The 60853-nt window shown below is 44.1% G+C and overlaps 3 protein-coding genes and 1 non-coding gene across 4 annotated transcripts in view; 2 read left to right on the top strand and 2 right to left on the bottom strand.

Moving 5' to 3' along the window:
- Nucleotides 1-2400, top strand: part of LOC111979679 (interleukin-5 receptor subunit alpha) — a 5350-nt gene extending 2950 nt beyond the window's left edge. Inside the window, exons 3-4 of the mRNA XM_070448790.1 lie at nt 868-943; nt 1058-2400. Coding sequence (XP_070304891.1) covers nt 868-905 — 38 coding nt within the window. The 3' untranslated portion in view covers nt 906-943; nt 1058-2400. The remainder of the gene's footprint in view (nt 1-867; nt 944-1057) is intronic.
- A 9008-nt stretch (nt 2401-11408) lies between these two features.
- Nucleotides 11409-30585, bottom strand: si:ch211-91p5.3 (uncharacterized). Its single transcript, XM_024009873.2, has 21 exons — nt 30263-30585; nt 21226-21360; nt 20993-21121; nt 20770-20922; nt 20512-20697; nt 19968-20124; nt 19105-19212; nt 18575-18784; nt 18273-18407; nt 18026-18169; nt 17324-17872; nt 17024-17167; nt 16786-16923; nt 16419-16631; nt 16057-16206; nt 14968-15180; nt 14608-14754; nt 12669-12876; nt 12364-12458; nt 12089-12226; nt 11409-11913 (listed from the first exon to the last, which is right to left on the bottom strand). Exons 1-21 carry the CDS (start codon nt 30470-30472, stop codon nt 11822-11824), a joined length of 3654 nt encoding a protein of 1217 aa, XP_023865641.1. The 5' UTR covers nt 30473-30585; the 3' UTR covers nt 11409-11821.
- Nucleotides 30586-35628: 5043 nt separating this feature from the next.
- Nucleotides 35629-39097, bottom strand: zgc:153935 (uncharacterized protein CXorf38 homolog). The gene is made up of 6 exons (XM_024010344.2): nt 38748-39097; nt 37184-37318; nt 36922-37044; nt 36692-36841; nt 36439-36591; nt 35629-36293 (listed from the first exon to the last, which is right to left on the bottom strand). The coding sequence occupies exons 1-6, from the start codon at nt 38949-38951 to the stop codon at nt 36120-36122; spliced, it is 939 nt and encodes a 312-aa protein (XP_023866112.1). The 5' UTR covers nt 38952-39097; the 3' UTR covers nt 35629-36119.
- Nucleotides 39098-39452: 355 nt separating this feature from the next.
- On the top strand, nt 39453-39564 carry trnal-caa (transfer RNA leucine (anticodon CAA)). The gene is made up of 2 exons: nt 39453-39490; nt 39519-39564. It is a non-coding gene; the product is annotated as a tRNA-Leu (tRNA).
- Nucleotides 39565-60853: the final 21289 nt, after the last annotated feature.

Here is a 60853-nt window from a genome sequence, read left to right as displayed (position 1 = left end):
GAGACGCAGAGCGAGCAAAGAGACGCAGAGCGAGCAAAGAGACACAGAGACCCTGAGAGCAAAGAAACGCAGAGACCCTGAGAGCAAAGAAACGCAGAGACCCTGAGAGCAAAGGGACGCAGAGACCCTGAGAGCAAAGAGCCACTGAGAGCAAAGAGCCACTGAGAGCCATTGAGAGCAGAGAGACGCTGAGAGAGCACAGTCTCTTTGCTCAGAGGCCGCGAGCGCGCAAAGAGACGCAGAGAGACGCAGAGACACTGACATTAAGACAACGTATTAATAGAGTAAGTGCAGAGGTGTTAGATTCTAGCTTCTGTCTACAGACCGCACACATTTTCACAGTGACACTGCACTTCCTTCCAACGAGAGAGAGCAGAGCGAGCAACTGAGAAAGAGAGCAACTGAGAAACTGAGAAAGAGAGCAACTGAGAGAGTAAAGAGAAGCGGAGCAGCGACAGAGAGCGACAGAGCAGCAGAGAGAAACGGAGAGCGACTGAGAAAGAGAGAAGGAAACAGAGAGAATGGGAGGGACCAGAGAGAAACGAAACATTTACAAAAAATAGACACCCAGAGAAAGATAGAGAGAAGACGACAACGTATTAATAGAATAAGGGCAGAGGTGTTAGATTTTAGCATCTGTCTACAGACCGCACACATTTTCACAGTGAAACAGAACTTCCTTCCAACAAGAGGTGGAAAACACCCGTTTATTCTTAGAAAACAACAGAAAGGGGAAGACAAATGCCTGTGTGATTGAACAGTAACTGGCAAGAACAATATGAAAACAGTATACGGTTTAAATGTAATGATATAACACCATGGTATTAGTGGTGTGATTCCCTGAATGACTGTGGTGTGTGTGTTCAGCGAACGTCTGTTTCCCCCCATCCCTGGTCCCCCACTGAAGATTAAAGACCTCTTGGAGAGAGACGACCTACTTCAGGTGAATAAACACAGAGCAGAAACATTTATCTTTACTTTTGTAAACTATCATATTCCCTCTCTTGTGGAGCTAACAAAACTCCTCTCCTTCTGGTTTGCACCGTTTGTCCCTCAGGCCCTGCCGTCCAAATGTGTTGAGGAGATCACTGTGGTGGAGGAAGKTGAGGAAACACCTGTCAATATGACCAGATTTTAAAATAGCCTTGTAAATACCAGACTGAAGCTTGCGGGATGAGACGGCTTTGCTAGGCTGTTTAAAGCCCTGTCATCGTTAGCCCCTAGGCCGATCTGTAAGAAGGATCCCCTTAGCCTATCAGAGGTCAAGATGCAGTCATTATTATTTATTAATACCTATCCAGTTCTTTCAGATCTACAAGAAGTAGGACAAGGAGAGTGTGTGCGTGTAGGGCAAGTGTGACCTTCCTGGTCCCGTCCCTCAAGTCCGTGAGTCAACACAGGAAGGAGTAATGGATGGATAGTTATTTTATTTCCAAAGCTGCAATCATGGGACACATACACAGTATGGATGAATGATGAGTAGTAGACGGAATATAAACGGCACTCCTAAAGAAGATGCATTCTCCAGTTAGCTACCAACTTCAAAGAGGGAACTTTAACTAGCATAAAACCCACATGGCAAATAACATATAAGGAGGGGCTTATTTGACGCCAAACCAACAACATTAGTTGCTAATAACATAAATTGCTCATGTAAAATGTGGATTTTATGATGTAATGTCAACTTTGTACATTTCTATCCCGGGACCATTCCATTTTCAACTCACCCACAGCAATTCTCCATAAATTTGCTGTGGATTACCCAGAATCCCATACTTTTATCACTGAGTGTATTAGAGAATGTAAACACACTAATCCACCAGGAGGTGGCATAATACCAATTTTATGCAGGAATTTAACAATTTAATCGCACCATTACACAAGCAGTTTCCTTGGTCAGATATGTTGGATTCTAGCTTGAAATATACTTATTCATGTTCATACTATAAATTATTGATGACTTTACATGTACAATGAATGTATATGTTTGGGTAAATGGCGGATAAGAACTAGGTGTATGGAAAGTTAATCAGTGGGTCCTATGGAGGGAGGCAAAGGGCAACAGTCTGGTTTCAGTCAATGGTAAAGTAGGACAGCTGTGGATTAGGGAGGAGTGAGAAATTCAGCCCGAGGTCAGATGAAGTGAGAAGGAATAGTCCTGTCACACACGCAGACTTGCATGCCTACAAAGGTTCTAGTAGGAGGCGGGCCATAACTACACCAGTGAGAGGAACCAATTCAGTTCCTGACTAGCAACAGTGATGTTGGCTGTCTAGATATGCAAGGAGGTGACGTCTCCTAGTACGAGGTTATAAAGATATGTGCTTGTGTAAACATGTTTTTGTCTTTGCGGCTGTTTGACSTTTGACCCAGTGGGGGAATAAACTTGGTTTGAGCTTTTCCTAGTCATCCGTTTCAGTTTTTACTCTGTTTGTTTAGAACCTAACAGGTCATATCGTCAGGAAAAATGATTGACCTTGATGATGTATTCCCCCCKAAAAATGCTTCCTTCAGATTGAAATAGTAAAAAGTACTGTCAGACTGATTTGTAATATTGTCCTAGCCCAAATGAAAAAAGTAAACATTGGCGGTTGATTACATAACTTTGTTTGTGACATGGTGGGGTTCGCGGTCCAAAAACGTTTGGGAACCCCTGGTGTAAGTGGATACTACTCCAAAGTAGAAGCTAAGCATATCAAATCAAATCAAGTTTATTTTATATAGCCCTTCGTACATCAGCTGATATCTCAAAGTGCTGTACAGAAACCCAGCCTAAAACCCCAAACAGCAAGCAATGCAGGTGTAGAAGCACGGTGGCTAGGAAAAACTCCCTAGAAAGGCCAAAACCTAGGAAGAAACCTAGAGAGGAACCAGGCTATGAGGGGTGGCCAGTCCTCTTCTGGCTGTGCCGGGTGGAGATTATAACAGAACTAGCCAAGATGTTCAAATATATTCATAAGTGACAAGCATGGTCAAATAATAATCAGGAATAATTTCAGTTGGCTTTTTCATAGCCGATCATTAAGAGTTGAAAATAGCAGGTCTGGGACAGGGGCGGTTCCATAACCGCAGGCAGAACAGTTGAAACTGGAATAGCAGCAAGGCCAGGTGGACTGGGGACAGCAAGGAGTCATATGCTGGTAGTCCTGACGTATGGCCTAGGGCTCAGGTCCTCCGAGAGAGAGAAAGAAAGAGAGAATTAGAGAGAGCCAAGATTTTCAAAATGTTCATAAATGACAAGCATGGTCAAATAATAATCAGGAATAAATATCAGTTGGCTTTTCATAGCCGATCATTAAGAGTTGAAAACAGCAGGTCTGGGACAGGTAGGGGTTCAGAACCGCAGGCAGAACAGCTGAAACTGGAATAGCAGCAAGCCAGGCGGACTGGGGACAGCAAGGAGTCATCATGCCCGGTTTGCCGTGACGTATGGTCCTAGGGCTCAGGTCCTCCGAGAGAGAGAAAAAGAGAGAAGGAGAGAATTAGAGAGAGCCAAGATTTTCAAAATGTTCATAAATGACAAGCATGGTCAAATAATAATCAGGAATAAATATCAGTTGGCTTTTCATAGCCGATCATTAAGAGTTGAAAACAGCAGGTCTGGGACAGGTAGGGGTTCCAGAACCGCGGCAGAACAGCTGAAACTGGAATGCAGCAAGGCCAGGCGGACTGGGGACAGCAAGGAGTCATCATGCCCGGTTTGCCGTGACGTATGGTCCTAGGGCTCAGGTTCTCCGAGAGAGAGAAAGAAAGAGAGAACGAGAGAATTAGAGAGAGCATACTTAAATTCACACAGGATACTGGATAGATAGGAGAAGTACTCCAGGTATAACCAACTGACCCTAGCCCCCAACACATAAACTACTGCAGCATAAATACTGGAGGCTGAGACAGGAGTGGTCAGGAGACACTGTGGCCCCATCAGAAGAACCCCGGACAGGGCCAAACAGGAAGGATATAACCCCACCCACTTTGCCAAAGCACAGACCCCAACCACTAGAGGGATATCTTCAACCACCAACTTACAATCCTGAGACAAGGCCGAGTATAGCCCACAAAGATCTCCACCACAGCACAAACCAAGGGGGCGCCAACCCAGACAGGAAGATCACGTCGGTAACTCAACCCACTCAAGTGACGCACCCCTCCCAGGGACGGCATGAAAGAGCAAAAGTAAGCCAGTGACTCAGCCCTGTAATAGGGTTAGAGGCAGGAATCCCAGTGGAGAGAGGGGAACCGGCCAGGCAGAGACAGCAAGGGCGGTTTTGCTCCAGAGCCTTTCCGTTCACCTTCACACTCCTGGGCCAGACTACACTCAATCATATGACCTACTGAAGAGATAAGTCTTCAGTAAAGACTTAAAGGTTGAGACCGAGTCTGCGTCTCTCACATGGGTAGGCAGACCGTTCCATAAAAATGGAGATCTATAGGAGAAAGCCTGCCTCCCGCTGTTTGCTTAGAAATTCTAGGGACAATAGGAGGCCTGCGTCTTGTGACCGTAGCGTACGTATAGGTATGTACGGCAGGACCAACTCGGAAAGATAGGTAGGAGCAAGCCCATGTAACGCTTTATAGGTTAACAGTAAACCTTGAAATCAGCCCTTGCCTTAACAGAAGCCAGTGTAGGGAAGCTAGCACTGGAGTAATATGATCAAATTTCTTGGTTCTAGTCAGGATTCTAGCAGCCGTATTTAGCACTAACTGAAGTTTATTTAGTGCTTTATCCGGGTAGCCGGAAAGTAGAGCATTGCAGTAGTCTAACCTAGAAGTAACAAATGATGGATTAATTTTTCTGCATCATTTTGGACAGAAAATTCTGAATTTGCAATGTTACGTAGATGGAAAAAGCTGTCCTTGAAACAGTCTTGATATGTTCGTCAAAAGAGAGATCAGGGTCAAGAGTAACGCCGAGGTCCTTCACAGTTTTATTTGAGACGACTTTACAACCATCAAGATTAATTGTCAGATTTAACAGAAGATCTCTTTGTTTCTTGGGACCTAGAACAAGCATCTCTGTTTTGTCCGAGTTTAAAAGTAGGAATGACACGGACATGCATGTTCCTTATGTGCTTAGCTTCTACTGCGGAGTAGCATCATCACAAGAGGCTCTGCGGCCCCTAGCTGTCTGCTCCCCAATGACTGTAGTAACAAGCTCATGGCAAATTATGTGGACATACCGAAAAGTGAGGGAAGAGGTGGAATACTTTGATACCCTCTTAACAGTTGAAGTGTGCACTGTAAGGGTGTTGGGTTGTGACCTGCTTCACAATGACATTAACGTAAAAGGTCAGAGTTATGACGGTACCAACAGGGGTCATTTATGCTCCAGGTAGAAGTTGCCCATAGTCATAGATCTAGGATCAGTTTACCTCCCCAATCCTTCATTTGACCAATTACCAACAATGCAAAACTGACCTCCGATATGATTGTCTAGGGCAAATTCAAACTAGTCTGGGGTCAAATACTGAAATGACAGTGTCTCAACCTAGTGGACAAAATAACGACAGCAAATGACAGTGAGTGTGTTACTGTACTCAGATGAAGAAGATGCTAAGCTACAGGACTGTTTTGCTAGCACAGACTGGAATATGTTCCGGGATTCCTCCGATGGCATTGAGGAGTACACCACATCAGTCATCAATAAGTGCATTGATGATGTACATACTGTCCCCACAGTGACAGTACGTACATACCCCAACCAGAAGCCATGGATTACAGGCAACATCCGCACATTAGCTAAAGGCTAGAGCTGCCGCTTTCAAGGAGTGGGACTCTAACCTGGAAGCTTATAAGAAATCCCGCTATGCCCTCCGACGAACCATCAAACAGGCAAAGTATCAATACAGGACTAAGATGGAATCGTACTACACCAGCTCTGACCCTCGTCGGATGTGGCAGGGCTTGCAAACCATTACAGACTACAAAGGGAAGCACAGCTGAGAGCTTCCAGTGACACGAGCGTACCAGACGAGCTAAACTACTTATATGCTCGCTTCGAGGCAAATAACACTGAAACATGCATTAGAGCACCCGCTGTTCCGGACGACTGTGTGATCACGCTCTCCGCAGCCGATGTAAGACCTTTAAACAGGTCAACATTCACAAGACCGCACGGCCAGACAGATTACAAGGACGTGTACTGCGAGCATGCGATGACCAACTGGCAAGTGTCTTCACTGACATTTTCAAACTCTCCCTGTCCGAGTCTGTAATAKCAACATGTTTTAAGCAGACCACCATAGTGCCTGTGCCTAAGAACACTAAGGTAACCTGCCTAAATGACTACCGACCCGTAGCACTCACGTCTGTAGCCATGAAGTGCCTTGAAAGGTTGGTCATGGCTCACATCAACCCCATTGTCCCAGAAACCCTAGACCCACTCCAATTTGCATACCGCCCCAACAGATCCACAGATGATGCATTCTCTATTGCACTCCACACTGCCCTTTCCCACCTGGACAAAAGGAACACCTATGTGAGAATGCTATTAATTAACGATTGCTCAGAGTTCAACTCCATAGTGRCCTCAAAGCTCATCAATAAGCTAAGGACCCTGGGACTAAACACCTCCAACTGCAACTGGATCCTGGACTTCCTGACGGGCCGCCCCCAGGTGGTAAGGGTAGGTAACAACACCTCCGCCACGCTAATCCTCAACACAGGGGTCTATCAGGGGTGCWTGCTCAGTCCCCTCCTGTACTCCCTGTTGACTCATGACTGCACGACTCCAACACCATCATTAAGTTTGCCGATGACACAACAGGGGTAGGTCTGATCACTGACAACGACGAGACAGCCTATAGGGAGGAGGTCAGAGACCTGGCCGTGTGGTGCCAGGTCAACAACCTCTCCCTCAACATGATCAAGACAAAGGAGATGATTGTGGACTACAGGAAAAAGAGGACTGAGCACGCCCCCATTCTCATCGACGTGGCTACAGTGGAGCAGGTTGAGAGCTTCAAGTTCCTTTGTATCCACATCACCAACAAACTAACATGGTCCAAGCACACCAAGACAGTCGTGAAGAGGGCACGACAAAACCTATTCCCCCTCAGGAGACTGAAAAGATTTGGCATGGGTCCTCAGATCGTCAAAAGGTTATACAGTTGCACCATTGAGAGCATCCTGACTGGTTTCATCACTGCCTGGTATGGCAACTGCTCGGCCACCGACCGCAAGGCACTACAGAGGGTAGTGCGAATGGCCCAGTACATCACTGGGGCCAACCGTCCTGCCATCCAGGACCTCTATACCAGGCGGTGTCAGAGGAAGGCCCTAAAAATTGTCAAAGACTCCAGCCACCCTAGTCATAGACTGTTCTCTCTGCTACAGCATGACACGCTGTCCCGGAGCCCCAAGTCTAGGTCCAAGAGGCTTCTAAACAGCTTCTACCACCAAGCCATGAGACTCCTGAACACCTAATCAAATTGCTGCCCATACTATTTGCATGATGCTGCCTCCACCATGCTAGGTTTAACTGAGTGGCAAGGTGAAAAATCTATGAATGTGCCCTTGAGTAACGCACTTAACCCTAATGGCTCCAGGGTTACTGATCATAATGGAGAGTGGGGTCACAGCCAGCCATTATGAACGGTAACCCTGGAGCCATAAGGGTTAAGTGCCTTGCTCAAGGGCACATCCATAGATGTTTCACCTTGTCGGCTCYGGGAGTCAAACTAGCAACCTCTCAGTTACTGGCCCAATGCTCAAACCYCTAGGCTACCTGCTTAAACCCCATCATCGTTAACCCCTAGGCTTGTGGGACGATCTGTAATGAGGATCCCCTTAACCTATCACAGGGCAAGATGCAGTCATTACCTTTTGTTAACACCTATCCAATCCTTTCAGAGAGTGGGATATGGAAAAAAAACAACAAAAAAAACATTTCTAATTCTCACGTGTGAAATAGAACAAATATTAGTACCCACCAAATTATTACACACACACTTCAAAGCGTTCCTCCATCTGGAACAACAAACGTGCACTTTTGTAAACAACAAAAGCATTGTCTCAAAGGCTCAATTAAGTGTATATATATACACACACACACACACACACACACACACACACACACACACAAACAAACACATTGTTCCATCTCTGTTGAAAACATAAAATTGTTAACTACATTACAAGCAGTGTGTGTTTGTGTGTGTGTGTGTGTGTGTGTGTGTGTGTGTGTGTGTGTGGGACGACCTACCACTCTACAGCCTCTCGTCTCTCAGCTGTGTTTTGTCCAGGGGGTGTGTGGTCTGGGGTATGCTGTCAGCAGGGACTATCTGCAGATGTGGACTTAGTGATTTGGAGGCTGTTATGTTTGCTGCATTGTGTTGCATTATGGGCTGCTACTTTGTGTACTTGTTGGTTGTTAATGTGCAGTTATTCTCACAAATGTACAGCTCATAACACTGACTACAAGGCCTTACACGGACTGCTATAACATGGGAGGTAATAGTGCATGTGTGTAGTGAGGAGTGAGAGTTGAAGTTTATTTTCCATGTTTAATGAATACTTTTGAAATCATATTTATTCATGTTCTCAGAATAATACAGAGTGACTCACCTGAAGTCTCAATCCTTCAGATTCATTCTGAAACTGTGGGCGTACGGTGTCCTCCTGAACCAGAGGGAGGAAGGATTTACACTCGGTTTCAGTAGGGTCATATAAATCAAAAGGTAAAACAATCTGGTGACATTAAAACACACTCAAATGTTGAAAACACTATCCACTCATTCTGAAAGTGCTTTTAGTTCTAATTAGGTATTACTACTCATCTCAGTACAATACTTCTTATAGTCATTTTCAGCAAATGAATAGACCATGTGTCATGTATTTCTAGGAGTGGTGGGTGTAGAGTCAGGCACAGAGAGCAAACTTCCAAAGAAATGCATTTATTTCGCGTAGTCTAGCCAAACCAACAGGCAATGCCCAAATAACACGTGTCTCCAAAACAGGGAAGAACACTAAACAAAATAACAAACGAACCGTGGCGCTATACAGAAATGAGTGCTGACAGGCAACTACACATGGACAACTACACACAAATACAGGTGGGAAAAGGCAACCTAAGTATGGTTCTCAATCAGAGACAACGATAGACAGCTGCCTCTGATTGAGAAACACACCCGGCCAAACACACAGAAATACAAATCCTAGAAAAAAGAACATAGAATGCCCACCCAAATCACACCCTGACCAAACCAAAATAGAGACATAAAAAGCTCTCTACGGTCAGGGCGTGACACCATGCCAAGAGTGTGCAAAGCTGCCATCAAGGCAAAGGGTGGCTACTTTGAAGAATCTCAAATATAAAATATTTTGATTTGTTTAACACTTTTTTTGGTTACTACATGATTCCATATGTGTTATTTCATAGTTTTGATGTCTTCACTATTATTCTACAATGTAGAAAAAATTTAAGAAAATAATAAAGAAAGAAAATAAAGAAAGAAAAACCCTTGAATGAATAGGTGTGTCCAAGCTTTTTAGATACTGTAGAGATAACGTGATTTGACGTCATTTTATCTGTGGCGAATGACCTTGAGCCTTCTTGGATGGGCACATCTAATGTAATTCTATGGCAGCACCCAAGGGGCTAGAATTTTAGAGCTCTACCCTTAGACTTGGCGGTGACCTAGTGTCCCCATGAGTGACAGAACACTGAGCCAATCACGGCGCAACGCTACGTATTTTCTGCTGGCTTGCCTTGCCCAACCATCGCAGAAAGCACTGAGCTAGGCTGAAACGCCTGCATCTTGAGCTGCCTTACTCAAGAAAACAAAAAAGAGACCATGTTTGTATGCAGRTTTATTAACTGCCCTGAATGACGGGTCACCACTGAACATGGGAGACAATGACCAAAAATATGGCTTAGTTTTCTTTATTTACTTACCCCACATAGGTTATTTCAAATGATTGTTTGGAAGCTTTTTACGTATTAAACCACTTGAGTTTTCCCCCTGTCAACAGCATAATTATTCCCTGTATGTAAAGACAGACTTCGCGGCGGGCCAGACAGCGGGCCAGACAGCGGGCCAGACAGCGGAGCGAGGTGCTCAGTGCGCTATAGGCTTGGCACATAGCAGCGGACGACCAAAGAGCGACACACAAGTGGTTTTGGAAAGAGAAGTAGATCCACCGCAATCAGATGCTTTGCGATAGATGGGCCTACCGCAGCTCAAGCATCTGTTTAGGGGTGGTGGGGGTTGGGGATGTGTCAAATGTAGAGGTCTCAAGAGCCAAAAGTGGCTGTCTAGTAGTAGACACACCTAGGACCACTACACACATCGCAGCCAGGTGAGTAGCTATTTATAAAAAAGGGAGAGGAGTTTCCTTTTAGCAATATTTAAGATCCATGTTCTTATTTGACTTAATTCTCTATCAACCTTGGTATGAAAATATAACTACACTACTATGGTCTTGAACACTCCCTCCCTCCCATCTACCACCAGACACATAATATATATCCACTTCACACACACACACTCCTATCTCACCCTTCCCTCTCTCTGTGTGCCTTAACTGCCTGCATCTCATGGGAAACGGGCTGTCGGCCTGAACAGGATGTCAACAAACCCAGGTCAGAGTGCAGTAGCACCGCCGGCCTGGCATCAGATGGTATGTGTAATAATATGTTTATAGACAGTCACATTATAAGGTGCTGGTGCAGAAATAACAATAAATAGCAGCCTAGCAGAATAGTATTCCTGACACCTGACTCCACTGGCCTCTTGTCGAGGAGTGTCTAAATTGGGATGAGGCTAATCAAGCACCAACATACAGGTACCAGAGCCACAGGGAGAGAGATAGAAACAACTCTTGCTGCAAAGACTTGACTTATTTATTTCAGGATGTGGTACAGAGAGACTGTCTGTCTGGTCATGCAATGTGTTTGGAAGTGGTTTCTGGCTCTATACAATCATTCAACGCGCACACCAATGTATCCTGTGGTAGTGTGYTTAAGAGGAGCTCTGGTGCCCCCTGGGTAAAGTATTAGATGACCGTTTCAGCTGAAAAGGAAGTTAGCATCGACCATCATGACTATGAACATTAGTCAAAAATGATTTAGGCAATGTAAAGTTAAGAAGGAAAGGTAATGAAGATGAAGTGATGCCAATTTTTAAATATGTTTATTGACTAGTAGTCAGACTCTCTTCATACGATGTTGAGGCCAACAACATTAGAGTACTTATATTCGGGCTGAAARCTCAACATGCCGGTGTATAATGTTTCAACCAACCCACTCCAGGATTCCATACAATTCGCCCGACATTACTCACACTCAGCCAACCATACAAAATACTTTGACCTGCGACAGCGGAACGATTACACCAGTGTTCCCCATTACCTCCTGTTCACAGCAGTAAGACCAGTCATTTCAGAGACAGATGAGACAGACAAGTACATCATTCAAAGTAGTGGATGGTATTTTTATTATCAGAGAGGAGCGTTTTCATTTAGTGTTAAAATACTTAGGGAATTATTAAAGATTAAAAAGTACTACACCTGGGGTGCGCACAAGTGCATTCATTATGTTACTAGACTGTAAAAACTAAAACAGCTGCTAAATGTTGGATAATTTCATATCAGGGCCATAACCAGTGGTTAAAACAGTGCATGCAAAGAGTGAATTATATACTATTAAAGCCATACTATTACAGACAGACATCTATCACCAACACCACTAGCACTGACGAAACACAGAGGAAAAGAGGGAAAACTTGGAAGAGAGAGATCCAGACTGGGAAATAGAGGACATTTTGTCGTTTCATGCAGGAGCCAAGGGTAAGTAAACTATATTTTATGATTGGTCAGTGGGCCCTCAGTTGGTGCTTCCATCACAAAGGTATTTGACCCGCCTCTGCAGTTCATCGATTAATTTCTTCTTAGCTTTCTCCCGGCTGGCTTGCCACTCTTCAGAAGGACAGAGAGAACAGCCAATCAGAAAATAGCCTGAGAGCGAGAGTGTGTGTGTGTGTCCCCTACAAGGGGACCAGTATGAAAATATATGCATTTACTACTGTAAGTCACTCTGGATAAGAGCGTCTGCTAAATCACTGAAAGGTAAATGTGTGTGTCAGAAGCCTACCTTTGTAGGAGCAGATGAGAGGGGCAGAGAAGGTGACTTTTGTCCCAAACTTGTCATTAGTGTCCTCAAATCCGGGTTTCTCCAGACCACTCTTCGTAAACCACTCATCTAGAACGTTCCTCACCGAGGCTGTGGAGTCTGTGGAGGGATTCACAATATCAACACTAGTATATATGTGTGTGTGTGTGTGTGTGTGTGTGTGTGTGTGTGTGTGTGTGTGTGTGTGTGTGTGTGTGTGTGTGTGTGTGTGTGTGGTGTGTGTGTGTGGTACTGACCCATCTCATCCTCCCCAAGTAGGCCCAGTAAGCGCTGGCTTAGTTGGGCTCTGGTAGCTTTCTTACTGTCCTGTCCTTCAGTCTCCATGCTGTACCTGCCAATCCCATCACAATCATGCACCACCATCAGGCAGTTACTACTACTCACTACAAACAAGTCCATTATATAATTGTGTGGTAAAGAGAGAGTTCACTCAAAATACACATTTTCAACATATCAAAAAAACACTGAGGGACTATTCATTCAACTTTAAATTCATTGATATTTAGAAATTAACTTTATATAGATTGTTATCAGTCTTTACCCCGAGAACCTAAGCTGGGCGGAGATTCTGTACTGAGATTCTGAAATGGCGGAGTTCGCAGATGTAAGGGCTGTCCCCTTCAACAGAGTGCTGAGCCTTCCCTTCGCATCCTCAGTGCTGCTGGGTGGACCACAGTAGCCAATGAAAGTAGCAAGACAAGACAGCGCCCTCTGGGAGGCCGACTGACATGCTGCAGCCTCACTGGAACCTGTCAATCAAATCTGCCTTTAGCAATGTGATACAGTTCATTCAGTACATTCATTTACTAACATTATCCTGCACTACGCTCTCATACAGTGCAATCGGAAATTATTCAGACCCCTTGATTTTGTCCCACCTTGTTACGTTACAGCCTTATTCTAAAATGGATTGAATCGTTTTTTTCCCTCATCAATCTACACACAAAACCCCATAATGACAAAGCAAAAACAGGTTTTTAGAAATGTTTGAAAATGTATATATATAAAAAAAGAAGGAAATATCACATTTACATAAGTATTCAGAACCTTTACTCAGTACTTTAAAGCACCTTTTCCAGCGATTACAGCCTTGAGTCTTCTTGGGTATGACGCTACAAGCTTGGCCCACCTGTATTTGGGGACTTTCTCCCATTCTTGTCTGCAGATCCTCTCAAGCTCTGTCAGGTTGGATGGGGAGCGTCACTGCACAGCTATTTCCACGTTTCTCCAGAGATGTTCGATCGGGTTCAAATCTGGGCTCTGGCTGGGCCACTTAAGGACATACAGAGACTTGTACAGAAGCCACTCCTGTGTTGTCTTGGCTGTCTGCTTAGGGTCGTTGTCCTGTTGGAAGGTGAACCTTCGCCTCAGTCTGATGTCCTGAGCTCTCTGGAGAAGGTTTTCATCAAGGAATTTTCTGTACTTTGCTCCATTTATCTTTCCCTCGATCCTGACTGGTCTCCCAGTCCCTGCCGCTGAAAAACATCCCCACAGCATGATGCTGCCACCTCCATGCTTCACCAAAGGGATGATGCCAGGTTTCCTCCAGACATGATGCTTGGCATTCAGGACAAAGTTTTCAATCTTGGTTTCATCAGACCAGAGAATCTTGTTTCTCATGGTCTGAGAGTCCTTTAGGTGCCTTTTGGCAAACTCCAAGCAGGCTGCCATGTGCCTTTTACTGAGGAGTGGCTTCCATCTGGCCACTCTACCATAAAGYTCTGATTGGTGGTGCTGCAGAGATGGTTGTCCTTCTGGAAGGTTCTCCCATCTCCACAGAGGAACTCTGGAGCTCTGTCAGAGTGACCATCGGGTTCTTGGTCACTTCCCTGACCAAGGCCCTTCTCCCCCGATTGCTCAGTTTGGCCGGGCAGCCAGCTCAAGGAAGAGTCTTGATGGTTCCAAACTTCTGCCATTTAAGAATTATGGAGTCCACTGTGTTCTTGGGGACCTTCAATGCTGCAGTCATTTTTTGGTACCCTTCCCCAGATCTTTGCCACGACACAATACGGTCTCGGAGCTCTACGGACAATTCCTTCGACCTCATGACCTGGTTTTTGCTCTGACATGCAAAACTGTGGGACCTTATATAGACAGGTGTTCCAAATCATGTCCAATCAATTGAATTTAGCACAGGTGGACTACAATCAAGTTGTAGAAACATCTCAAGGATGATCAATGGAAACAGGATGCACCTGAGCTCAATTTCGAGTGTCATAGCAAAGGGTCTGAATACTTATGTAAATAAGGTATTCCTGTTTTTTATTTTTAATAAATTAGCAAACATTTCTAAAAGCCTGTTTTAGCTTCGTCATTATGGGGTATTGTGTGGAGATTGAGGATTTATTTTATTTATTATCCTTTTTAGAATAAGGCTGTAACGTAACAAAATGTTGGAAAAGGGGAAGGGGTCTGAATACTTTCCGAATGCACGGTATATGATAAATACATCAATTTCAACTAATCATGGCCTTATATACCCTTTCCACGGTAAGTGAAGACACAGGTGATGTCTTTGAGATTGCAGCAGAACCTTCCKTTCTCTGGTTCTGCTACTTCCTCCACAGGCAACGGGAACGACCGCTGCAGGAAAAAAGCCTTTACCATCGCTGTGGACTTACTCTCGTCTACAGAGAGAAGGAGAGAGAGCGAGAGACGGGAGGAGAGGAAGAGCGAGAGAAGGGGTGTGAAGACGGGAGAGGAGGAATATAAGGAGGATGGTGAGACAGGTGTTATGTAGTGTAACCATTTACTGAGGAGTGGTGTTTAAAACATTTTTTTTAATAACGATCTGTGGCTCAGCTCTGGCTGATTAATTGATTGAATGACTGATTGCTCACCGGTGCCATGCTGGCAGATATCTCCTGCTCTACCCAGACTGTGGTAGGACTGGCGGATAGCCTCTTTCTTAGAGCTAAACAGGTTCTGGTTCCGGAAGGCGTGGCGGTCTAGTCGGACCTCCACCGTCCACTCACACAACTGCTCCACAGACACATCCTCACACACCACACACGGGGGCTGCAGACTCCACAGTGCCAGACACTGCCGGATGTCTGAAACACACACACACACGAGCGCTAAGTAAAAGGTACTGAGTAAAAGGTTACTGCTAATGGACTGATATTGAGGCTTAGAATCATTCAGAAAGAGGGTAGGTCCAGGGGTAGGAACCACATTTTTTTTCCAATCGTTTCATTTTGAACCACCATTTTTTTTTGTTCCGTCCCACTGTTCCGACCAGATAAATACAGTTCTGAACTGGTTTGGACCCCAAAAAAGTGCTGGTTAATATCGTTCCTTTCGGTTCCTTTTTAAACCTCTTTTTTTWWATTTTATTTATTTTTATATTTAGCTCGACATGAAATGACTTCACCGATCATGCAGTAGGGATAGAGCAGCTTGCTATGGGGCGGGCAAGCTAGTTCAGTGAGTTGTTTACGTGTGTGATGGAAAGACAAGTGTAGGGCCGTGAGATGCAACTGACATTTTGCGAGTGGGGAGAGAGCGGGTGAGGGTGGAGGAGGAGGCTTGCCTTGAAGGGAATCTTGATATAACAGGCATTATCTGAATTAGGGCCCACGGTATTACACCTACGGAGAAGTGGCTTCTATTGAGGAACTTTGAATGTCCTTTAACTTCAGAGTTGGCTTAACGTTGGACCGGAGATAGCTAGCTGACATGCTTGTGTGTGCAGACCGTCACCAGAATAAAATAACTTGTATTTTTGGAGTTAATAAATACAATGTGAAATGTGATAACTATAGTTTTTTGGTCTGGAATATAAAAGAACGTTATTAAACGGTTGCTTTTAAAATAACGGTTCTGTTCCGGAACAGTATAGATCAGCTTCGTTCCCGGTTCCGATTCTGTTCCTTGACAAATGACATTTTCCGGTTCTTTGAGCAGAGTAACAAAGAGAGGACAGTCACCTTCCATCTCTCCCCCTGCAGATCTCTTAGGCGGAGGCGGGCCGGAATCTTCAGGCGTTGTCTCCATGGTAACTGCATCACTAACTGACAATTTGTCACCCTGTAGAGTAGTGCCAACAGCAGCAGTTTCCCCGGTCATCTGACTTGCAGCTGTGGGGAGAGAGAGCATGAGATAGACAGAAGTCAGGAGAGAGAGAGCGACAGACATAGACATAGAGAAAGATACAGAGAGAAGATAATGTATTAATAATGGAATAAGTGCTGTGTTAGTTTTTAGCCTCTGACCAGAGCAGAGCCAGCAGCAGCAGTGTCCCATCACCTGACCTGCAGCTGTGGGGAGATAGAAAGAGGTCCAGACTAACCGGCTCCTGTTCTGATCTTGTTAGCCTCAGTATTTTTGTACTCTGGCTTGGCTCCTCCTCCATGCTTGGCCAGCAACTCCTGGAGTTTACCCTTGTAGTTCGGACCCGCTCCGCCGATGTCTCCGCCCAAAACCCCACTCAGGACCCCATTCAGACACCTCAGTGCCTCCTTAGCTGCACAATGCTCTGCCTGCTGCTTTTTGGGGGCCGCCTCTTAGAGAGAGAGAGAGAGAGAGAGAGAGAGGTGAGGGGGTTACAGGTGATTGTGAGACATCGATCATGTCATGTCCTGGAAAAACTGCAATTACCCTTTATAACCAATGTTTACATCTCATCAAATGTGCCATTGTAATGAAAAAAAAGTCACCTGTGCTGTGGAAGGTGAGCTCGCCTACGATTCTTAGAGTGCATCTGTGCTTTCCCTCCATTGTTGTTACACAGTCCTCCACTGGGGGGCCACACTTTGCCAGTCTGAAGAACTCCAACACACTCTGCTTCTCACCACCTGCAAGGGCAGCACTGAGTTCAGGCTGAGTCACAACAACACCCACTAACCAATGAAGTAGGATGAAGTTGTCCCCTCATATCTAAAGTGTGTAGTGTACCTGCTGTAGGTGGCGGATCCAGGGACAGGCCCTGGAGCAGACTGCAGTAGGCTGCCTGTAGCGCCTCCTCTGGAGTGGAGGCCTCGTGTGGGGCGAGGTCCTTCTGCACACGTACCGCCACACACATAACGAACKCAGGGCCATCTAAAAAATGGAGGACAGATAAAAGGACCTCACCTTTTTCATACGTTCTCGTTTTCATTGAGTTGTCTTATTTTTGTTGTTGTTTCTTCTTCTAGGTACAAAGTTGTCTGTTAATATGAACAATAAAGCTGTGAGTTTTAATGCGATTCTGTGTACCTGAAGAGACGCTGCTCTCCTCTGGGAGGGTGGGCGTGGCTTGGTGGGGGTCTGACTCTGAGGCCCCTCCCCCCTGGGTCTCCATGGTAATTGTGGTATTTATGGGGACTGTGGTATGCATGGCAACCATGGTGACTGTGGTAGCCATGGGGTCCATAGTAACTAAGGTTTCCATGAGTGACACTGGGACCACCTGACTCTCGGGGGGCTGCACGCTAGGTATCATGGGAGCTGGTGGGAGGTGAGGGCAGCCCTCACCTTCGCTTGACCCCACTCCTTTCTCCTTCTTCCCTACCCCCCCCCCACTTGTCACCCCTCCACTCTCCTCCACTCCACCCCCTCTCTCAGTGACCTCCCCCGCTCCCATTCCTCTGTCTGTGACATCATACGCAGGCTTGTCAAGTTGTGGGGTCTGAGCCTCCAGCAGCTCTTTCAGGGTGCTCACGTAGTTCTCTCCCACCACTTCCTTACTGCCGAGGACTCCGGACAGCCGCTGGAGGGCCACTTTAGCTGCCTGCTGATATGCCTGTTTCTTTTTGCTGGAACCCTCTGGAGTGAACCAGAAACCATATTTTAAACATTATACAATACTTACAGTATATATCTATATACATTTGACATACACACACTATATTTACATTCAATACACCATGAAACATAACATTGTAAAGTATCCATATGGCCTACTGAATGTGGTGTTACCTGGGACATAGAAGGTGATTGGTCCAGTGAATCGAAGAGTGCATTGGTAGCTCTTCCCCTCTGCATCAGATTGAACGGCCTCCTCTGGGGGTGGGACATCCCGCGTAWGACAGTGCTCCAGGACCACATCCTTATAGGAGGAAGCTGAGGTACAAGAGAAGAGTTTCCATGACAACAAGCATTTTGATGGACACAAGTGAAGACAGTAAAGGTAGATGTACATTACTGTACTGTAGGGCTCTTTAACCTGATTCTGGTAGATCCAACAGGAGAGCTAGTTTCTTGTAGGCAGACTGAACAGCCTCTGTCTCCCCAGAATGCCCCTCTCCAGAGGTGATGTCAGTTTTAAGGACCACAGTGACACTACCAAAGAACACGGGGCCTAAAGACAGAGTTACAWGGTAGAGGTTAATCAATCAGACACCGATACCAATTTAGGACTATTGGTCATTTGAGAAACAAACCATGATGATATTATATTTTAACAGATACTATTGATACAATATTTTAACCCATACCATACATTTGATTGGCTGAGGAATACAGCACCTGTGGATGAGAGGCTTTGTGGTTGGTCCGTCTGGCTACTGGATGCCTCCCCCTCCTGTGTGTCATTGGCTAGCTCACTCAGGCTAGCACTGTCCTTGGCTAGCTGGCTCAGGGCCAGTTTAGCCACTTCCTGGTGCGCTGTCTTCGACTTTGGGCACACCTGAACACCTTCAAATGTCTGACCTCTCACCTTCACACGACCCCTGTAACCTGGTCAAACCCATTTTGAGAGAAGCCAGAGGGTCAGAGACACAGCTGCATGCATCTCGTTTTTCACATAATAATAAATCATTTATTTACAATCGACACATTTTAATAGAGCTGTTTTCTGATATTATAAAGCCATTACATATAATATCATAAAACAACCCAGCATAACCCAATTTAAGACATCTTCTTTACACCACAGAATTGGATAAGGGCCAGGAGTTTTTCCTGACCATGTAACCTAGCCAGAATCGTCTGGATCACCGTTATGGGCTACAAGGAAGAACTCCAGGCCCAAGGCTAGGGTTAAGGTTCTGACCTACCGAGGGCTTCCTTTATCTCTGAGAAGACAGGCTCAGGCCACCCTTGCCTCCTGGCCTCCTCATATAGATGGTTCTTATATTTGAGGATGTCAGTACTGAACTCAGGATCTGAAAAACACACAGCTGCCATAGGTCAATATTTATTCTCTGTTCATGGTAAAGTCTGTGTYAAATTATGTAAATGTGGTGAACACTTAAAGTTGTACACTAGATTAATTTGCCGTCTAAGGCACTGCATCTCAGTGCTAGAGGCGTCACTACAGACCCTGGTTCGATTCCAGGCTGTATCACAAGCGGATGTGATTGGGAGTCCCATAGGGCGGCACACAATTGCCCAGCGTCGTCGGGTTAGGGTTTGGCCGGGGTAGGCCGTCATTGTAAATAAGAATTTGTTGTTAACTGCCTAGTTTAAATAAAGGTTAAATAAAAATTTGAATCTTTTAAGTAATTTTAACTTTAAGTCTCTCTCTGAGTAGGGCTGTATTCCTCAGTAACTCCATTATCTGTCTCTCTACTATCTCTCTCTCGGTCTCTCGCTCTACCCGGGGTGTATTCATTAGTTGGATTCTGTTGCAAAATGTTTAGTCTGTTACAAAACTTTTTGCAATGGAAACCGTTTACTCCAAATTAAAAATGAGCATTTCTATTGGACAAATTAAGGTAGGTCCCTTCCTGTTTGGTTCCGTTTACTCTGTTTGCTTGTTTGTTTCTTAGAGTAAACGGTTTACGTTAAATCTTTTTGCAACAGAGAAAACGTTTTGCAATGGAATTTGACTAATGAATACAGCCCTGCTCTCTCTCTGGAAAACAAATGCCCTGAGTGGGGTTGAATCCATCTCTCTCTCTCTGTTCCTCTTCCTCACCGTGTGTGCGTGTGTTCTTCTCCAGTGTGTCCACTCTGACGGTGAGTGTGTCCACTCTTTCCTGCACCTCTCTCAGTTTCTCCCACTGTGGCGCCAGGCTCTCCTGCAGGTCATTGTTCCCCTCCAGAAACACCCTCACACACTGCAACTCCTCCAGCTGGGGGTACACACACACACACATTTGAGGTGCCTTACAGTGAGGATGTGTGTGTGTGTGTGTGTGTGTGTGTGTGTGTGTGTGTGTGTGTGTGTGTGTGTGTGTGTGTGTGTGTGTGTGTGTGTTGGTTCTTCTATCCTTGTGAGGACCTAAAATCCAAAAAGTCCTCACAAGGATAGTAAAACAATTCTCCCCGATGAGGACAAAGGCTATTTTAAGCTTAGGGTTAGAATTAGGATTAGAATTAGGGTTAGGTTTAGAGTTATAAATTAGGTTTAGGGTTACGGGTTAAAGTTAGGGGAGAGAAAAGGATTTTGAATGGAAATACATTTTAGGTCCCCACGAGGATAGAATAACATGACGTGTGTGTGTTTGTGTGTGTCTTACAGTAAGGGCTGTCTCTCTGTCCTCTTCATAGCGTTGGGACAGAAACTCCAACTTTTCCTTCAGTATCTGTTGTTCCAGACTCAGAAAGTTCTGGAGTTTCAGCATGCTCTCTGGGTCCTCATCTGCCGCAAGTACAATCTTCTTCCCAACCCAGCTCATGATAAAATCGAAGTCTGTATTCTGGAGCTGGGACAAAGATACCGGTCAGGTTCCCAATGTAAAAGTGAGGTATGGACTTAATAGCACATGCACACACACCTGTTCGATCTCCTCTGCCAGCTCACTGAATTTGGGGTAGTGTGTTTTCAGAGCCTGGCCCAGGTCTTTGATTCGCCCTAGGTAAGATTCTAAATCCATCTTCACCACCCGGAAGTCAGCAGAGTGCATCACCTGGTTCCTCACGTTGGTCACCTGCACACATACACACTGTCATACTTATACACAGGTAAATGTGCACATTTGTGAGTGTGAGGAAGTTTACCTGTGTGATAAGATTTTTGGACTTCACAAACTTGGCAAAGTGGATGCATTGGGACATGAGATTGAGGAAGGCTGAGATGTCAAATTGGTCCACCGCGGTATGGTCCGTATTTCCACGGGGCATGTAGACCTAAACACACACACACACACAATGACATACCAACTACCAAGGCAGGATGTAACACACTTATGATAAATACAGCCAGAGCATTACACCAGATGTAGACACTCTACCTTGGCTACCTCCCATTTCTTCGTAGGCCACAGGTTCGGTTTGGAGTTATTCCAGTAGACCTGTCCGCCTTTACATGAATGGTTTGCCAAGATCTCATCTCTCCATGGCTCGCACACTTTACACACTTGAGGAACCTTACACAGGAACAACCATATAATTACTTTTGTGCTTTTAATATCAAGATAACTTTTCGAATTCGAGAACAAATTATTATTGCAAACACAAATAATAATATTGAATGCAAACATTACCCCAAAAGTATTGAGAGCAAAATAAATAGTATTGCAAGAAAATAATTTTGAAAGGTAAAAACAAAATAATTGTAAATTAATAAAAAATCTATATAATCTGTGAAACATTTTCAATCATTACGGAATTGCGATTAAACACCTCTGACTGCAATTTTTTACTCTATTTGGTTACATTATCCGGCCCTTTGCTTCACTGACTTTTTTGGGGGTTTGCAAAGTTTTGGCATGTTCATTCTGGGTAGGCGGGGTTTAGAGGGAGGAGGTATATGATGCGTCTCTATTGGTCAACTGGTTTTGGAGAGACAGTTCATTGTCATTTAAAATAAAATGATGGACTGTACAGCTCACTGAGGTATGTTAATGCTGGCAATGCTGAGAGGCAACAGTGTCTTCTGATAACTAGCCAGCTAGTGTATAAAAAAGCTTGATTATTTATTTAACTTTTCCATAAAAATAAAAAAAAAGGGTCAGTGGCTATTAGCTAGCTAGTTAGCCCAATGGGCCTGACTAGTATAACTAGATAACGTCAGCTTTACAACAAGGAAGACATAGGGAAACACCCTTTGGTAAGTGTCTTTTGGGTCTTGTAATTTCACATTTAGAAGATGTATTGAAACAATTAGCAAGCATGGCTATATCATTTCTATCACAGCCAACAAGCAAGATATGGTGCACTGAAGTAACTCTGAAGTTACTCTAGTGGTATGTGGCTATTCAAGAACAAAGGCACTACAAGCCCTTCTCATGAACTCCAGTGCTGTATGGCCCTGGGTTCTCGAGAGCAAGGGCAGCGTTTCACTACAGTCTGATTGTACTATAGACAATTTTGTTTTGCATTTGTTTCTTTTTTTGTGGCCTGGCTCTCACTGGCTGTGTGTGTGTGTGTGTGTGTGTGTGTGTGTGTGTGTGTGTGTGTGTGTGTGTGTGTGTGTGTGTGTGTGTGTGTGTGTGTCTATCTGTCTGCCCAATAAGCTCTGTCTCAGTGCAGAATTAGACATTTATCCAAGTTGCTCAAAAAGTCACATTTGAAAATATATATTTATTTTATTTACATTTGTTTTTACACCCTGAGTTGCTCCTGCTGCTCTGTATCATTTAAATCACATTTTACTTGTAACATGCGGCGAATACAACCGTACCTTGAAATGCTTACTTACAAGCCCTTAACTCTATTTCTTGAACTGCATTGTTGGTTAAGAAAATGTACTAAATAAACTAAAGTGAAACAATTGTATAAAAAGTAACACAAAATAACAATAACGAGGCTATATACAGGGGGTACTGGTACCGAGTCAATGTGCAGGGGTACAGGTTAGTCGAGGTAATTTGTACATGTAGGTAGGGGTAAAGTGACTATGTATAGATAATAAACAGTGAGTAGCAGCAGTCTATGACTTGGGTGACTGGAGTCTGACAATTTTTTGGGCCTTCCCCAAATCTTTTCAGTCCCCTGAGGAGGATCAATGCTACCATCGTCAGCAAACTTAATGATGGTGTTGGAGTCGTGCTTGGTCACGCAGTCGTGAGTGAACAGGGAGTTCAGGAGGGGACTAAGCATGCACCCCTGAGGGGCCCCCGTGTTCAGGATCAGCGTGGCAGATGTGTTGTCCACCCTTACCACCTGGGGGCGGTGTTTAGTCCCAGAGTCCTTTGCTTAGTGATGAGCTTTGTGGGCACTATGGTGTTGAACACTGAGCTGAATTCCATTTCTCTAAACGTCAAGTTTCGAAGTTAAGGATTAAGTTTAGGTACTCATTCCGAATGGTCAAGGTTTGGGATAGGGTAAAAAAAAATCAGTGTCCAACACTGGGATCGAACACACAATATTCTGATCCAGAGTCATGGAATTACACCCACCCACTATCCCCGTCCACAACATGTGCCCACTACTCAGTAAAGATGCGCTCCACTGTTGCCCCTAGTGCTTTCCAACTAATCCATTTTGTGTTCCAACCCTTAGGAAACTATGAGAAGGGAGAGGTTCAGCTGGCTAAAGTTATTGCTGTGTGCAGGCAAACCCAGCAGCTCCTCCAGCAGACGGCCCCCTCCTGTCTTCCAGATGCTGCTGACCAAGCTGCCCTTCTAAGCTGCAAGGTGAGGATGCTCTCCCATGGGGAGCAAGGGCTGTAGTGGCACCAACGTGGCTGAAAAAGGACTTGGTGCCCTAAACCCCCTTCTTCAAATGGTATTTACTTGTTAACTCCCTTTCATGGATTTAAGGCAATGGATTGCTACAACCATGGTTGAGTTGCGCCATATTCGTTACACCGCCAGTTCATTCCTTTAACCCCTTACACTCGTGGGAATTGGCCTATATAGATAGGGCTAAATTGAAATGTTTATTACATGAGAAATATGGTAAGCAAAGCATAACCATGGTAGCAATTAAAAGGGAACCGTTTGGAGATCATGGGGAAATTATTAGACTAAAGGTGAAGACATGACGCTTCACCTGACAAGACTGAATCCAAGACTTCACGTGCATTTTACATTTACTGTACTTTTGACCACATTTGTTGATAACAAAATCTGAAAATACTCCAAATAGATTCAGGAACATGACAAGAATATTGTTGGAAAATGTAGGGTTCTATTGCCAACATGACTAGCTACATTTTAAAAAATGGCCTTACAGTGTTAGGCTTTCACTAGGCAATTCAGAGAAGCAGATGGTAATTTTGGTGCGCATAGAATGAAGACATAAGTGCATTCAGATGCATGGTCCACTGTATATTTTCTTCACAACACAGCAAAGCATAGGCTCATTGTGTTCAGGACAGCCCAGGGTATGAGGCCATGTCATCTTGTAACTATACACTAAACATAGTGATTATAAATCACTGACACTGTATATGACATGGGTTTTATGATGTGGAAATGTGAAGTGTACATTTGGATTCACGGGTGTTTGGCTTGCTCGTATGACATCAAAGTGGTATTTATTATAAATCCTCAACGTCACATCTTTCAAAATACACAGAGTCCTCGTAATTTACGGCATTTCCCTCACTCAGACACACAAGATAATTTGCAAAAGTTGGCCAATTAGCGGGAGGAATGGGGCAACTTTTTTGGGGCCGTGCGTGCTGCTCAAGTTCCTAACGGCTGTCAGTCAAAACCTAATACAGCGCTATGAAGTGGAGGCCCTTGAGCTCTGACGTCATGTGTAGCATGCTACTGTACAGCCACTGCGTTCCAATTTACGTGCTTATCAATGTCCATATCTGCCATTTTCAACCAGTATACGGGTACGAGTGTAAAGGGCCAAGAGGGAGAGTGTATGAATGCGTACTTCAGGTTAAGGGTAGAGGGTCGGCTTGTGTCCTGATTCTTCACCCTTTCTACCAAAGTGTGCACGACTTTAGTGTTCCTCATTCTTGGCCCTGAAGGGCGGCAGTGTGTAAATTGTCATCCCTACCTGTGCTATAACACCTAATTGAACTACAATAAGACCATACCTGAGTAAATGTAATGAATTTATAGTTGGTTGTGACAACATTGACTAAACCGGAGCGTACAGTTACCGTGAACAATAATTTAAAAAAAAAAATCAGCGAATTATGACTAGTGCACTTATCGTTAGTTGTACATTGATCATCTGTGTTCGGTTTCCACCCATGTTAATTAACCTTTTGCAGAATTCCTGTTCCTTTTCCACAGGTAGTTTGGCTGATGATCTGCCTCCGTAGCTGAGAGAAGTCGAAGAGGAACATCAATTCGTTCCCAACAATACTACAAACACTTCTAACTGTACAGATGAGAATGAGTGGGGCAGACTTATTCATTGTCGCTGAACTGTGTTCAGTCCAGTTTACAGTACCAATTTGTTACCAGCCACATGTTGAATAAGGTATTCTGCAAATACAATTACAATACAGAGATGTTCTTGCTCTTTAGTTAAGTTCTGCCAATCATATGTTGGAAACCATTATCAAGGAAAACGAGTTGAACACTTTGTGGAAATTGTACATTTCTTGAACATTCTTCTAAGGACAATGTGTCTATCACAGGTCTAAATGTACAGTAAGGGGTATATCCTTAATAAAATCATTTGTGATGGTTAATTCTGCAGACTGATTGCGACGGCGTGGACATGACAAATCAATCAAATACTGTAATTAAACACTTATCTGCTTTATGCCTCTGATTTTCCAGTCGACATGAGTAAAGAAAAACTCTTATGTGGTAATGCCCATGTCTTGCAGCTTTAACAGTATTGAGTCAAGTAACAGCTTTGTCAACTGTCTCGCCAAGGACTAACTCCAAGATTATTGTAACGAGTGCGCTGTGTCAGGAAGCAAGTACAGGGAGCGTGTTTTAATAAATAAACAAAACAATAAACGCGAAACACAAACAACGCGCCGACGTGAAAACAGAGTCGATAACACCTGAGGAAAGCATCAAGGGGAGTGACAGATACAGGGAAGCTAATCAAGGAGGTGATGGAGTCCAGGTGAGTGTCATGAGGCGCTGGTGCGCTTGACAACGGTGACAGGTGTACGGGATAATCAGCAACCTGATGACCTAGAGGCCGGAGAGGGAGTACACATGACAAATATGTTTATTACTATGGCTCTTCAAATGATAAGTACATAAGGAGCTATCGTCACTGGCCATATACGTGCAGATTGAGGTGTTTAGAAAAAGTTGGTTTTGGCTTTGGTCATGTTGCACTGCAGCTACCTACAAATGAACACAGTCATGTGTGAATCAACATGCTAGCTAGCTTCTTAACCTATTAGCTACCTAACATAGTTAGGGTCTGAAGATAATTTAGATGTGTATTGTATCCCCTGAATTCTGGAATTAGCAATCAAGCTACTTTATAGAGTAACAAACAAGTATTTAGCAAGTTATCCGGGTTGCATGGTAGCTATATCTAACATACCGAGGTCTACATAGCCTTGGATGTAAACAAACTGGATCATTGGGTGAGGCTGACCTTTTCCCTCAAGTTTTCATGTACTGAATAAAAATCTAAAGTTCAGTGTGTTTCCATTGCATTTTCTACTCTACCCATAGTTTTTCACAAAAATTAAATAGCAAATGTGCCTAGTCTGGTTTTAGCACGTGCTCTAGCCAACAGTTGGCAGATACAGGGCGGGTAGGCTATGAGGGTAGGATAGGCTCAGGGTTGCCAGGTCAAGTTCAAATTTCTAGCCCAATGACATCTCAACCCACTTACCAGGCCTGAAAASTAGCTCAAAAATATTTTGTTTTTTRCGCAGCAGAACAGTTGCCACATTTATCCAATAAACCCTTTTTCTATCATGTTAGAGCGAATTAAGAAGGAATATCTGCGGAATTTGTAACGATGTAAGCTAAGAAGCAAACTTCAGTTTTCCATCAAAATAATTATTATTGTGAGCTTAAGAATATGTCGCAAGAGAAAGGCTAATTCGCCCTTATTAAATTTGCCAGATCATTTTCCATCAATGGATGTCGATTTAACTTGTTTTGACTGCTATGATTAAGCAATAAGGCCCGAGGAGGTGAGGTACATGGCCAATATTTCACGACTAAGGGCTGTTCTTAGGACACAGCCCTTAGCCATAGTATAATGGCCATATACCACAAACCCTTGAAGTGCCTTATTGCTATTATAAACTGGTTAAACATATTTAGAACAGTATAAATGTTTGGGTTGTTGTCATACCGTGGTACTCGGTCTGATATACCACAGCTTTCAACCAATCAGCATTCAGTTTATAATTGTAATTAAATCCCTTTTGCACATGTGCATAACTTGATAAATCCGACAGGAGAGTTAGAGGGATGAAAGTTGGACAGAGGATCTCAAAATCTCTGAAAAAGAAACACTTGAACGAACTTCAAAAAAAGAACGCTAGGCTATTTTCTGCCAATTGTGCCATTATGTGTTAGATGTTAAGACTACAAACCGTTATAAAATGGCCTGTTTGTGAGATTGACTCGTTATTTCAATAGGCATAGGCTACTGACTAAAATCTGGGTTRATAATTGCAATTCAACTTTGCCATGGTTTGCTGAGCTAGATGCAGGTAGCCTATAGGCCCTGATAGGCCAACATGCCGAAGTCCACAATGAAACTGACATTAAATGTGGAGAATGATACATTTAAGATAGGAGCAGTGACCATGATAACAATTGATCATTTCTAATTGAATTAACCTAACATGGCCATTAATAATTGCCTAATAACACAAGGCTACAACAACAAATTGAAGTTATTGGCCATTTATTAAAATCTGTTTGTCAGCTCCAGGTAGACTACACAAGTGGCACAAATTGATTTGCAATGACTTCAGTGATATCGCGTTGAACATCTCATTCCAAAATCATGGGCATCAATATGGAGTTGGTGCCCCCATTGCTGCTATAACAGCCTCCACTCTTCTGGAAAGACATTCCATTAGATGTTGGAACATTGCTGCGGGGACTTGCTTCCATTCAGCCACAAGAACATGTGTGAAGTCGGGCACTGATGTTGGGCGATTAGGCCTGGCTCGCAGTCGGCGTTCCAATTTATCCCAAAGTTGTTCGATGGGGTTGAGGTTAGAGCTCTGAAGGCCAGTCAAGTTCTTCCACACAGATCGACAAACCATTTCAGTATGGACCTCGCTTTGTGCACAGGGGCATTGTCATGCTGGAACAGCAAAGGACCTTTCCCAAACTGTTGCCACAAAGTTGGAAGTACAGAATCGTCTAGAATGTCAATGTATGCTGTAGCGTTAAGATTTCCCTTCACAGGAACTAAGAGTCCTAGCCCGAAACCATGAAAAACAGCTCCACAACATTATTCCTACTCCACAAAACTTTAAAGTTGGCACTATGCAGTCAGACAGGTATTGTTCTCCTGGCTTACGCCAAACCCTGATTCATTTGTGGGACTGCCAGATGGTGAGGCATGATTCATCCCTCCAGAGAACACGTTTCCACTGCTCCAGAGTCCAATGGCAGCGAGCTTTACACCACTCCAGCCAAAGCTTAGCTTGCGCATGGTGATCTTAGGCTTGTGTGAGGCTGCTCAGCCATGGAAACCGACTTCATYAAGCTCCCGACTAACAGTTATTGTGCTGATGTTGTTTCCAGAGGCAGTTTGGAACTCTGTAGTAAGTGTTGCAACTGAGTACTGACAATTTTTATGTGCTACGCYCTCCCAGCACCGTTGTTGCTCCTAGATGTTTCCACTTCACAATAACAGCACTTACAGTTGACTGGGGCAGCTCTAGCTGGGCAGAAATGTGACAAACTGACTTGTTGGAAAGGTGGCATCCTATGACGGTGCCACATTGGAAGTCACTGAGCTCTTCAGTAAGGCCATTATACTGCCAATGTTTGTCTACGGAGATTGTATGGCTGTGTGCTCGATTTTATACAACGGGTGTGGCTGAAATAGCCAAATCCACTCATTTGAAGGGGTGTCCACATACTATAAATACTTTTATGTATATAGCSTATCAAACGGTAGACTACAGTAGCRTACAATGGCATATAAATTAATAGACTACGTGATGGCCAACAAATGCAAATGTATCATTCTCCACATTTAATGTCAGGTTTATTGTGGACTTTTTCCCATAACAGAAGCACCCATAAATTCCATTTCAAATGTCCACTAACGCAGTGCTCGAGACCCAAGAACTAAGCATGCGTAAAACCCTTTGCTTGATAAAGTTTTCCATAAGAAAAGTCGATTTTCAAATGCAGTTTACTTTAAACCACCTCTGAGCGAATTTATCTACAGCATACTAGTGAGCCTAAAGTCGTTTTCCATTCGTTGTCCAGTGCTTTGTCGCGGTTATATCAGTTATAGCGCATTAATATGTTTTATGGAAAAGGAGTTGTCTCCATAATGACAATCTAAATAGCCAACCTACAACTGGTAAAATGTTGTCACGACGTGCGCGTGCTGCTGTCTTCATGACTCAGCAGCAGCGCTCTCAACCAGTGCTCTAAATACACACACACCCTTCCAGCCATCCCCACCACTCACTCAMTAACAGTCTGCTCACTGCCTGATAATCTGCAGCAACAGGTTACAACAATTTACAGAAAGCCGCAGACATGGCAACCCCGGGTAGACTAGTCTACATGGGGTTAGGGATCATGGGTCATGGGTTGATCAGTGATATTATTATGGATAAACGCGAGAATATTTGTATTTGTCAAAAGGCAAATCAAGCATCGATCGTCAAGTCCCCAGAATCGAAACCTCGATATATATTGGAAATACGCATCACGATCACCGTGCACTTTCACCACCCTGTGAGGTTTCATTACCTTTTTATCTGTAGCCTAATAAACTGCAGTTTCCCCGAGTCGTAGTGGAAGGACCACACAACATATCATCACGTGACTCCCAAATTTACTTCAGTATGGTGGCTATTATATCAATATTTACGCATAAAGGCGTTTCCACCGCCATTTCTCGCATAATTCATTTTACCGACGACTTCACTCCATACAAACTGTGTATGGAAACGTGCTTACTGAAAACATTTTTCCATTAATTTACAATTCAATATTATTTATTTTTCCTCTCAATACTTTTGGGTTAATGTTTTGCCCTCAATATGATTATTTTGCTTCGCAATACTAAGAATTTGGTTCTCGAATTCAAAAGGTTTGTTTGATATTACAATCACAAAAGTAATTCCATAAAACAACAGTTGTAGCCTATTAAGTGAGAGACTTCAAGCAGTGAAATTCATGACATCAGTATATGGGCAGAACATATTTTAAAAGTAGGGACGGAAACTCAGATATCATGCGAGTTACATTTTAACTCACATATTTTAATCACCTGCTTTGACTTGGGGGTCCATTTCTTCAGGTTACATTCAGCTTTACATACATTGCCTCCTGTGTTCACTTTGTTTCGGAGATGATCGTGGAAAGTTTCGGTTTCGTTTTCCAGAAACCCTCCTAGTCGCGTTTTAAGACAATTCAGACCCATGGTCGTTTTAATCCAGTTTTTATAGTCGTCATCCTGAAACCGTTTGAATGAGTCCATGGTGAAACAAATGCCGTATCGTTGTGCTGGATAATAATTCCTTCGGTACCACCCGACTCGATCAGTCCCGTACCCGTTGACCTACCTATGCGCTGGGCTTGACAGGCTGTCTGTAGAGACTGCAGCAGAACTGTCAGGCGCACAGGAACCCGGTTCAACCAATGAGCAGCGTTCTCTCRACCGTCATAACGTGTACGTAGTTCGATTCCTGTACATGTCTTTTGTGGAAAGTTCTCTCACCTCCAAGATACATATTTAACCCGTTTATACCATATACTTTGCTTCCATTTATTACTACAGCAAAACAAACATTCCGATGTACGGCATTGTATTCAAACCAATAATGATAGAAACMTAGCACATTTCAGTGATTGTGCATTTATCGCTTACAGTTCTGTTCACTATTCAATAACAAAGTGTCTCAATGTGATCTACAGCATAGACATACCTACATCTCAATATAAAGTATTTAACAAATAAAACAAAGTATGGTCATGTTGGAGAGTTGTTTTTGGGGGACAATCAATTCCCCCCTTATTTCCCCTTCTGGCCCTCCATGATATAAAAAAGGAACAGTTAGGTTCTGTTCAATCAAAGTGTGGCTGGATTTACAGAGTAAACATAAAACATCTTGTTTTATGTTGTTTTCAAACAGTCGGTCAATAAAACCAAGTTCATATCGATAAAAACATGCTCGCAAGCAAAATCTGAAACTTTTTCAGACTTTGACCAGATTTCAATAGTTCCCTGGGTTCTACTGTCCTGTCCTTTGGTAGGTCACTACTCAACCCATGACCCCTGATCCCTAACCCCGCTCCTGGCATAAAGGCATGATTGGTCAGTACAGTCCATAGACTTAGATTAAATAAAGGTTACATTTAAAAAAAATCTCTGTTCCCCAGCTGGCATCCCGCAGGTGGTTTTATCCCCACCATTGAATTTTTTGCATTTTCATTCTTGGACATAATAATTTTTTTTAACACTGGGAAATCAGCTCCAAGTAATTTTAAACTAGGAAATCTGTTCACAATTATTTCCACGCATAATAGCGAGACACGTGATCATATAAAAATGTAAGCAAGGTTTGAAAATATGTTTTAATCAAATATTATATATGTTTGGACTTCTTGTGGTCAATTTGCTGTCTACATATTATTTGTAATCATGTTTCGGCTCCCCGACCATCCACTCAATACATTTTTTATTTTAAAGGCCCGCGTCTGAATCTAGTTGATGATCCCTTAGACAGACATTGCATCATTGTATCTGTCCCATTATAGACATATGAGAGCATGGGCAGTGCCATTGAGGCCATCTCCATTTTCTTCTTCTACTACTTCTATGAGTTGGCAAACAAACTGAGTGCATACGGTCACCTGTAGTCTGGCCGGTATACCGTATTTTACTATATACCAGTATTGATGCACGGACCGGTATGGGTTTTTACTTTACCTTCTATAAACAGTATTCGAAGGTTTTGCTTGTTAAATATGATACGCCTTGTGTAATGTWAATTTTTATAGTTTACTCCGCTAATTGAGTCATCTTTCTCCGGTCATTGTATGCCGTTTTCCACACAGACCTAGTCCCGCCCCTTCACTCAAGGAGCGCATTTGTTGAGACACTTGGTCAATGCAGCACAAGCAACAACGAGAATGACTATGATGCTGTTTCCACTTTACTTCTTAAAAAAAAATAATGTTTATTATTTTCCAATAAAAAATTAATTTAAAAAAGACAGCAATACAAACATTGACATTCATTGTACCGTTGAATGGGATGGCCAATTTAGAGGACAAAACAAAACTTAACTCAAACAAAATAAAACTAAATCCTATTAGGTGGTACATGTATAAGAAGACAGCATATAGTCATTACAAGCAGTGTAGTTAAGCCAAAAATAAATATTGAGTGGAGTACAGCACAGAGTAGCAGCAGATTGTCAGCCCAGTTATTTACATTTACATTTAAGTCATTTAGCAGACGCTCTTATCCAGAGCGACTTACAAATTGGAAAGTTCATACATATTCATCCTGGTCCCCCCGTGGGGAATGAACCCACAACCCTGGCATTGCAAGCGCCATGCTCTACCAACTGAGCCACACGGGACGGGACTAGACCATTTATCCAGTATCGGCTGCCATATTTTATAAAACACTGGACTTCTATTGGAGGTATTGTATCGTATCTTTTCCATATGTATTACATTCCCTAAATCCCGTAACCACATTTCAAAGGTAGGTACAGCCAATTTCCAAAATTGCAATATGAGCCTTTTGGCTAATAGAGTACAAAGAGAGACAGCCTTCCCCTCCTGGTTATTCCCATCAACTGTACCAAACAGAGCGATCAATGGGTCTGGGGCTATAACTCGATCGAAGGCTTTAGATATGTAATCAAAAATGAGAGCCCAGTAAGCATGTAACTTAGGACATGTCCAAAATAAGTGGGTCAACGTCCCCTCATCCTGCTTGCACCCCTCACACAGTGGTGAGGTGTCCGGGAATATTGCAGTTTAACCTTTGAGTAATGTAACATGTGTACCACCTTAAACTGTACAAGGTTCTGTCTGGCATTCACTGAACTGTGGTTTATATTCCTGAGAGCTTCTACCCAGTCCTCATCTGAGAATTCTGAACCAAGTTCTTGTTCCCAAGCCCTTTTAATAGTGTCTGTGGATGCCTCTATGTGGGCCTGTAGCACATCATACAGTCTACAGACCGACCCTTTTGAATGGGGTTTGACAAGGATCAGGCTATCTAATGTAGGATTATTTGGCTTAATGCCATACTGTGGGGTATGTGTCCTTAAGAAATTCCTGATTTGGAGGCATCTGAAAAAACGTGTTGTTGGCATGTTGAACTTTCCCTGTAATTGTTGAAAGGAAGCTAACTGACCATCAATGTATAAATTACCAATTGTTGTGAGCCCCTTCTCCCTCCACTGTGAAAAACCCATATCATCCAATGCAGGGTGGAAAGCATGATTCCGGCAAATCGGGCTGTCAATGTATACAGTGGAGTGGGTATGTTAAGAAATCTATCTGTTTCAGATCGTAAGTTGTTGACAATTGACTGGATTAGAGTCATAAGTGGCTTTTTTCACATATGATGGACTTTTAACAAGTGCAGGAGTGAGGAACGTTGACAGGAGGCCTGCTCAATCAAAAGCCATGAAGGCTATCATTCTGTCGCATCCAGGTAAACTTTCCCTCCAGAAAGGCACAATGTTCAGATTAGCAGCCCAATAATACAGTTTAAAGTGAGGAAGGCCAAAGCCCTCTATATTGTACTTGCATAAATGCTTCTTTGAAATTCTTGCTGCTTTGTTATCCCATAAAAATTGAATTACTATTGAATCCAGTTTCTTAAATAGCTTTGTGGTATGAAATTGGGTAGACATTGGAAGAGGTAAGAAACTAGGTAGGACAACCATTTTAATAGCATTTATACGACCAACAAGGAGATAGGCAGAGTTTTCCAAAATTCGAAATTTTGTTTAGCTGATAAATTCATGTCAATTCGCTTTCAGTAGCTGATCACGGTCTCTTGTCACTACAATGCCAATGCTTGTGAACTTGTCCATCACTGTTCTAAATGGGGTAGATTGCAGAAATTGCTTATCCACAGGCCGTGATATCGGCATCAATTCGCTTTTTTGGCAGTTTCTCTTGTAGCCAGAGAAGGAGCCGATGTATTTATCAAGTTAAGGGGGAATAGAAGTTTTAGGCTTGGATAAAAACAAAGAATCGTCTGCATATAGGGACATTTTGTGCTGCGTGTCTTTTATTTTAACAGAACTATATCAGCACATGCCCGAATGCAAGTAGCAAGGGGTTCCATGGTATAGCGAAGAGAGCAGGCGAAATAGGGCACCCCTGTCGGCAGCCCTTGAACAGGCAGAATGACTGCAACATTTCCCGATTGTTACCACGGACGCCATTGGGTGTGCATAAATAATTCTTATCCAATGAATAAACTCCTTTCCAAACTGAAATGCTCCAGAACCGACATCATATACTTCCACTCAATCTGATCAAATTCTTCTCTGCGTCAAGAGCTATTACCACTGCCTCAACTTTATGATCATGATACATTACGTTGAAAAGGCGTCTCAAATTGTAGTATAATATGTCGGCCCGGGATAACCTGTCTGGTCAGGGTGTATGATGTCAGAAATTATGTTTTCAATGGTTTGCAATATCTTTGTCAACACCTATTTTTTATGGGGGTAACGACACGGGGCGATAAGACGACATCTCATGGAATCTCTATCTTTTTCAAGATCAGTGCTATTGTAGCCTAATACAGTGTTTGCGGGAGTTTGGCATTTTCTTTGGATCGTTAAACATTCGCAACATAAGTGTAGCTGAACTGGCGCAGTACTTTTTTATAGAATTCTATGACATATATCAGGCCCAGGGGCCTTGCTGTTTGTAATTGTGCTATCGCTGTGTTAATTTCCTCTAAAGTTATCCCAGCATCGGAGTCAGCAGCTGCCCCCCTGTCCAGTTTATGAAGTTCACATTCCACTTTACTTCTTAACATAAATCCACAAGCATTCTATAATTACACTATTAGTTTCTGTTTCTTACATCTGTAAGCAGCTAGTTTCTTTTCTTAGCAAGTTGTGGCTAAGTCGTGTTAGCCGCTAATGCTAATCGCTAGTCAGCCGCTAGCCAATAAATGTATGAGTCAGAGCAAATGTAGCTGGCTATACAGCCTGATACCAGTGATGGTGTAGCGCCTAAATCAGCATGTTGTTTGTGCAACAGTATCTTCTAAATCAAAAGGGAATAGGCAAAGCATGAATTTTGTTCTACATGAAGAAAACATTTAATGTAGCCAAAGATTATAGGATCCCGTAGGAAAAACTGACCAACACTGGTTGCTACCCTTCACTAACTCCTCGGCATTTTCATGTCAAACACTGTATTCAAAGTGTCCACTCTTGTATTCTAACTATAGAATTATGATAATTATATTTCCATGATTCCATCAGTTCACCCAAGTGTTCTGATCTAAATCACAAGTCAAATTACAATTGCAACATTTGGTAAAAATATTTTTTAAAGCCTACATTTTTTGCCAATATCGTGCAGCGCTACGTGGCAGTGTGGAAATGATCTCAAATGAGTGCAGAACATTTATGAAAATTATTTTGTCTTGAAGTTTAATTTAACAGTATAAAACAATCAGAACAGAGAAAGACCCATTGAAATCAATTAGAATGTATGTGTTGCCACCCTAGGGTCACACACTACTCAAAGCAAATTCAGAACATGTATTACTCAAACCATTAAATACCGTGATATAATATTTTGGCCATATAGCACAGCCCTACTGTAGTGAATTGTTTGAACAGGTACAATGCCAAGGTTGCTGATTTAATGCCACCTGCAGTTATGGAATGTTTGCTCACTAGTATAATGCATTAGCTGATCCCTCCTGATGACACAAATAGAATCATGTGATCCTTCCTTAACCCATAGGAAGTCCCACCCAGTTGACTACTTAAAAATGGTGAAAGTCCTCAATYGCGCTGCCCATGCTAAAGCTGGCTTTTGGGCACTTGAGTCATCTATCTCTTCTGGTTCAGTCCTCACCTTTGCGCCCCTCTTCTCTGATGAGTTAGTAGGTTAACTGGTTACTCAGGTGTCTCCACTTCATTCCCTACTTTCTCTCCCCCTTCTCTCATCCCTCCTCCCCTTCTCATCTGTGTCTCCATTGATGTGATGGTCTGGAGTTCAGAGGAGAACTGGTCACTCAAGTCTCTGTTGGCCAGGAGGAAATCCCTCAGTCTCAGCAACTCCTCAGTGTCCTACAAAATACAGCAGYCAGTCAGTCAGACATTTATTACTCAAACCATTAAATACTGTGATATGACATTTTGGCCATATAGCCCAGCCCTACTGTAGTGAATTGTTTGAACACCTGATAATGGTTACAATTGTGGTTAGAAGTACCTGTGTGTCTGTGTCAGTAAGCAGCTCCTGCAGCCTCTCTCTCAGCAAGTCCGTTTCCCATTGGCTGATAGACTCAGGCTCSAACCCCTCCGACACGGAACCGTCCACTCGGTCCACACCAGGAACTAACACCGACAAATCAACAGCCAGCATCTGGACAGAAACACACACACACACAGCATTTCCGCTCCATAGATCAGAGGTGATACAACACACAGATCGGAGAGCTGATAACACACACACGCACACACACCTCTAGTATCTGTTGTCCGGCTGCTGCCACTTCTGGTAGGTGTGTGAATTGCTGTAGGAGCTGCTGTATGCTGACCTGGTAGCGCCTCATCCACTGGTCACACACTCGCATCTCACAAGAGTGCATCAGCTCGTTCCTACACCTGATAACCTAAGACGAGACGCATACACAATCATAACACACACAAACACAGGTGACATGTGTGTTTATACTGTGTGCGTTTGTGTTACCTCTCTGACACAGTGCTGGTCTACGTAGTTGAAGTGGGAGCAGAAGTTGAGGAGGTTGAGCAGTGCAGACACGTCACACAGCTCCGCCCCCTTAACCCCAGCTTGACCCCGCGGCATGTAGGCCTGAGGGAGACAAAGGAAGAAAGAAGGAGAGAAGTAGTCTAATATATATCTAATATAACAGATGAAAGTAAACTGAGTACAATTTCAATAACAGACCCAATAAATCAGTAATATTTTAGTTTGCACACACACACACTACCTTGGCCAGTTCCCAGTGGTCCTGGTTCCAGAGTGGGGGTCTGCAATTCCCCCAGTTCACCATCCCCCTGGGGTTTGTGTGGTGCCTCAGGATCACGGTCCTCCACTCTGTGCACACCACACACACAGAGTACAGCTGTGGAACACATACGAGAAAGAATCATTCAAACTTCATCATGACAGGTCTCTACTGGAGTAGTCTCTCGTGACCACAAATCCAAATCTCGTTTTGTTCACTCGACCAGAGAGGACGAGGCGAAGCGAGAGGGGTTTACTCCCATCTAAATCTTTCCACGATAAGCAGACTGATAAGACCGGCTGCCTTCCAGCCTTTGGGTCAACGACTTCCATTGTTAGAGCAGTCACTCGACTATCTTGTCAATATAGTAGAAAATCTGACTCAACACAAGAGCCGGATAATAGGGGTGGGAAAMTGTCTTGGAAGTGCTAGAGATGGTCGAAGCAGATTCCAGGAGTGGTAGAGCACGTCGCCTAAACGTGTAGAAGATGGAAAGGAGGAGGATACTATCGGTGTTACTGATGTTTGAAGAACAGTATCTGCCTATTCATGGGAAGCTGGGATACACAGTGAGAGTGTTTGTGAATAAACCCTTGCAGTGTCAAAATTGCATAAGGTATGGTCATGTATCAAGTGTGTGTCAACAGAAGCAATATATTGGTGATGATCTATGGCGTTGCAATTGTGGTGGACAATCAACTTGCCGAATTCCTGGAGTGCCCTGCTAGGGTGAAGGATTTTGAAGGAGCACGGATCCGGGCTGAACAGAAGGTCTCCTACATGGAGGCGCAGGAAATTGTTGAAGGAGTGAGTGGTGCTGAGGAAGTTATGGCAGTGGATGCCCAGCAGCCAGTTAAGATTCAGAATGTTGTTCATGAGTTGAAGGACACAGACACACTGATAGTGAAGGTCAATTGTGGCGTTTATTGCACAAGTGATTAATTGTACTTCCCAAACGAAAAAAAAGTCCAAGAAGCTGGGCATAATTGTATCTGCAGCTGCAAAGTTTGGGGTATTCAGGAATTAACAACTGAAACATTGCATGGAATACTGACTGAAGATGATCCCCCCTCCCAGGCCCCTGAGCCTGTGTAGTGGTGTGAATTGGACTATGACTGGAGTGAGATGGTTTAATATTTTGTATGATATTGTTTTTATTATTCCTTTGCGCAATGGTTTTAAAAAAAAATCTTCAGTTCATTACCAGTACGGTTGGTGACAGCTTGCACATTAAATTAGTGCGAACACCATTATATCAGAAAAGAGTACGCGAGAGCCAGGGGCGTATTCATTACGCCGATTCTTTTACAATTTTTTTATTACGGATGCAAAAGGAATGAAACGGAAGGGACCTACCTCAATATGTTTTCCGCTTTGCAACTGTTCGAACTAATAAATACACTCCTAAAGCCCAGGCTACTACTGGAGTAAATTGACACATGATCTAGCTAGCCCATAATCATTTTCCTCTTAAAATGATTCAGGTTATTTGGGGAGGGGTTAAACTCAACTGACATTATGCCAGCAGACAACTTTTGACTCTCACCTGATTCCCTTTGGATCTGCACCCGCTCTGACACGGCCGCCGCAGACCTGGGTTCCTAGTGACTAGATTTCCGTGGAAGGATCTCATCTCAGTATCGGTGAAAGGGTGRAACCCCTCCCGCAGTTTGAGGAGGCAGTACCCCGCTTTCAGCCAGTTCTTATACCCGCCATCGTTCAGACGAGCGCTCAACTCTTCGTGTACCATGTACAAATTAAAACAAACACCAACATAAAGAAGAGCTAGATCTTAAAACAAACTGAAGAGTATGCCGACTATATCTCTGGAACACGACATAAGAAAAGGTCAACAAACAAAAGTGCGTATCATCCGTGATGTCAAGTTTCCGCGTTTGTCTTGAATCGAACACCGCCCATTTTCTGTCAGTGCAGTATGGGGATTGTAGTAAACTAGCTAGACTTTTCCAGCTGCCGTCGGTCTGTCCTGAAACAGCGAAACTGTTTGCATAGCCTAAATATGATTTATTAAAGTGATAACGACAATACAGGTAAAATAATTGAAATGATTCATTAGAAAATCTAAAGATGTATCTATAACTATAGGCTTAGGCCATACATTATCAGTACCCTAACTGCCTTGCCTACATAAATCCAACATGTAGTTTACCTACATAGCAGTACTCACCTATATGTCAGACTTTAGGTCACAGAATAATAAAAGCTATAAGAATCTTTAGAAAGAACAGTTGTCAGGATGGCCGAGCGGTCTAAGGCGCCAGACTCAAGGTGAAAATCCTTCCTGGGTAAAGGGGTATTCTGGTCTCCGAATGGAGGCGCGGGTTCGAATCCCGCTTCTGACAATGTTTTTCCCTAACAAAATCGTAATGAAAGAGTCAGTGGATTCCCTCAAGTGGTGAAAAGAAAACACATGAAAGTTTTACATTTTACCATTGCCTAGTTTTAAATGCGCTAATCTAGGCTATTTCCGAGTGATCGAGACAGATCAGCGACGTTTCAAATAGAAGGAAAAGAGTGTGTGAGTGTTTTCGTCCATGAGGTGGCGCCATCATCATACCAAACGCCAGAGGCAGCCCTGCATGGACGAGTTTTACTGCTGGCTGAAAGGAGAAGATTTACTGGTCACCCTCCTAGAGATTTATTTACAGGGTATCCACARAACCAAGGTGTGGTTGTGTGTGTGTTAGAAATATATACCAAGATGTGCATTATAAGAAACGTGTGGCCCTGCAACAGTAAAGCGTGCATATTTTGTTTCTGTAGTTAGAGGACAGAAAACAACCCACACACCTAATTTAAGGACCAGTGGAATTCTCTGATACAGTGAATCACTTACTTAGAGTTATAGGACCCAACTTCAAACAGATTTATACAACAAAGAGCAATTATGAAAATGAAAATACATTTTGTGTTGTATCAAATAATGTCATCTTTACATGAACATTTAATTAGTCTTTTAGGATGCTCACCGAAAAACAAATATCCCTCTATCTTTGTAATTGGATCTCTACGGATTTGATTAAAGTTAAAGTAGATTAGACACCCTGGAGTGTGTGTATGTGTGTGTGTGTGTGTGTGTGCACGCGCTTGCGTCCATACTTCCCTGCGAGTGTAAGTGCATAAATGTGGCCTGCTTAGTGAATTGAGAGGGACACAACAATGATGTGCGTGTGATCCCAGCAGGGGGTTGTTTTAAGCAGAGGGAGATCAAAGAGACATTAGTATTCTGAAATAAATCATACGCCCAGGTCTCACTGTGAGAGCCCCCGAACCCCCTACACACACACACACACAGGCGATCACGCACACAAACAGGCAAGTCCGCGCACACACACACACACACATGAAGCACATACACAAGCACACACAAGGATACACGCACACAAGCCTGCATGCTTTTACATACACACGCACACACACACACACACATATTTTCTCTCTCCACTCGGCTCAACCCACTGTCTCTCTCTTCAAAAGTCTGCCCTCCCTTACCCCCATGGGGCTTCATAACAATCTGCTCACTGGCTCTGTTTCCTTTGTTACCCTCTCACTGTTTCTCATGTTTGCACAAAATACAGTTTCCACCCACTTTCTGCAAATAAGCAGAAAAACGCTTCGTCAGAGAAAATGGTTGTTCATTTGTCAGAGAGAAAGTCAGAAACGCCAACTACATGGTTCGACATGTTTATCCTCAGGGAAGCCTGTTTTTCAGTCTGCTACCTCTGGATAGGATGGTTTAATGATATGTCATTGTCTTTACTTTGTGGTTTTACTGAAACGTTAGTGTTTCACTTTCTAAGGACTTACTGAGTTTCTTGTTGTTAGTTTTATTAAATAGTCATTCTAGGGATAGGTATATTATTCTTCAAAGACTGTCACCTGGAGATCGAAAAGAAGGAGAGATAAGTGAAAGGGAGATGGAGAGAGACAGAGAGGGAAGAAAGACACTGGAATCAATTTCGAATCAAATCTCATTTGTCACATGCGCCCGAATACAACAGGTACCTTACCGTGAAATGCTTACTTACAAGCCGTTAACCAACAATGCAGTTCAAGAAATAGAGTTAAGAAAATACATAACAATAACGAGGATATATACAGGGGGTACCGGTACCGAGTCAATGTGAGGGGGTACAGGTTAGTTGAGGTAAAGTTTTGTAAAGTGACTATGCATGGATAATAAACAGTAAGTAGCAGCAGTGTAAAGACAAAGGGGGGAGGGGGCTCAATGTAAATAGTCCGGGTGGATTCATTGTTCAGCAGTCGTATGGCTTGGGGGTAGAAGCTGTTAAGGAGCCTTTTGGTCCCAGACTTGGCGCTCCGGTACCGCTTACCGTGCGGTAGCAGAGCGAACAGTCTACGACTTGGGTGACTGTAGTCTTCTTCTGACACCGCCTAGTATATAAGTCTTGGATGTCATGAAGCTTGGCCCAGTACGCGCTACCCTCTGTAGCGCCTTACGGCCAGATACCGAGCAGTTGCCATACCAGGCGGTGAGCAAACCAGTCAGGATGCTCTCGATGGTGCAGCTGTAGAACTTTTTGAAAATCTAGGTACCCATGCCAAATCTTTTCAGTCTCCTGAGGGGGAAAAGGTGTTGTCCTACCCTCTTCACAACTGTCTGGGTGGGTTTGGACCATGATATTTCGTTGGTAATGTGGACACCAAGGAACTTGAAACCCTCTACCCYTCCACTTCAGTCCCGTCGATGTTAACGGGGGCCTGTTCGGCCCTCGTCTTCCTATAGTCCAGTATAAAGCTCCTTTGTCTTGCTCACATTGAGGGAGAGAGTGTTGTCCTGGCACTACACTTCCTGGCACTACACCTCCTCCATATAGGCGGTCTCATTGTTGTCGGTGATCAGGCCTACCACTGTTGTGTCGTCAGCAAACTTAATGATGGTGTTGGAGTCGTGCTTGGCAATGCAGTCGTGGGTGAACAGGGAGTACAGAAGTGGACTAAGCATGCACCCCTGAGGGGCCCCAGTGTTGAGGATCAGCGTGGCAGTTGTGTTGTTGCCTACCCTTACAACCTGGGGGCGGCCCATCAGGAAGTACAGGTTCAAGTTGCATAGGGAGGTGTTTAGTCCCAGGGTCCTTATCTTAGTGATGAGCTTTGTGGGCACTATGGTGTTGAATGCTGAGCAGTAGTCAATGCATTCTCACATAGGTATTCCTTTTGTCCAGGTGAGAAAAGGCAGTGGAGTGCGATTGAGATGGCATCATCTGTAGATCTGCTGGGGCTGTATGCGAATTGGAGTGGGTCTAGGGTTTCCGGCATGATGGTGTTGATGTGAGCCATGACCAGCCTTTCAAAGCACTTCAAGACTACTGACGTGAGTGCTACAGGGCGGTAATCATTTAGGCAGGTTACCTTCACTTTCTTGTGCACAGGGACTATGGTGGTCTGCTTGAAACATGTAGGTATTACAGACTCGGTCAGGGAGAGGTTGAAAATGTCAGTGAAGACACTTGCCAGTTGGTCCACGCATGCTTTGAGTATACATCCTGGTAATCCGTTTGGCCCCACGGCTTTGGGAATGTTGACCTGTTTAAAGGTCTTGCTCACATCGGCTACAGAGAGCGTGATCACACCGTCGTCCGGAACAGCTGGTGCTCTCATGCATGCTTCAGTGTTGCTTGCCTCAAAGCGAGCATAAAAGGCATTTAGCTCATCTGGGAGTCTTTGTAGTCCGTAATATTTTTCAAGCACTGCCACGTCCGACGAGCGTCAGAGCCGGTGTAGTGCGATTCAATTCTTCGTTCTTTCATATGTAGAATTAGAATGAGTAAAATTTTGTTTTATGACTTGAGCATGTGTGTGGGACTGAGAAGACTTAGSGTCCGAATAGTTCTTAAATGACGCTGGTGACAGAGAGCAAACAGCATATGCCCCAGTGTCTACATGAACAATAGCAAACAGTTGTCAATACAGTTATCATCACTCCCACGAAGGATATGGTGACACATACAGTACATAGGCACACACACACACGTCTGAAGGCATCCAGTGTTTTAGAAAAACAATCAGATCCATGAAAGGTAAACACTCTGCTCCTGACAGTAACTCAAACATGTGATTATGAGGTTGTGTGCGATTGTGTAATTGTCTGTGAGTGTCTGTGTTCCCACACGTGTATCTGCATATGTGTGTGTGTACTTTGATAGCCACCCACYTGAATATGCAGATGTATTTCAGGGAGCGTATGTGCTCGGCATTAAAGCCTACTCTCCACTGCTGACCCAATTTCACACCGCATATTTTGTGTGGGTGAGTGTGTGTGTGTGTGTGTGTGTGTGTGTGTGTGTATGTATGCTTCTATGACTGTTATTGCATTTCACCACCCTAAAGCAGTGAGTGATGGAGACTCAACCAGACAGGCATGCGTGCGTGCGCACGCGTGTGTGTGTGTGTTACCTCTCCTGTGTGTGAGTTCATATAAAACAAACAGGTCATTAATGTAGTTTTCTCCCCACACAGAGAGTCACAGTGGGAAACATGTTACATTACTCACATGTGATGCCTGGAGGTTTAATACTGACCTGTGATTCAATCATCACACACTCTGTCTGCACGCTGAGAAGCATCACACACACACAAGCATACAAACAACCACGCGAGCACACACACACACACACACACTGAGAGAGAGAGAGGGTAGTCAGTGACCCGTGAGGTGAGAACCCGTTTTGAACTGAAGGTGAGACATTTGGCGAGAGGAATCTTTTAGTGGCCGACCAAAGATTCTGACATTTGGAACTGTGGTGTGTGTGTGAGAGAGAGATATACAGTGCATTTGGAAATTATTCAGACCCCTTGACTTTTTCCACATTTTGTTACTGTCACGATCGTCTAAGGTGGAAACGGTAGACCAAGGTGCAGCGTGGTGAGCGTACATACTTCTTTATTATAAGATGTCGCCAACAAAACAATAAACATCAAAACGAAAACGTGAAGCCAACGTAGTGCTCACAMGCAACTATACATGGACAACTACCCACAAATACAGGTGGGAAAAGGCTACCTAAGTATGGTTCTCAGTCAGAGACAACGATAGACAGCTGCCTCTGATTGWGAACCACACCCGGCCAAACACCAAGAAATACAAATCATAGAAAAAGTAACATAGAATGCCCACCCAAATCACACCCTGACCAAACCAAAATTGAGACATAAAAAGCTCTCTATGGACAGTTACGTTACAGCCTTATTCTAAAATGTATAAAATAGTATTTTTCCCTCATCAATCTACACACAATACCCCATAATGACAAAGTGAAAAAATGTTTTTAGACATTTTTGCTAATTTATTAAAAATAAAAAACAGAAATACCGTATTTACATAAGTATCCAGACCCTTTGCTATGAGACTCGAAATTGAGCTCAAGTACATCCTGTTTCCATTGATTATCCTTGAGATGTTTCTACAACTTGATTGGAGTCCACCTGTGGTAAATTCAATTGATTGTACATGATTTGGAAAGGCACACACCTGTCTATATACGGTCCCACAGTTGACAGTGGCCTCCATCATGTCATACAGTTAAAGGTTAAATACTTTTTWAAAAATAGGATTGTGTCAAGAAACAGATCTGGGGAAGGGTACCAAAAAATGCATTTAAGATCCCCAAGAACACAGTGGCCTTCATCATTATTAAATGGAAGAAGTTTGGAACCACCAACACTTCCTAGATCTGGCCGCCCGGCCAAACTGAGCAATCGGGGGGGAAGGGTCTTGGTCAGGGAGGTGACCAAGAACCAGATGGTCACTCTGACAGAGCTCCAGAATTCCTCTGTGGAGGTGGGAGAACCTTCCAGAAGGACAACCATCTCTGCAGCACTCCACCAATCAGGCCTTTATGGTAGAGTGGCCAGCCGGAAGCCACTACTCAGTAAAAGGCACATGACTGCCCGCTTGGAGTTTGCAAAAAGGCACCTAAAGGACTCACACCATGAGAAACAAGATTCTCTGGTCTGATGAAACCAAGATTGAACTCTTTGTCCTGAATGCCAAGCGTCATGTCTGGAGGAAACCTGGCACCATCCCTCCAGGGAAGCAATGGTGGTGGCAGGATCGTGCTGTGGGGATGTTTTTCAGTGGCAGGGACTGGGAGACTAGTCAGGATTGAGGAAAAGATGACCGGAGCAAAGTACAGAGAGATCCTTGATAAAAATCTGCTCCAGAGCTCTCAGGACCTCAGACTGGGGCGAAGGTTCACCTTCCAACAGGACAACAACCCTAAGCACACAGTCAAGACAACACAGGACTGGCATCGGGACAAGTCTCTGAATGTCCTTGAATGGCCCAGCCAGAGCCCGGACTTGGACCCAATCGAACATCTCTGGACAGACCTGAAAATAGCTGTGGAGCGACACTCCCCATTAAACCTGACAGAGCTTGAGAGGWTCTGCAGAGAAGAATGGGAGAAACTTCCCAAATACAGGTGTGCCAAGTTTGTAGCGTCATACCCAAGAAGACACAAGGCTGTAATCGCTGCCAAAGGCGCTTCAACAAAGTATTGAGTAAAGGGTCTGAATACTTATGTAAATATGATATTTCAGTTTTTTTGTTGTTGGATAAATTAGCTGACATTTCTAAAAACCTGTTTTTGTTTCGTCATTATGGGGTATTGTGTGTAGATTGGTGAGGGGAAAAAACAATTGAATCCATTTTAGAGTATGGCTATAACGTAACAAAATGTGGAAAAAGTCAAGGGGTCTGAATATTTTCCTAATGCACTGTATATATATAMAGAGAGTTTTTCTGTCTGATATGAGGTTCTTCCCCGGTGCATTTCCGTAGAATTTTGATAAATAATATTTTCATGAAATAAATATAAATCAATACATTTTTTGTGATTAAGCCTGCTTCTCCCAGTGATGATACAGGTGACATACTACAGGGGGAGCAGCTCATTGGATAAACACTAGATGGCGATAACAAGAGGGAAACTTCATGGCAGGGTTGGGAAAGGATTATTTCATTGTTTTAACCATGGTTGGGGAGTAACGGATTACATGTAATCCGTTGCATGTAAGGGATTACGAAAAAACGGTAACTGTAATCCGTTATGTTTCCAGCAAAAATATTGTAATCAGATTACAGATACTTCTGAAAAACTAGATGATTACTTCCAGGATTACTTTTAKATTCAGAAAGGATGTTTGAGGAAAAAAATCTTTGACACTTCTCTGTTTTCTCAATGACATTCAAATCAGCATTGAAAAAAGGGGCAAGTTTAAGTTTGTTCCACCTGAGCGAGTCTGACCACAAGTCAGAGACCACTATGATGACACACCAAATGGGTTTGATGGATCGCGGGGAAAGAGCAGGAATAGGCTTTTGWAGGCTAGTCCAAGCTATGTCTTCCAAWGGTGCGACTGCTGTCGGCATCCAAAGATTATCCAACTTGAATAAACGTTTGGAGGTAAGGATGACAGCAGTGGTGTAGACTATGGTGATACGGATATCACTTATTAATGATATTTACATAGTGCATTGATGTGAATTGCACTGCTGCTCTCTCATTTAGTTATTTGCGGTTTACGGATTGTGGTTGTTGTGGATGGCTGTTCACAAATCTAAATGTGTATTTGAACCCAATAATGGTTGAATTCAAGAAGTTTAAGCTGCCTATAAATCATTGTTTTTGAAACCAGTGGACAGGCAGTGAAAAATGTGCTCTTCCAACAGCTGCACAGTGCGGATCCCAGTTTATGGAATAAAAGTGGGGCTTTAATTCATGCTGATAAAAAAAAAAATCCATAGACCTAATGGACACGTGCTCAAACTCGCACACTTTTAGACTTAAAGTGACAATCTGTAGTTGCTACATCCATTTTTTAAATATATCTATATATTTTTATCAGCATGAATTAAAGCCCCACTTTTAAATCCCCAGCGATACGCCATCCCATCTGTATTGTGCTTAGTGGGACTATAATTTGTTTTTCAACAGGACAATGACCCAAAACACACCTCCAGGCTGTATAAGGGCTATTTGACCTAGAAGGAGTGATGGAGTGATACATCAGATGACCTGGTCTCCACAACCCAATTGAGATGGTTTGGGATGAGTTGGACCTCAGAGTGAAGGAAAAGCAGACAAGAAGMGCTCAGCATATGTGGGAACTCCTTCAAGATGGTTGGAAAAGCATTCTTCATGAAGCTGGTTGAGTGAATGCCTAAAGCTGTCATAAAGAAAAAGGGTGGCTACTTTGAATAATCTAAAATATATTTGTTTAACACTTTTTTGGTTACTACATGATTCCATATGTATTATTACATAGTGTTGATGTCTTRACTATTATTCTACAACTTAGAAAATAGTAAAAATAAAGAAAAACCCTGGAATGAGCAGGTGTTGTCCAAACTTCTGACTGGCACTGTATACCCATTGATTCTTGATGAATATAACTTATAAATGCTTCATGAGCTTAGTTCAACTGTCACACTCCATGAGAACCCAAAATATAAACTTGTTTCTCTCCAATGTTTGTAAACATTGTACATGTCAACAAAAGCTGTATAGCCTCATAACATGGTTAAAACAATACATGTTGATATCATGGATGTTCAGTCCTTGCATCTATAGCTCTGTCTATTAATCTGAGTGATTACGTTTCTCCAGGCCCATCCCTCAGCTTTTTACCAAAACAGAGGCTGGGCGGCCATTCTGTTATTGTTTCATCTGTGGATTAAACAATCGACCGATAGAAAATGCAGCATACGGCATTCATTTTTCACATGTAAATAGCACTTTTCAGTAGTGCTCAAATCATACCATTCCATGAGCGCAGCATTTATTTTTCAAATCAGAACCCAATCAGTCCTCCATGACAACAAAATCATAAACAGCAGAGTAGGGCTGGCTAATAAYTCGGTAGTTTTGGGGTTATGCTCAGGTAAAACAATTTGGCTAATCTACACTTCCATATTTCCAAGTCCTATTCTTGAAGATCAAGGGGTTTAATATTTATTGGAATGACTGGAATTCTGATAGACTTTGTTTTTTAGTGTAAAGATATCATTTAATCGTATTATTACATGTAGTTCGAAAGCAATAGGTTAGAAGAAGCCCACATAACCAACCCATAAAGTAAAATGTAACATCCATATATGGCCAACTATGTAAACTTAAACATTGATTTATTCTGCAATAGATGTGGTTAGATTGGTAACATACGTTTTGGTCATCTTCTAATGCCTCTTTAGGGGAAAGTAATCTAAAAGTAACGGAATGTAATCAGATTACGTTACTGAGTTTGGGTAATCCAAAAGTTACTGATTACAGTTTTGGACAGGTAACTAGTAACTGTAACGGATTACATTTAGAAAGTAACCTACCCAGCCCTGGTTTTAACTATTGGTTTCAACATATTGTTCTTTCCCTGGTGTCCGTACATGTATTTCATGTGGATTCTCTAGCTCTGTCTTTCTCTAAATCCCTCTGTTTCTAACCCCCCCTCCCCCGGGCCCTCTCTCTCGCTCTCTGTAGCTCTGCCAGTTGATTGGTGTAGTAGCCCCAGGTGACCCTCTACATGCCCAGACCCATGCCCAGGCCAGAATACACACACACAAACACATACGGTCCCATGGATGTTACAGGGTCCTAGTTCGGGGGATTAGAGAAGCAGAGACAATGCCAATCTGCTAGCCAGCATGTTTACAAGGAGCCTCAGTGAGTGGGTCTCTCTTCCWCTCTCTGTTCTCTCTATTCTCCTTTGATCTCAGWGACGAGTGTTTCTCTGCTCCTCTGCTACATCAGACCTGCATCCATCTCAGCCAGTCTGTGTGTACAGATAATAATGTAATAACAAATCAAATCAAATCAAATGTATTTATATAGCCCTTCTTACATCAGCTGATATCTCAAAGTGCTGTACAGAAACCCAGCCTAAAACCCCAAACAGCAAGCAATGCAGGTGTAGAAGCAACGGATAGGAACTAGGAAAAACTCCCTAGAAAGGCCAAAACCTAGGAAGAAACCTAGAGAGGAACCAGGCTATGAGGGGTGGCCAGTCCTCTTCTGGCTCTGCCGGGTGGAGATTATAACAGAACATGGCCAAGATGTTCAAAATGTTCATAAATGACCAGCATGGTCAATAATAATCACAGTGGTTGTAGAGGGTGCAACAGGTCAGCACCCAGGAGTAAATGTCAGTTGGCTTTTCATAGCCGATCATTTAAGAGTATCTCTACCGCTCCTGCTGTCTCAGAGAGTTGAAAACAGCAGGTCTGGACAGGTAGCACGTAACAATGTTCGGAAGGAGTGAATGGAATGGCATCAAACATGGATGTGGTTGATACCATTCCATTTACTCCATTCCAGCCATTATTATGAGCCGTCCTCCCCTCAGCAGCCCCACTGGTGTGCACTCAGAGACCTTAACCCACATGTCACATTAGATCCAGCAGAACACCTCTGTCCCGGCCCCCTCTCTCAAGGGCACCTCTCTACCCTTCTCTGTCTCTCTCGTCTCTCTCTCTCTCTCTCTCTCTCTCTCTCTCTCTCTCTCTCTCTCTCTCTCTCTCTCTCTCTCTCTCTCTCCTCTATCTTTGTCCGCCTTCCTTCTCTCTGACAGTACAGATGGTGGAGATGGACATTGACATTCAGTACAGTAAAAGGGTTTGAGTGCAGGAAAGTGTGTGTATGTGTCTGTGCATGCTTCTGTACACTGAGTATACCAAACGTTAGGAACACCTTCCTAATATTGAGTTGCACCCCCACCCCCCCCCACCCCCCCTTTGCCCTCAGAACAGCCTCAATTCGTTGGAGCATGAACTCTACAAGGTGTTGAAAGCGTTCCACAGGAATGCTGGCCATGTTGACCCCAATGCTTCCCACAGTTGTGTCAAGTTGGCTGGATGTCCTTTGGGTGGTGAACCATCTTGATACACACAGGAAACTGTTGAGAGTGAAACACACAGCAGCGTTGCAGTTCTTGACACAAACCGGCGCGCCTCGCACCTACTACCAAACCCTGTTCAAAGGCATTCAATCTTTTGTCTTGCCCCATTCACCCTCTGAATGGCACACACACTGTACACAATCCATGTCTTAAAAATCCTTCTTTAACCCGTCTCCTCCCTTTCATCTACACTGATTTTAAGTGGTTTTAACAAGTGACATCAATAAGGGATCATAGCTTTCACCTGGATTCACCTGGTCAGTCTATGTCATGGAAAGAGCAGGTGTTCTTAATGTTTTAAACACTCACTCAGGTGTATGTGTCATCGTGGCTTTGTCCTATTGTCTGAGCCCATGATTCCGAACAACATTTTGACGGTCAGGTACTCTCATTCTTCATAATTATGATAATTGGATAATCATTTAATAATCTGTTAATCAGTCCTAAATGGCTATTTGGGTTAAATTTGATAAACCGCTTTAGTGGCCACTCATCTATCCAGATTAAACCTGGATATTAAAAACCTCAGGACAATAACAGAACTAAATGGACCGGATTAGGAACAGGATTACAGAGAGAAAGTCCAGTTTTCGTGTGTATGTGTGTGCGTGTGCGTGCGTGTGTGCGTGTTTGTGTGTGTGTGAGTGAGTTGTTGTTGAGCTGAAACACAGGACCAGCAGGGTTAAACCGACCCTCTCTAATACCTCTCACTTTTCTTCTCTTTTGCTGGCCTAGGTTCCTTTACTCCTTCATTTCTCATGGAGTGTGTCTCTCTGTTCTGGTTCCTTCGACAGGGCTCTTCTAAACCCTCTCTTCAATTCACTTCAAGGGCCTCTGCTTAGAAAACCTCCCTCTCCACCCCCCCCCCCCCCCCCTCTCCTCCCTCCACCCTCCCTCTGTCTATTCTTTAGCCCAGGGTGGGTAGTGAGTTTAATGAATTCTCTTTCTCTCTCAAGCGAGGCGCTGAAAGCTGATTTCTGATACACAAGGTGAGAGAGGGGGTTCTTTTTGGGTTGAAGTTTCAACGTCAAACTGGGTGGTTAGGACTGGGGTCACTGTTGTATGACCCACAGGAATAGGATGAAGTTGGCGTAGACACTGACACTAGGTCAGTTATGCGTTTTCACTCTCTAATAAAGTTGGGATTTGGGGGGGGGTCTTGATTCTGGAGCTGTGCCTACCCATTAACTACTGAAGCAGACCCACAGGTACACAAGCTGTTAGACACCCCATACAGTAGATAGACAGTGATGGATCAGCTCTGAGCCCTTGTGAAAACCTGTTTCTCCTTAGTTCTGATTGGATATGGAATGCATTAGCTGGTTTATGAGGGGGAATTGTTTAATCAGATATAATTGTGTGTAGTGGGTAAAACAAAACACTGTGTCCATAATGCATTTGTCCCCATCAGGGCGTGATTATCTGCTCCTGATTAGAGGGGCATACTTCTAGGACACCTATTAAAAATTAAACAGATGTTGTGGTGACGAGGGGACAATGTTCCCGAGGTGTGTAAGATGAAGGACACACCCACACACACACAAACTCTGACCCCTGTTGTTTTCCCCCTATTGGTATGGTAAAGAGCTGCTAATCTCTCCAGTTGACCTCAGGAGGGGTGTGTGTGTGTGTGTGTGTGTGGAAAAGTCAGAGGAGTTCTCTCAGGCCTCGGTGTTCTTATAGGGGCACAGTCTGTCAAACACATTACACAGCAGTGAGGTGTGTGTGTTGTGTGTGTTGTGTGTGTGTGTGTGTGTGTGTGGTGTGTGTGTGTGTGTGTGTGTGTGTGTGTGTGTGTGTTGTGTGTGTTGTGTGTGTGTGTGTGTGTGTGTGTGTGTGTGTGTGTGTGTGTGTGTGGTGTGTGTGTGTGTGTGTGTGTGTGTTTACGTGGAGAAGTTTGTTTGACCTGACGGAGATCCGTTTTGTTGTCAATAAAGCAGTGAATTGGGACAGGCGAACGCACACAGCCACACAGACACACCACACGACAGCACACACACACACACGACCACACACACGACACACACAACACACACGCCCACACACGCACGAAGGCACACACGACCACACACACGACAGCGACGACACGACACACACGGCAGCGCACGCACGACAGCACACACAGCAGCACAACAACACACACACACAGCACAGCAGCGAGCACGCCAGCACAGCACGAGCGACACAGCACAACAGCACACAGCGATACACACGGCACACCGATAAAGTCAGCCATTGGAAGAATCATTAGAGATCTGCGGGAAGGAGTCACAATTGCGGACAAAGGGCCGCGATTCACACACAAAGACTAGGGCGGCTAGCCGTCACACACTCACATAATCACACACAGGGCACGAAACAGCTGCACCACAGCAGAAGACAGGCAGGTCAGTGGGAAGGGAGAGGGGATGACTGGTTGAATAAGCACACCGACTACGACGCACAGACATCCATACAAACCCTCATGGGACACACACGACGACGACCAGCGACAGGCACAGAACGGAACACACAGAAGACGACAACATCACAGAAGAACACCGCAACAAAGCAAGCACAAACAACAACACCCAACACAACACGGAAACACAGAACACAACAACAAGCACACCACGCACCAAACACAGAACAGCACCAAGCACACACAACAGCACAGCACACACATCACACACGACACAGCACAGCCAAACAGGCAGCGCGAGCAGGTCAGGCCGAACCGCATCACAGACGCGCCTTAACATGTATGTCACTGCTGTTGTGGATGTGTCAGAGTTTCATTGCAGCATGTACCCATTGTGTGGTGGTGTGTTAGAAGAATTCGATTCGTGTGTTTTAGAGCAGTTGTGCAGATGCTAGGGCAACAGTTTTGGAGTCTGTGCTGAGAGCGGCCGAACCCCAGCCATTGGCACAGAGAGAACCTCGTATCCACTCCGGTCCTTTCGCGAGTCTGTTCAGTCTGGCCGTCCGACTTCTCCCCCTCACTCTTTTCTGCCTCTCATTAACTTTACCTCTGCCCAAACTCGTCTCCGTCGAGAGAACCAGAAGGCTTTAAGAAAAGACTGTATGAAATCTGTGAGGTGTTGTTGAAGTCTCTCTGCGAGTTAAGAAGACGAGTAGCCGCGCACAGCCACCACACACGAACACAGGCAGCGACACACACGAGCAGCACACAGCGACACACACAGACACGACACACACACACAGCACACACAGACCACAGACACCACACCACACAAAACGACCACCCAACACCACACACCCACCCACACACACACACTGGTTCACCATGTGAAGTGAAAGCGTCTGAACGGAGAAATGTGCAGACAGCATAGGTCAGGTGGTGACAGACCTATTGGGAGTGTGCACTTGAGATTGCAGGGTTAGGGAGCTTTAATGGGTTGGTGTGTGGTCCAATTCAGCATCACTTGGGAAGGGGTTATTCGTCCCTGACTTGAACATTCTGTGATATGCCCATTAAAGTAAAGAAGGCCATCGCTCCGTCTGTCCCGTTCGAGGTCGTCTCAATCTCTGCTCTCTCTCGTCTGCTCTGCTCTCTCTCTCTCTCTCGCTCTCTCTCGTGCTCTCTCTCTCTCTCTCTCTCTCTTCTCTCTCTCTCTCGTCTGTCTCTCCCTGTCTCCCTCGCATCGTGTCTCGTGTCCCGCCTCTCTCGTCTCTCCCTCCAGTGCGTATGCTCTGGTGCGGCCTGCCCCCGTTTGTCTCTCTGCGTGTGCTCTCTCTGTCACACGTCACTAACACACTGCTGGCCCTTGACATCTAGATTGTGATTTCGGAGCAGTCGCGGTCCTTAAGCTTCGTGGCGTATGGTGTGTGTCGCGTATGCACATGTGTGTGTGTGTGTGTGTCTTGTTCCGTGGTTGTGTGGCGTACTGTGGGTTTTTCTGGCACAGGAGGTAGCCTGTGATCCTAACTTTGAGAGGGCAAGTTGAAAGAGAAAGTACTTGCTTCCATGGTAACACGGCTTTCAAACACACAAGTAGGACTGCAGAAGCCACACACGACACACCACACGACACACACACCACACACACACAGCACACACAACACCAACACCCACACACACACACACACACACACCACGCACACACACCACACACCACACACACACACAACACGACACACACACACACCACACACACACCTGGCACAGAGAACTGACCGAGAAACGAAGACCCAACAAAAACAACACACACACGCCAGACAGTCAACGCCACGTGCAAGCGCTCCGGCATAAACCCATCACTCTGCTATTGACAAGCAAAACGGATCGTTCGTCAGGTCAACAAACTGCTCCACGTTAAACACACCAGGCACACACACGACACACACACACACACCACACACAACTACACACACGCGCACACAACAGCGCAGCGACACCACAACGACGGACACACGGAGCACCACAGCCAACACCTTTAACAACAAACACACACACACACAACTCAACGAGGAGCAACAGGAGGGGTGGGACGCGAGGGAAGCGACACCAAGCGGAGGCGAGAAGGGGGGAAGGGAGGGGAGGGAGAGCTTTATGCGAAAGATTGGGCAGTGAGTGAAATGTATGCGTCAGTGTTGTGACTGTATGTTGTTTATGTTGTCCCACTGACCTATGCTGTCTCTGCCACAATTTCCGTTTCCAGAGATTTCATTTCACATGTGAACCAGTTGTGTGTGTGTGTGTGTGTGTGTGTGTGTGTGCTGTGTGTGTGTGTGTGGTGTGTGTGTGTGTGTGGTGTGTGTGTGTGTGTGTGTGTGTGTGTGTGTGTGTGTGTGGTGTGTGTTGTGTGTTGGTGTGTGTGTGTGTGTGTGTGTGTGTGTGTCGCTTCTGCAGTCCTATGTGTGTTAGAAAGCTGGTGTACCTTCATGGAAGAGTGTTTATATTATGGTTTCTATTATCTGCCCTCTAAATGTTAGTGATACCTCCAGGCTACCCTCCTGTCAGTACCATGAACCAAACACACATAGTATCGCATCACACTACACGGTATCAGAACACACTACACATCACACTATTTGTGCATTACGCGTACTACATTCAATACTGCACGAAAGCCTTCAAGGATTCTCTCTCGCGACCTGCTCAGAAATCACAATCTATTGATGTCAAGTGGCATGAGTGTGTTGTCGATGTGACAGTAGTAGTAGACAGAGGATGGGTACATTAATGGGGTAGTGGTGACAGATGATAGATTGGAGGGAGAGAGAGAGAGGGTGGGATCAGAGAAATGTATGTGATGGGGAAGAGTATGTTGAGAGAGACTAGTTAGTTGGAGAGAGAGTAGAGTAGAGAGAGAGAGAGAGTAGAGTAGTAGTATGAGAGAGTAGATGACGGTTAAGGAGAAGTGATGTTGTGATTGATGATGTAGTTAAGATTTTGAGAGATAGGATGAGAGACATGAAGGGAGCAAGAGGAGGATGGCCTTTACTTTAGATTGGGCATATCAATGGTTGTCTCTAGTGATGTGTTTGGACAACCACAACATTAAATGTATTCCTAAACTCTGATCTCTAAGCTGACATGCTTTCCATAGGGTCTGTCTCCAACTGACCTAGCTAGTTCCTGCACATTTCCGTTTCCACGAGTTTCAATTCACATGTGGAACGCATTGTGTCGTTGTGTGTGTGTGTGTGTGTTAGTGTGTGTGTGTTGTGTGTGTGTTGTGGTGTGTGTGTGTGTGTGTGTGTGTGTGTGTTGTGTGTGTGTGTTTGTGTGTGGTGTGTGGTGATGTAGTGTGTGTGGTGTGTGTGTGGTGTGGGTGGTGTGAGCGCGTACATGTATTTTATAGAGAGAGCCTTCCAAAACACCTCACAATGTATACTAGTACTTCTTTCCTTAAGCCTTTGGTTTCTCGTCGGAGACGAGTTTGGGAGAGGTAAAAAAGTAAACTGAGGCCAGGAAAAAGAGGGGAGGGGAGGAGAAGTGGAGGAAAGATGAACAGACTGATAAGAGGAGTGGATAGAGGTTCTTCCTGTGCCATATGGCTGGGGTTGGGTTCAGACAGATAAAATGATTGCCTAGCATTCACAATGCTTAACAAACACACGAATGATATCTTTAACATCACACACACAATTGGTTTATACATGTGAATGAAACTCTGACACATCCACCACACAGAGTGACTAATAAATGTTAGGGGTCTGGGTGATGGGTTGGCCTGACCCTGCCTGCTGCCTGTGTGTGTGTGTGTGTTGTGTGTGTGTGTGTGTGTGTGTGTGTGTGTGTGTGTTGTGTGTGTGTGTGTGTGTGTGTGTGTGTGTGTGTGTGTGTGTGTGTGTGTGTGTGTGTGGTTGTGTGTGCGTGTGGGTGTGTGTGCCGTGCGTGCGTGAGTGTGTGTTGTGTGTGTGTGTGTGTGTGTGTGTGTGTGTGTCCATGAGGGGTTGAGGAGTGTGTGCGCGAGGGTGTGCACACCAGTCACTCCCCACTTCCCTTCCACCTGACTGCCTGTCTTTGTGTGTGTGAGTGTTTGTGCCTGTGTGTGTCTATGTGAGTGTGTGAGTGTAGGCCTGTCTTTGTTGGTGAATCGGGGGCTTTGTCCCGCAATCTGTTGACTCTCTACCCGCCAGATTTCTAATGATTTTCCAATGGTGATTTAGGTGTCGCGTGTGTATGTGTGTGTTGGTGTTGTGTGTGTGTGTGTGCGTGTGGTGTGTGTGTGTGTGTGTGTGTGTGTGTGGTGTGGTGTGTGTGTGCGTGCGTGCTGTGTTGTGTGTGTGTGTGTGTGTGTTGTGTGTGTGTCGTGTGTCGTGTGGTTGCGTGTGGGCCGTGTGTGTGTGTGTGTGTGTGTGTGTGTGTGTGTGTGTGTGTGTGTGCGCGCGTGCGTGCGTGTGTGTGTGTGTGCGTGCATTCAGCCACCTCTTCTTTCTCCTGCTCATCCATTCTTCATGCTGGCAGTTTTGTGTTCTCTTCCTGAGAATGTCTCCTCCATCTGACCTTTACCCGAGCTTTGTGGGCATGTGTGTAATTATGTGTGCAAATGTGTGTCTTTGAATTGTTTTACTGTTTGCAGGTGTGTTTTGAATTTGGTGTGTGTCTGTGAGTGTGAGAGAGGGATTATGTATATCTGTATTTGAGTGAGAAAATGGTATAAGTGTGTTTGTGAATGTTTGGGATTAAGTATGTGTGTGTGTCGGTGTGTGTGCATCACAGGGACTCCCACCTCTTATGACCCAGGCCCCCTGATCTGTGTGTCTCTCCATAAATATTTCCATTGTCATTCCAGACAGGAATTTACGCACTTCAAATCATTGACCTACATACAGACACGCCTATATTTCTGCTAGCTGTATAATACTGCCATAATATACTGTTATATTACCAACAGTACTGTCACCTGTATAATACTGCCATAATATACTGTTATATTACCAATCTATCCCATTTCTGGTCAGAACCTCCGGCCACAACTTCRGGACTTGTCTCCATGCTGATGTGCTGTTTGTTGTTACTTTGATGCTACTTGGCTACCTGCAAACTTTACGGTTTTAACTTTTTACAACCGTTTAATCAAAATAGTAATTTGACACATTTACGTTTTTTTTATACCCCGGATGCTTTACCTGGACATGGTTGTACAGGAACTCCACCAGCCGACGCTAAGTAGTAACTATGCCATCTAATTGCAGTCACTGTACTCATAATATACAGGAAAACTATCCCCTTATGGTGAGGATAGCCGTGTTGCAAGCCCAGCTTCAGACGCAATCCTTAGGCAGGGTAATCTAAGTGTAGGAAAGGATGAAACAGCGTGTGTGCTACCAGTAAGTACAGATAGTAGTATAAATCCCCTCGCACGGTCCCCGCAGCCGGACCATTTTCTCAAGGCTTCTGGAAGGAAATACTGTCGGCACGCTCAACCGGTGTCGCTCATTCAGCCGACAGAAACGTTCAACCGGTTCTCCCCATTAAGCACAGACCGTTACGGGGTCTGAGCAGCTGAAGCCTCACACAATTAGCTATGACAAATTTAAACCATTAGTCAATGTTGACTCCATTACCTGCAATATTAGATTTAAAAAGAATCATCCAGCGATCATGCACTGTTTACCAGGGGGCAGGGCTACTGACGTAAAGGCTAATCTGAAGATGGTGCTGGCTKAGGCTAAAACTGGCGAGTGTAGAGAGTATAGGAATATTGTTATCCACTTCGGCACCGACGATGTTAGGATGAAACAGTCAGAGGTCACCAAGCGCAACATAGCTTCAGCGTGTTAATCAGTTAGAAAGATGTGTCGGCATTGAGTAATTGTCTCTGGCCCCCTCCCAGTTATGGGAGGTGATGAGCTCTACAGCAGAGTCTCACAACTCAATCGCTGGTTGAAAACTGTTTTCTGACCCTCCCAAAAGATAKGATTTTGAGATAATTTACCCTCTTTCTGGGGCTCATCCACAAACAGGACCAAGCCTGGCCTGCTGAGGAGTGACGGACTCCATCCTAGCTGGAGGGGTGCTCTCATCTTATCTATCAGCATAGACAGGGCTCTAACTCCTCTAGCTTCACAATGAGATAGGGTGCAGGCCAGGCAGCAGGCTGTCAGCCAGCCTGCCAGCTTAGTGGAGTCTGCCACTAGCACAGTCAGTGTAGTCAGCTCAGCTATCCCCATTGAGACTGTGTCTGTGCCTCGACCTAGGTTGGATAAAACTAAACATGGCGGTGTTCACTTTGGCAATCTCACTGGAATAAAGACCTTCTCCATTCCTGTCATTATTGAAAGAGATTGTGATACCTCACATCTCAAAATAGGGCTACTTACTTTTAGATCCATCACATCCAAAYGCAGTTATAGTCAATGAACTACTAACAACTAACACAATCTTGATGTGATTGGCCTGACTGAAACATGGCTTAAGCCTGATGAATTTACTGTGTTAAATGAGGCCTCTCCTCCTGGTTACACTAGTGACCATATTCCCTGCGCATCCTGCAAAGGCGGAGGTGTTGCTAACATTACAAATTACTGCGTTTTCGTCTTTTGAGTTTCTAGTCATGAAATCTACGCAGCCTACTGATCACTTTTATAGATATGTGTAACGTAGATGCTGCGAGTCGAGAAGCAGGTGGTAAGTTTAATATAACAAATAACATGGAACAATACAACATAGGAGTAGCGTCAAGACATGAACAACAGAAACAATACTGCCTAGGGAAGGTACCTAAGGGAGTGCCAGATAAAGGGGAGGTAATGGAGTCCAGGTGTGCTTAATGATGATGCGCAGGTGCGCGTAATGATGAAAGCCAGGTGCGCGTAATGATGTTTCCCGGGACCGGTGGTTAATATACCGGTGACGTCAAACGCCGGAGGGGAGAAGCGGGAGTAGACGTGACACTACTGTTTACAGGCCTCCTGGTTCGTATACAGCATTCCTCATTCCTCACTGAGTTCCCTGAATTCCTATTGGACGTTGTAGTCATGGCAGATAATTATCAKATTTTTTGGTGACTTTAATATTCACATGGAAAAGTCCACAGACCCACTCCAAAAGGCTTTCYGAGCCATCATCGACTCAGTGGGTTTTGTCCAACATGTCTCCGGATCTACTCACTGCCACAGTCATACCCTGGACTTAGTTTTGTCCCGTGGAATAAATATTGTGGATCTAAACGTTTTTCCTCATAATCCTGGACTATCGAACCACCATCTTATTATGTTTTCAATCGCAACAAAGAATCTGCTTAGACCCCAACCAAGAATCCCCAAATATTACTATATGCTCTTCCAGACTCCCTCCARCTACCCAATMACGTCGGAGTACAAAAATCGGTTAACCACCTAACTGAGGAATTAAATGTAACCTTGCGCAATACCCTAGATGCAGTTACACCTCTAAAAACAAAACACATTTGTCACAAGAAACTAGCTCCCTGATACACAGAAAATACCCAAGCCCTGAAGCAAGCTTCCAGAAAATTGGAACGGAAATGGCGATATACCAAACTGAAAGTCTTCCGACTAGCTTGGAAAGGCAGTACCGTGCAATATCAAAGAGCCCTCACTGCTGCTCGATCAGCCTATTTTTCCAACCTAATTGAGGAGAATAAGAASAATCCAAAATTAATTTTGAATTAATTCCTGCCTTTCTAGGGAGTTTTTCCTAGCCACCGTGCTTCTACATCTGCATTGCTTGCGGTTTGGGGTTTTAGGCTGGGTTTCTGTATAGCTCATTGTGACATCTGCTTATATATAAAGGGCTTTATAAATAAATGTGATTGATTGATTAGTACTGTTGCCTGTATAATACTGCCATATTATACTGCTATATTACCAGCAGTACTGCTACTTGTAAAATACTGCTACTGTATATRACTGCCGTATTTCTCCTACTGTACAATAGTGCCAAATGTATATTACTTCAATATTACCACCACATTATTGTCAGCATGTAAATAGCAGCACCTCTCAACACAGAAATACACACATGCACCCACACGCACSCATGCACATAAACACACAAACACTCACACACGCACAAACACACAGACACAGGTGGAGGCCGAGTGATAGTCAGAGGGGGATCACTCCTTTAGTCCTCATTAAGATAGGATGATGAGGGAMAACATGATTCACTCTGCCCCGAAACAATAACGTTAATGTTTTATAACCATATATTTATAGAGGCGTCAGGTGTATCTGTGGGAGTGTTTAAAGAAGAGTGCGAGAGAAAGTGAATTCTCTCTCTCTCTGTGTGTGTGTGTGTGT

This window comes from Salvelinus sp. IW2-2015, linkage group LG19, assembly GCF_002910315.2.
Source record: "Salvelinus sp. IW2-2015 linkage group LG19, ASM291031v2, whole genome shotgun sequence".
Taxonomy (NCBI): Eukaryota; Metazoa; Chordata; class Actinopteri; order Salmoniformes; family Salmonidae; genus Salvelinus; species Salvelinus sp. IW2-2015.
Note: the sequence above shows the minus strand (reverse complement) of the source record. Positions and strands in the feature narration are given on the sequence as shown.